General features: G+C 45.7%; 1 protein-coding gene across 4 annotated transcripts; it reads left to right on the top strand.

Moving 5' to 3' along the window:
• The first annotated feature begins 334 nt into the window (after nt 1-334).
• LOC124011081 (transcriptional regulator ATRX-like) lies at nt 335-44038 on the top strand. Of its 4 annotated transcripts, none has more exons than XM_046324072.1 (22): nt 335-385; nt 2966-3161; nt 3600-3747; nt 5350-5459; nt 10245-10312; nt 11440-11949; nt 12054-13597; nt 16761-16830; nt 19202-19320; nt 19442-19612; nt 20654-20895; nt 21081-21266; nt 21741-21906; nt 24284-24353; nt 29192-29313; nt 29540-29772; nt 37401-37586; nt 38468-38609; nt 40777-40886; nt 42355-42501; nt 43476-43653; nt 43739-44038. In XM_046324072.1, exons 2-22 carry the CDS (start codon nt 3144-3146, stop codon nt 43933-43935), a joined length of 4737 nt encoding a protein of 1578 aa, XP_046180028.1. In that variant the 5' UTR covers nt 335-385; nt 2966-3143; the 3' UTR covers nt 43936-44038. The 4 variants fall into 4 exon arrangements, with proteins under 4 accessions (XP_046180028.1, XP_046180029.1, XP_046180027.1 ...); XM_046324073.1 differs by having other exon boundaries at nt 341-516; nt 21765-21906; XM_046324071.1 differs by having other exon boundaries at nt 341-516.
• Nucleotides 44039-56904: the final 12866 nt, after the last annotated feature.

Genomic DNA, 56904 nt, shown 5'->3' with positions numbered 1-56904 from the left:
TAGTACAATAGAGTTTACTAAGCAATAGAGTTTAGAATTCAAGGCAGACCAGAATGCAGCCTGCCTATATGGCCTGCCTATATGGGAGGCTCAGATTATCAGAGAAAACAGTGGCATTTCCATTGTGGAACCTGTGAATTAATCAAAAATAAACCAGCGCAAAGAGGTGGGACACAAAAAAAAATCGCCAGTAGATTGAGAGAATACGATTCACACTAAGCCTATGGAAACGCTCACATTTATTTGGCCAATCAGAAAGCCATAATTTCCTGACTCAACAACCAATAGGAAACCAGATAGGATTTGGGCGCAATGCGCCATTTTAGTGCGTCTCAAACCATCCGGTAAAATGGCGCCTTTGCTTTGTCTCCACTGAAAAAAAAAGGTTTGCTTCAATATTTTAAATTTTTTCTAAAATACAAATTACTGAGAATTATCTGTTTTACATCTCCGGGACGACGTGCCAAGAACTACACGTGTCTCAGTCATTCAAGAAATGACAAAAGAGTACAGTAGGTATGATCTTTTCCTCACAGCAGTGTCTAACGTTAGCATCTTTGCATTGATGCTCTGGGCTCGTTAGCGATGTACCGGTGTTACGCAGCGGAACCGGCTCGGTTTCCCACGGTACCAACGTAGCTAGCGACACTATGAAACCGGCTACTGCTGTTATAACGGAGGATTTATAACCTAGCTAGCTAGCTAACTCAACCACTATTACTAAGTTAGTCTTTTTTTGTGGAAAAGGTTGTAAAACAAAACATGTCAGCGGGTTTTGGTCGATGTCCAGCTGTGTTTTGGCCCGGAATGTATAAGCTAGCTACCTAGCATGCTAACTGATGTGGGATCTGACATCTGGCGAGGGGGATAAACTGATGCATTTCGTTGCATGTCTCTGGATGCTCTGGACCATTGAAACGGCACTGCAGGGTTGTCCGGGAATCTGATGTCTGAAATGTGGACATACTGTAGAGATGTTGGATTTGTATATATACAGTTTGATCACACTTTTCTATTGTGTTATTGACTATGTTTATTCCATGTGTGTCTCACTGCTTTGCTTTATCTTGATCAGGTCCCAGTTGTAAATGAGAATTTGTTCTCCACTGGCCAACCTGGTTAAATAAAGGTGAAATCAGATATTAAATGTTTGTTTACCTCGACTAACCTGCAGCCCCCCACATGGACTCGATACTGGTACACCTTGTATATCGCCTGGTTCTTGTTTCACTTTTTTTAGGTGGTTTATTTACTAGATATTTTATTTTACTCTTATTTTCTTAAAACGTTGTTAACCAAAACATTGTTGGTTAATGGTTTGTAAGTCAGCATTTCTCGGTAAGGGTCTAAACTGTTTTGATAAGAGTCAGGTTGACTTAGTGCACAGACACTCCGGTTAGTTAGTTTGCCTTTGATGGGAAGATGCCCAGTTTTTGTAGTATGTTTTTCTTCCGGTTTGCCTGATTTCTGTACTCTGTTCATGTCAGAAAGCATTAATTGTAGCAGACAAGGTCCATGTTAGTTCATTCGTCACCAGACAGGAAACCGATGCTCAACAGAAACGCACGATGGAGATGAAAAACGTCCATAAATAATGTTGGACTTAAACCTTTAGGTCGCACGCACACTGGCCTTTTCTCTTTACAGCGAGCTGTTGTACCTGCATTTTTAGCTCAAATAGCTACTGTTCAGTCACTACTACTACACATTGACTCAGTACTGGTACTCTGTATATATAGTCAGGTTACTCATTGACTCAGTACTGGTACTCTGTCTATATAGTCAGGTTACTCATTGACTCAGTACTGGTACTCTGTGTATATAGTCAGGTTACTCATTGACTCAGTACTGGTACTCTGTGTATATAGTCAGGTTACTCATTGACTCAGTACTGGTACTCTGTGTATATAGTCAGGTTACTCATTGACTCAGTACTGGTACTCTGTGTATATAGTCAGGTTACTCATTGACTCAGTACTGGTACTCTGTGTATATAGTCAGGTTACTCATTGACTCAGTACTGGTACTCTGTGTATATAGTCAGGTTACTCATTGACTCAGTACTGATACTCTGTGTATATAGTCAGGTTACTCATTGACTCAGTACTGGTACTCTGTGTATATAGTCAGGTTACTCATTGACTCAGTACTGGTACTCTGTGTATATAGTCAGGTTACTCATTGACTCAGTACTGGTACTCTGTGTATATAGTCAGGTTACTCATTGACTCAGTACTGGTACTCTGTGTATATAGTCAGGTCCATTAGTGCTGCTCCATTAGTGCTGCTGGGCAGCTCCATTAGTGCTGCTGGGCAGCTCCATTAGTGCTGCTGGGCTGCTCCATTAGTGCTGCTGGGCTGCTCCATTAGTGCTGCTCTGCTGCTCCATTGGTGCTGCTGGGCTGCTCCATTAGTGCTGCTCTGCTGCTCTATTATCGCTGCTCTGCTGCTCCATTATTGCTGCTGGGCTGCTCCATTGGTGCTGCTCTGCTGCTCCATTAGTGCTGCTGGGCTGCTCCATTAGTGCTGCTCTGCTGCTCCATTATTGCTGCTGGGCTGCTCCATTAGTGCTGCTCTGCTGCTCCATTATTGCTGCTGGGCTGCTCCATTGGTGCTGCTCTGCTGCTTGTTGAGTACTGTACTGAATACAGTTAACAGTAGTTATAATTTAGATTCTAGCCTTGCTGTTAGTGAACTTAGTTTCTAACAGCCAACATTATATCTAGTGTTGCATCTGAATTCGCACCCTATTCCCTAAATAGTGCACTCCATTTGACCAGGGCCATAGGGAACAGGGTGTCATTTGGGACAAAGTCCTAGATCTTAATTAAGATCAGGCTGTTTTGCTTTTACTTACAAAAAGGAAAGAGCCTCTAACCTGGTAATTTAGTCCGCTCTTCATCTCCCCCGTCCTTTTAAATTGTCTAATTTCCGACCTAATAGTGGGATTTCTTGTTGTTGGCAGATTAAATGAGTAGAACCTCAGCTGAATCTACAGACCAAATGATGGAGCAGGAAGTAGATCATCTTCCGATTACAGACCAGATGGAGGAGGAGGAGGAGCGAGGTCAACTTCAGATTACAGACCAGATGGAGGAGGAGGAGGAGGAGGAGGAGGAGGTCAACATCGGATTACAGACCAGATGGAGGAGGAGGAGGAGGTAGGTCAACATCAGATTACAGACCAGATGGAGGAGGAGGTAGGTCAACATCAGATTACAGACCAGATGGAGGAGGAGGTGGTAGGTCGGTCGGTCAACATCGGATTACAGACCAGATGGAGGAGGAGGAGGTAGGTCGGTCAACATCAGATTACAGACCAGATGGAGGAGGAGGTGGGTCAACATCAGATTACAGACCAGATGGAGGAGGAGGTAGGTCAACATCAGATTGTCTATTTACCTGCTCACTTTTTCAGATGTATCCACCTGTGAACTTCATGAATGTCTTACCAGAGCTGGTTGAACGTAGTGCACTAGATAGGGTGCCATTTGGGACACAGCTGGACTGTAGCTTCTGTAGCAGGTAATAGGACGATCACTCAGGGTCTATTCTGAGGTTTTTCATTAGACTCATGTTGACTCTTGTTTACTCCTCAGCCTGGGAGCTCAGCAGAGACTGAGAGACCCTCCTCTTCTCACACCAAGAGGAAGCCTGCTGTTACAGCCAAGCACACCGGAGGGAATGAGTCTGACACATCGGACGAGAGTGGACAGGAAGATGGCGCCTCTGACAACCCCTCAGATGGTAAGGTCTACCACGACCTGGGGCCAGCACGTGTTTTAATGCCTCTTCATATCATTGTGGAGCCAGAAGGTGCATTTCTACACTTTGTGGATAATATTGTTGTTGGTCTATTCTGAGTTGATGCTCAAGGTGGATAATACTGTTGTTGGTCTATTCTGAGTTGATGCTCAAGGTAGATGATAATATTGGGAATATATATAGGGAATAGGGTTCCATAGGGCTCTGGTCTAAAGTAGTTCACTATATAGGGAATAGGGCTCTGGTCTAAAGTAGTGCACTATATAGGGAATAGGGTGCCATAGGGCTCTGGTCTAAAGTAGTTCACTATATAGGGAATAGGGCTCTGGTCTAAAGTAGTTCACTATATAGGGAATAGGACTCTGGTCTAAAGTAGTGCACTATATAGGGAATAGGGTTCCATAGGGCTCTGGTCTAAAGTAGTTCACTATATAGGGAATAGGGCTCTGGTTTAAAGTAGTTCACTATATAGGGAATAGGACTCTGGTCTAAAGTAGTGCACTATATAGGGAATAGGGTTCCATAGGGCTCTGGTCTAAAGTAGTGCACTATATAGGGAATAGGGCTCTGGTCTAAAGTAGTTCACTATATAGGGAATAGGACTCTGGTCTAAAGTAGTGCACTATATAGGGAATAGGGTTCCATAGGGCTCTGGTCTAAAGTAGTGCACTATATAGGGAATAGGGTTCCATAGGGCTCTGGTCTAAAGTAGTGCACTATATAGGGAATAGGGCTCTGGTCTAAAGTAGTGCACTATATAGGGAATAGGGCTCTGGTCTAAAGTAGTGCACTATATAGGGCATAGGGCTCTCGTCTAAAGTAGAGCACTATAAAGGGAATAGGGCTCTGGTCTAAAGTAGTGCACTATATAGGGAATAGGGCTCTGGTCTAAAGTAGTGCACTATAAAGGGAATAGGGCTCTGGTCTAAAGTAGTGCACTATATAGGGCTCTGGTCTAAAGTGGTGCACTATAAAGGGAATAGGGTTCCATAGGGCTCTGGTCTAAAGTAGTGCACTATAAAGGGAATAGGGTTCCATAGGGCTCTGGTCTAAAGTAGTGCACTATATAGGGCTCTGGTCTAAAGTAGTGTACTATAAAGGGAATAGGGCTCTGGTCTAAAGTAGTGCACTATATAGGGCTCTGGTCTAAAGTGGTGCACTATAAAGGGAATAGGGCTCCATAGGGCTCTGGTCTAAAGTAGTGCACTATATAATATAATAATATATGGGACGCTCTGGTCCAAAGCGAACAGTCATGTGTGCATACATTCTACGTAAAGGTGGTCCCGGGCATTGAACCACTACCCTGGCGTTACAAGCGCCATGCTCTACCAACTGAGCTACAGAGGACCACTGTAAAGGGAATAGTGTTCCATAGGGCTCTGGTCTAAAGTAGTGCACTATAAAGGGAATAGATAAACGGTTTGAATCCTCCCATCGTTAAATAAAAGGTTTTGACCAGGAATGTGTCTTCCTACTGCCTAATATCCAGACCCGCTGCTGAATGAAATCATTCAGTTTGGGATTGATACTGGATGTCAACTAAACATGTTTGTCTCTCGGTCTTCCTCTGTTTATATCCAGATACCACTTTGGAGGAGAGGATAGACTGCACCGCCTGTGGACAGCAGGTCAACCACTTCCAGCGCCACTCAGTGTTTGAGCACCCGATGCTCCATGTGCTCCTCTGCAAGGTAGATACACCTGCAACACCCTCTCTGTCTATCTTCCATCTGTCTGTTTGTCTCCTATCGGGCTCTACATCTTTCCATCTGTCTGTCTCTCTATCAAATTCTGTCTCCATCTGTCTGTCTTTCTCACATACCCTTTCTTCTCTAGTCTGTGATTGTGGGATGATTGTCTCTGTCTCGTCTGTCTGTCCGTCTGTCCGTCTGTCTGTCTGTCTGTCTGTCTGTCTGTCTGTCTGTCTGTCTAACTGTCTCTCTCCCTCTCTGTCTGTCTGTCTCTCTGTCTGCCTGTCTTTCTCTCTGTTTGACGGTGCGTACCTATATAACGTAGGTAGATGGTGTAATGACGGTGTGTTCCTATATAACGTAGGTAGAGGACGGTGCGTACCTATATAACGTAGGTAGAGGACGGTGCGTACCTATATAACGTAGGTAGAGGACGGTGCGTACCTATATAACGTAGGGACGGTAGAGGAGAGGACGGTGCGTACCTATATAACGTAGGTAGAGGACGGTGCGTACCTATATAACGAGGTAGAGGACGGTGCGTACCTATATAACGTGGTAGAGGACGGTGCGTACCTATATAACGTAGGTAGAGGACGGTGCGTAATATAACGTAGGTAGAGGACGACCTATATAACGTAGGTAGAGGACGGTGCGTACCTATATAACGGTGCGTACCTATATAACGTGCGTAGGGTAGAGGACGGTGCGTAATGAACGTGGTAGAGGACGGTGTACCTATATAACGTAGGTAGAGGACGGTGCGTATATAACGTAGGTAGAGGACGGTGTGTACCTATATAACGTAGGTAGAGGACGGTGTGTACCTATATAACGTAGGTAGAGGACGGTGTGTACCTATATAACGTAGGTAGAGGACGGTGTGTACCTATATAACGTAGGTAGAGGACGGTGTGTACCTATATAACGTAGGTAGAGGGTGTAATGACGGTGCGTACCTATATAACGTAGGTAGAGGACGGTACGTACCTATATAACGTAGGTAGAGGGTGTAATGACGGTGCGTACCTATATAACGTAGGTAGAGGGTGTAATGACGGTGTGTACCTATATAACGTAGGTAGAGGACGGTGTGTACCTATATAACGTAGGTAGAGGGTGTAATGACGGTGCGTACCTATATAACGTAGGTAGAGGGTGTAATGATGGTGTGTACCTATATAACGTAGGTAGAGGACGGTGTGTACCTATATAACGTAGGTAGAGGACGGTGTGTACCTATATAACGTAGGTAGAGGACGGTGTGTACCTATATAACGTAGGTAGAGGGTGTAATGACGGTGCGTACCTATATAACGTAGGTAGAGGGTGTAATGACGGTGTGTACCTATATAACGTAGGTAGAGGACGGTGTGTACCTATATAACGTAGGTAGAGGGTGTAATGACGGTGCGTACCTATATAACGTAGGTAGAGGGTGTAATGATGGTGTGTACCTATATAACGTAGGTAGAGGACGGTGTGTACCTATATAACGTAGGTAGAGGACGGTGTGTACCTATATAACGTAGGTAGAGGACGGTGTGTACCTATATAACGTAGGTAGAGGGTGTAATGACGGTGCGTACCTATATAACGTAGGTAGAGGACGGTGCGTACCTATATAACGTAGGTAGAGGACGGTGCGTACCTATATAACGTAGGTAGAGGACGGTGCGTACCTATATAACGTAGGTAGAGGACGGTGCGTACCTATATAACGTAGGTAGGGGACGGTGTGTACCTATATAACGTAGGTAGGGGACGGTGTGTACCTATATAACGTAGGTAGGGGACGTGCGTAGGTAGAGGACGGTGCGTACCTATATAACGTAGGTAGAGGACGGTGCGTACCTATATAACGTAGGTAGGGGACGGTGCGTACCTATATAACGTAGGTAGGGGACGGTGCGTACCTATATAACGTAGGTAGAGGACGGTGCGTACCTATATAACGTAGGTAGAGGACGGTGCGTACCTATATAACGTAGGTAGAGGACGGTGCGTACCTATATAACGTAGGTAGAGGACGGTGCGTACCTATATAACGTAGGTAGGGACGGTGCGTAGAGGTAGAGGACGGTGCGTACCTATATAACGTAGGTAGAGGACGGTGCGTACCTATATAACGTGGTAGAGGACGTGCGTACCTATATAACGTAGGTAGAGGACGGTGCGTACCTATATAACGTAGGTAGAGGACGGTGCGTACCTATATAACGTAGGTAGAGGACGGTGCGTACCTATATAACGTAGGTAGAGGACGGTGCGTACCTATATAACGTAGGTAGAGGACGGTGCGTACCTATATAACGTAGGTAGGGGACGGTGCGTACCTATATAACGTAGGTAGAGGACGGTGCGTACCTATATAACGTAGGTAGAGGACGGTGCGTACCTATATAACGTAGGTAGAGGACGGTGCGTACCTATATAACGTAGGTAGAGGACGGTGCGTACCTATATAACGTAGGTAGAGGACGGTGCGTACCTATATAACGTAGGTAGGGGGCGGTGCGTACCTATATAACGTAGGTAGGGGGCGGTGCGTACCTATATAACGTAGGTAGGGGACGGTGCGTACCTATATAACGTAGGTAGGGGACGGTGCGTACCTATATAACGTAGGTAGGGGACGGTGCGTACCTATATAACGTAGGTAGAGGACGGTGCGTACCTATATAACGTAGGTAGATGGCGTAATGACGCCATGAATTCATTGCCCTTGACAATCAACCGTTCTCTGTCGTGGGTGGTGTTGGCTTTCGCCGACTCGTCGATCACCGGTACACACTACCAAGGGCGCTATTTTTTCAGATGTTGCTCTACCGGAGTTACACATTAATAGCGTCACAAACTATGGAACGCCGTTTTGGTCTTTGCGTGTCAAAAAAGACCCAGTAGCTCTGTCAAAGCTGAACTAAAAAGTCTGCAAACAAGCAAATACCGGCCACGAACGATGTGTTTACATCACCGCGTTGGTAATAAAGCATCATTTGTTCAACCGCAACTTCTGGGGTAGCTAGCTTTAGCTTGGTACCTAGCTAGCTTTAGCTTGGTACCTAGCTAGCATCAATACAACCAGCCTGATAACAATGACCAGTAGGAACTGCAGTCATTTTCATTATTCTTAGCAATGATTTAGGAATCCTTGTGAGTATTGTTGTTCGCCTATTGTAATTGAGCTTCAGTTCGTGGAAAGATATAACGTTATAAGCAGCCAGCTAGCGAGGCTCGACTAGTCTGGGTTATGTGTTGTGAAGCTAGCCCCAATAAGGATTATGCAAAATAGTGGGATTTGTGTTTTGACTTCAAAATAAAAGTATGTAATTGACAGCGATGCAAATGAATACAAACAGTAGAATTATGCCATACTCTTATTTTGAAGGCTAACTGCAAATTCCACTTGTGGCTAATCTTTATTGTGGCTAGCTTCACATAGATTGGTCCAAACCACCATTAAACAAATAAGAACTGTCTTATAAATTAGGGTTATTTTAGATGATGACACCTAGCTATATAGTCACCTATCTATATAGTCACCTTGTTATATAGTCACCTAGTTATATAGTCACCTATCTATATAGTCACCTGTCTATATAGTCACCTGTCTATATAGTCACCTGTCTATATAGTCACCTAGCTATATAGTCACCTGTCTATATAGTCACCTAGCTATATAGTCACCTAGCTATATAGTCACCTAGCTATATAGTCACCTAGCTATATAGTCACCTAGTTATATAGTCACCTATTATATAGTCACCTAGCTATATAGTCACCTTGTTATATAGTCACCTAGTTATATAGTCACCTATCTATATAGTCACCTAGCTATATAGTCACCTTGTTATATAGTCACCTTGTTATATAGTCACCTATCTATATAGTCACCTATCTATATAGTCACCTAGTTATATAGTCACCTAACTATATAGTCACCTGTCTATATAGTCACCTGTCTATATAGTCACCTGTCTATATAGTCACCTGTCTATATAGTCACCTGTCTATATAGTCACCTAGTTATATAGTCACCTATCTATGTAGTCACCTAGCTATATAGTCACCTAGCTATATAGTCACCTGTCTATATAGTCACTTAGCTATGTAGTCACCTAGCTATGTAGTCACCTGTCTATATAGTCACCTGTCTATATAGTCAGACCACCATTAATCTAAATACATTTGGGTTATTTTATTTTACACCTAGAACATTGTTTGCCTCCATCAGCTAGCTAGCTTTCTTTATGACCAGCACTGTTGGTGCGCGAGACAACTTTACCAGCATCATAGTATACAGTACGTGTCGATGAATCGTTGTGACACGAGTGATAATCAATAACCACATATATTTTTCTGAACGTGTTAAATTATTAGATAACGATTCATATTCAGGTCCTGATTGGTCAACAAGCTTATTTAACACCTCAAATAGTGTATATTTTGTGTGTGTGTGACCTTTATTTAACTAGGCAAGTCAGTTAAGAACCAATTCTTATTTACAATGACGACCTACACCGGCCAAACCTGGACGACGCCGGGTGCCGCCCTATGGGACTCCCAATCACAGCCGGATGTGATACATCCTGGATTCAAACCAGGGACTGTAGTGACGCCTCTTGCTCTGAGATGCAGTGCCTTAGACCGCTGCATCCAAACTAAAATGCTTCTGCTGAAACTTTAAATATCGGTTATCGGTATTGTTTTATTTTGGCAAGGACAATATCGGTATCAGCCAAAAACGTAATATCTGTGCATCACTGTTGTTTCCTCTCCCTCTAGTCGTGTTATAAGTATTACACCAGCGATGACATCAATGAAGACGAGGACGGCATGGACGAACAGTGCAGGTAGGTCCCCTCACAGAACACAGAAACATGGACGAACAGTGCAGGCAGGTCCCCTCACAGAACACAGAAACATGGACGAACAGTGCAGGTAGGTCCCCTCACAGAAACATGGACGAACAGTGCAGGCAGGTCCCCTCACAGAAACATGGACGAACAGTGCAGGTAGGTCCCCTCACAGAACACAGAAACATGGACGAACAGTGCAGGTAGGTCCCCTCACAGAAACAGAAACATGGGCAGGTCCCCTCACAGAAACATGGACGAACAGTGCAGGTCCCCTCACAGAAACATGGACGAACAGTGCAGGTAGGTCCCCTGGACACAGAACCCCTCACAGAAACATGGACGAACAGTGCAGGCAGGTCCCCTCACAGAAACATGGACGAACAGTGCAGGTAGGTCCCCTCACAGAACACAGAAACATGGACGAACAGTGCAGGTAGGTCCCCTCACAGAACACAGAAACATGGACGAACAGTGCAGGTAGGTCCCCTCACAGAAACATGGAGAAACATGGTCCCCTCACAGAACAGAAACATGCAGGTAGGTCCCCTCAGAACACAGAAACATGGACGAACAGTGCAGGTAGGTCCCCTCACAGAAACATGGACTAACAGTGCAGGTAGGTCCCCTCACAGAAACATGGACGAACAGTGCAGGTAGGTCCCCTCACAGAAACATGGACGAACAGTGCAGGTAGGTCCCCTCACAGAAACATGGACGAACAGTGCAGGTAGGTCCCCTCACAGAACACAGAAACATGGACGAACAGTGCAGGCAGGTCCCCTCACAGAACACAGAAACATGGACGAACAGTGCAGGCAGGTCCCCTCAAACGGTCGCCATTGTTCTAGCTGCCGTAAGCTCCCTGTTCTACTGCTTGAGTGTCGCCACCTCTTGTACAATATTGGCTCTCGACTATGAGTACCTACTTTCAAAGAGTCCCAGCACCTATTTTAGTCTACGCCAAGGGCTACGCCCCAACTGCCACCCTATTCCCTATATAGTGCACTATCTTTGTCATTTTTTAGAATGAGTCATTGCTTCCCAACAACAGCTGCAAATCCCAATTAAGATACGTCACGTTTTGAAGTTGACTTTCCTCGCTATCTTAACTACGCCCCAAGGTGGTGTGCTGAAGGTGGCAACCTGGTCTGCTGTGACTACTGCCACAACGCCTTCTGTAAGAAGTGCATCCTGCGTAACCTGGGGCGCAAGGAGCTGTCTATGATCACCGACAAGGACAGTAAATGGTCCTGCTATATCTGCAGCCCTCAGCCTCTGTCAGACATCGCCTCCAACTGCTCCAACATCTTGACCAAGCTGGAGAGCTTCTGGCGCACGGGACGCAAGAAAAAGAGGGAGGAGAAAGAGAGGAAGGAGGTGAAAGGGCACAGTAAGGGTAAAGGTCACCACCACCATGGTAAAGCTGTGGTGAACGGTAAGGAACATTCAGACGGGTCAGGGACCCTCACCTTCTCCTATAAGACCCTGAAGGTCCTCAAGGAGCTGGTGAAGAGGACCAAGAAGCTGATTGAGACGACCACAGGGCTCAACAGTACCTTCATCCAGCAGGCTGAGGAGGAGCAGGGAGCAGGAGGAGGTGGCAGTGGGACCAGACACCTCAATGCCTTCAGGTATCCTAACACATGTTAATATTATGACTGCAACAAAGTAAGTGAGGCAACCCAATTCTGTTATTTTGCCTAATCTATCCATTCATCCATCTATCTCTCTCTAGGTCTGTTCTGGCTGATATGAAGAAGGCCCATGCTGCCCTAGAGGAGGACTTGGAGTCACAGTTCACTTCCCAGGACCAGGGGATGCAGAACGGGGATGCTGTTTCCAACACCGACGGCCACGATCAGATTGACAACATGGTTGAGGATGGACAGGAGGCAGAAGAGGATAAAATGGCCGACACTGAGGACGGGGAGGAGCTAGAGGAGGATGGGGGCTTGTCAGAGGACGCAGAGATGGAGGGGAGCCCCGCCCCCGCGCCTCAGGACCACTCGGACACAGAGACAGATAGCCAGGCCAAAGACCAGACAGCAGTGGAGGAGGAGGGTGACCGGAAAAAAGACATTGTGTCCGTCGGGCCGGCCGTCCCTGACGAGCTCTTCCAAATGGTAGAGAGTCTGGCGGACTCCGCAGGGTTAACGCCCGGCAACGACACCATGGAAACCACCGCTGCTAGCCAATCCGAGAGCCCCGCCGCTGACTCAAACAGGAAGTCACTTGAAACCCATAAGGAGAAGGCCATGCCCAAGGTGAAGAACCTGATCGTGAAGCTGACGCCCGTTCCAGTGGTTACCACACGCACCTCCAGGTCTATGAGCAAGGATAAGGATGGGGGGAAGGAGAGGAGTAAGGATGGAGGCATGGAGAAGAGTAAGGAGGAGGTGGAGGAAGGTGGGGGCTCTGAGGAGGACAGCCGCCGCTCCAGCCGCACAAAGACCACACCCCTCAGGAAGTCACCGGATGGGAAGAACAAGATGGCCGAATCCTCTCCAGAGAACAGTGACTCAGAGGGCATGAGTCCCAGCAGGCTGAAGAGTAGAGCCAAAGGCAGCTCGGAGAAGGAACATGAGGAGGAGGAGCAGCAGAGCAATGCCTCCCCCAAGTTGACCGCTGACCCTTCTAAACAAGAAGTGGACTCTGACTCTGACGAGGTTCTGGACATCCTGCTCCAGACTGCAGCGGCAGAACACAGCTCGGACGAGGATGCGCAGCAGGACGCCGATGGTAACCAGGGCAACAGTAGCTTCAAAAGGTGCCTGTTCAAACTCAGCAAGAAAGATGGAGAGGAGGAAGAGAATGACAAGGTGAAGACTGACAAGAAGCTGGCGGCCAAACGCAAACTGAAAGCCGACGATTCAGACAACTCAGAGTCCGACTCAGACGAAGACGCAAAGAAGAAGAAGAAAAAGAAGTCCTCCTCAGCTTCTGCCAAAAAGACATCCAAGAAGAAGGGCTCGGACGGCTCCTCCGACTCGGACCTGGAGATGGAGGGACTCAGCAAACTGGCGACGGGGAAACGGAGGAGCAGCCGTGTGAAGAAGGAAAGAGAGAAGGAGAACAAGGGCGGAGATCGGAGGCGGTCGTACGAACTGAAACGCAAAGCCAGAAGTAGAGGAGCCAAGCAGCAAGATTCATCGTCTGATGACGATGAGGAGGAGGAGGAGGGAGGAGGGTCTGGAGAGGAGAGTGGAGACCAGCAGAAGATTAAACCCATCGTGGAGGAGACGGTGCTAGCAGGGAGGGGAACCTTCCACCAGTCCTCAGGTGAGTAGAGCTGTTGTTTCTGAAAGCGGTATATTGAGCTCTCTGTTTCTACAAGGCAGACGCTACACTGTGTTGTCAATACAACTCGACCTAAACTCCACTGATTTAACATCTGACCTCTGCAGTGTTTTCCACAAGTACATAGAGTAGCCAGCCAGGCGCCCCCGGGGTGTGAGGCTTGACCACTGGGGTGTGAGGCTTGACCACTGGGGTGTGAGGCTTGACCACTGGGGTGTGAGGCTTGACCACTGGGGTCTGAGGCTTGACCACTGGGGTCTGAGGCTTGACCACTGGGGTCTGAGGCTTGACCACTGGGGTGTGAGGCTTGACCACTGGGGTGTGAGGCTTGACCCCCAGGGTTTGACATTTTTTGGCCAAAGAAATTATTTCTGAAGATTAAATCCGAAATAGACAGTGAAATTATTTTATACCTTATCGAGTTTACCTCCCAGATTGGAAACATTAGTTGTGGTTTTGTGCAGAACAGGGCTCTCCAACCTTGATTCCTGGAGAGATACCCTCCTGTAGGTTGTAACTCGAACCTCAGTTGTAACCTAACAGGATTCAGATTATCAACCAGTTCATTATTAGTCAGTTGCCCTTGATTAGGGTTTGAGTGAAAACCTACAGGCCTGTAGCTCTCCAGGAACAGAGATAGAGAGCTCGGGTAAAGAAAGACTATAATTTAAATGAATTCAGTTTATTGTTATTTGTTTTGAATATGATCTGGGCCTTAGTCTTATTTTCTAAATAAGACTCAATTAAACCTGAGTTTAAGTTTCTTTAAAGTTTTTCTTTTTAAACTTTTAAATTAGAAATGAATTAAGTAGCTACAAGATATGAATTAATTGTTGTTTTCTCTTAGTCTTCTCTTGAGTTTAAGTGTCTTTTAAACTTTTACTACAAGATATGAATTAAGTTGCCCACATCATAAAAAAAAATAATAATTTGAAATGATCATTAGTTTGGACCCTATAAAATGTTTATTTTTTTATTTGTTGGATTCCATTTAGTTATTTCCCAAATTCCGTTTTCTGGTGTCTGTTTTCTGGTTAATGTTTAACCTCTTGAAACTAGGGGGCACTATTTTCATTTTTGGAAAAATAACGTTCCCAAAGTAAACAGGCTATTTTTCAGGACCAGATAATAGAATATGCATATCATTGACAGCTTAGGATAGAAAACACTCTAAAGTTTCCAAAACTGTAAAAATTGTGTCTGAGAGTATAACAGAACTGATATTGCAGGCGAAAGCCTGAGAAAAATCCAATCAGGAAGTCTCTTATTTAGAAACCTCTGCGTTCCTATGCGTCCCTATTGAGCAGTGAAAGGGATATCAACCAGATTCATTTTTCTATGGCTTCCCTAATGTGTCTAGTGTCACAAGATATAGTTTCAGGCTTTTATTTTGAAAAATGAGCGTGAGCGACAACATTGCGTCAGTGGTCACCTGGTGGTTCTGAGTGGTTTGTGTGTAATAGACAAATGCGGCCATTGTTTTTTCTCACTCCAACTAAGAAGCGAACATATTATCGAATAGATATTTGAAAAAGACTTTGAGGATTGATTATAAAAAAACGTTTGCCATGTTTCTGTCGATATTATGGATCTAATTTGGAATATTTTACGGCGTTGTCGTGACCGCAATTCCGGAACGATTTCTCAGCCAAACGTGAAGAATAAATGGAGCTATTTCGGCTACAGAAATAATCTTTATGGAAAAAAGGAACATTTGCTATCTAACTGGGAGTCTCGTGAGTGAAAACATCCAAAGCTCATCAAAGGTAAACGATTTAATTGGATTGCTTTTCTGATTTTCGTGACCAAGCTTCCTGCTGCTAGCTAGTCATAATGCTATGCTAGGCTATCGATAAACTTACACAAATGCTTGTCTTGCTTTGGCTGTAAAGCATAATTTCAAAATCTGATTAACAAAAGGCTAAGCTGTGTTTCAATATATTTCACTTGTGATTTCATGAATATTTTCTAGTAATATTTTTTGTCTGTTGCGTTATGCTAATTAGTGTCAGTTGATGACAATTCTCCCGGGTCCGGGAGTGTAGTTCCAAGAGGTTAAAATAAATACATTTGAAATTACACCTAAAAAAAAATATTAAACAATTCATTGGATGTTTTAAGTCCACAACAATGAACCTCATCAGGAGACTGCTTTGATATCTGGGAAAAACCTGATCCATTAAAATGTTTGGGTGCTGTTGGCCTCATATTCAATGGCGTGCCTAGCAAGAGGCTGTATATGGTGAATCTGGCTAGAGGCTGTTTAGCGGCGAGCCTGGCGAGAGGCTGTTTAGCGGCGAGCCTGGCGAGAGGCTGTTTAGCGGCGAGCCTGGCGAGAGGCTGTTTAGCGGCGAGCCTGGCGAGAGGCTGTTTAGCGGCGAGCCTGGCGAGAGGCTGTATATGGTGAATCTGGCTAGAGGCTGTTTAGCGGCGAGCCTAGCGAGAGGCTGTTTAGCGGCGAGCCTGGCAATACCATGGACATATAACCACGCTGCATGATTTATAAATGGCAAAGGTGTATAGGAGATCAACTTTATTCAGTTCTACACCTTTTATAAAATAGTCAACACTTGCTGGTCAGTTGTCAAAGCACAGTAAATAGACTACTGTGACTCTGCGTGGTTTGCTATGTGACAGTTCTACACCTTTTATAAAATAGTCAACACTTGCTGGTCAGTTGTCAAAGCACAGTAAATAGACTACCGTGACTCCGCGTGGTTTGCTATGTGAAACAGGACAAAGAAAATAAATGTGCCAGAAAACAAGTGGATTTTCACTCGTCATGACCATTTACGTTACATTCTAATTCACCAGCATGCTCTGTAAGGAAATTAAACTGCAACCACAGTGTGCAGAAATTGTACCTGGGGGCGGGACGTGTTACCAGGGGGGCGGGACGTGTTACCGTGGGCGGGACGTCTCATCTCTCGCTTTGAGACGGACAGGACTATCCTATCAATAGATGGCTAGCAGATGCATATTATTCTATATAGCAGGAGACGGTCCGACAGACTGGCAAACTAAGACTTTTAAATGAAAAGTATCTTAGTTTATCTGAAGTGGAAAATGTAGCTGATTGACTGACGTCCGTCTCTTATGGGAAAACATGGTCTCTAACCCCTGACCCTTCTCTGTGTGTCTGAAGGAGATGAAGGTAACCATGACGCTTCTCAGATGGGCGATGAGGAGGACGATGATGATGAGCCTGAGAACAGGTATTAAAAAGTATTTTAATTCAAGACAAACCAAATATGTCCTGAACTGCATGCTTCTCAACCAGCTGACGAACAGCCTTCAATCCTTTTTCTTATTTCCTTTACTTACTTATGGGATGGCTGTGTGTGATTGGATTGGTCAGTTGACCCCTGGGGGTTGAAGTTCAGAGGTTAACCCTCATTACTTACTTACGGGAGGGATGGCTGCTGTTTTATGGGCCCCTAACCAGTTGTGTTTTTTCACATTGTAACTTATTTCTCTTATGATCCAGAAGAGCGATTACATTCCTCGACTGGACAAAGGCTTTTTAATGAGTCCGATGCAAAGGATGTACTGCTTTTCCGAGAACGGCCCAAATCCTCATAATTCGTGTTAAAAAAAGATGTAGGTACAGGGGTTGGAGATCTGGGTGCCTTGTGAGAATTTGTCTGCGAGTGGTTAATCCGCCTCTACCATCCTTCCTATTGGCCAACGTGTAATCACTGGAGAATAAACTGGATGAGCTCCGTTCAAGACTAGCCTACCAACGGGACATTCAAATCTGTACCGTAATTTCCGGACTTTAAGCCGCTACTTTATTCCCACACTTTGAACCTCGCGGTTTATACAATGACGCGGCTAATTGATGGATTTTTCCCGCTTTCGCAAGATTCGTGCCGCCGCCAAAAAACTAAGCACCGTCACATGATGTGATGTAAATCGAGCACGCTCAAACTTCCCATCATTCTGATTACGGTAGTAATTTTGTCACCCTCATCATGGCAAAGACACGGAGAAATGCACATGATGCAGCTTTCAAGTTGAAGGCGATCGATCTGGCTGTTGGAAAAGGAAATAGAGCTGCTGCATGGGAGCTTAGCCTTAAACTCTTCAACCTATGGGGGCGCTATGTCATTATTGGATAAAAAAACGTGCCCATTTTAAGCGCAATATTTTGTCACGAAAAGATGCTCGACTATGCATATAATTAGCAGCTTTGGAAAGAAAACACCGACGTTTCCAAAACTGCAAAGATATTATCTGTGAGTGCCACAGAACTCATGCTACAGGCGAAACCAAGATGAAACCTCAAACAGGAAATGAGCAGAATTTGAGGCTCTGTTTCCCATCGTCTCCTTATATGGCTGTGAATGTGCCATGAATGAACCTGAGCTCTTTGCCGTTCGTCCAAGATGTCTGCAGCATTGTGACGTATTTGTAGGCATATCATTGGAAGATTGACCACAAGAGACTACATTTACCAGGGGTCTGTCCTGTGTTGAAATTATTGCGTAATCTCTAGGTCCATGTGCGTTCCATTTCTTCAGAAGAGAAAGTCAACTGCCACGATGGATTTATCGTCGATAGATATGTGAAAAACACCCTTGAGGATTGATTCTAGACATCGGTTTGCCATGTTTCTGTCTATTATGGAGTTAATTTGGAAAAAAGTTTGCGTTTTAATGGCTTAATTTTCGTTTTTTTTCTTACCCAAACGTGATGGAGAAAACGGAGCGATTTGTCTACACAAATAATATTTTTGTAAAAACTGAACATTTGCAATCTGAGAGTCTCCTTATTGAAAACATCTGAAGTTCTTCAAAGGTAAATGATTTTATTTTCATGTTTTTCTGGTTTTTGTGAAAATGTTGCCTGCTGAATGCTAACGCTAAATGCTACACTAGCTATCAGTAATGTTAAAACAAATGCTAGTTTTGCTATGGTTGAGAAGCATATTTTTGAAAATCTGAGATGACAGTGTTGTTAACAAAAGGCTAAGCATGAGAGCTAGCATATTGATTTGAATTTCATTTGCGATTTTCATTAATAGTTAACGTTGCGTTATGGTAATGGTCTTGAGGCTGTAGTCATGATCCCGGATCCGGGTTGGCTCAACGCAAGAAGTTAACTAAGGTCTACTACACCTGTTGTATTCAGCATTTAACTAAGGTCTACTACACCTGTTGTATTCAGCATTTCACTAGGGTCTACTACACCTGTTGTATTCAGCATTTCACTGTGAGGTCTACTACACCTGTTGTATTCAGCATTTCACTGTAAGGTCTACTACACCTGTTGTATTCAGCATTTCACTAAGGTCTACTACACCTGTTGTATTCAGCATTTCACTGTAAGGTCTACTACACCTGTTGTATTCAGCATTTCACTGTAAGGTCTACTACACCTGTTGTATTCAGCATTTCACTGTGAGGTCTACTACACCTGTTGTATTCAGCATTTCACTGTAAGGTCTACTACACCTGTTGTATTCGGCATTTCACTGTAAGGTCTACTACACCTGTTGTATTCAGCATTTCACTAGGGTCTACTACACCTGTTGTATTCGGAGCATGTGACAAATAACATTGATTTAATTTTTTTCCTCCATAGAATTGCCAAGAAGATATTGGCCCAGATCAAGGCTAACTACTCTTCAGGAGCAGAGGAGGGCTCTGACGAGGACGGAGAAGAGAATGAAGAGAAGAAGGGGAAGGGAGGAGAGGAGCAGGGTGAGCTACATTCACTTTTTCATTTCACTCGTTGATAGTGATTCTGCAGTGCCTCTTTCCACAACTAATGGTTTATGTCACTCGACTAGATGTAGAAATAACTGCTTGTTCCCCTCAACAGACGACGATGATGATGAATGGGGCTCTGGCTCTGATGTGGACATGAAGACGAGTGTGGGGCGTTACCACCGGCTGCTCCGCCACAAACTGACGCTGTACGAAGTGGAGTCGGGAGAGGAGAAGGAGAAACCAGCCAGCAAGGGGAAGAAGAAGAAGGAGACCAGACGGAAAGGTACGAGGGCTGGCTGGCTGGCTGGCCTGGTCTCTAGCTGGCCTGGTCTCTAGCTGGCCTGGTATCTAGTTGGTCTGCCTAGGCCTGTGTATTAATACCTATGGAACAGAATGAATGCCCTACTCTGCAAACTGATGACTGTTTTCAATCAACTCTATCTCCAGCCTTTCTCTCTATCCCCCTCTTTCTCCCTCTCCCCGTGCCCACTCCCCTTAACTTCTTGATGCTACCTTTAGCGGGATAATTGTCATCAACAACCACTGAATTGCGTAGTGCCACATTCAAATAATATTACTAAAAATATTTATATTCATGAAATCACAAGTGCAATATAGGAAAACACAGCTTAGCCTTTTGTTAATCCACCTGTCGTGTCAGATTTTGAAAATATGCTTTACAGCGAAAGCAATCCAAGTGTTTGTGTAAGTTTATCGATCGCTAGACAACATTATGAACACCTAGCTTGGTCACGAAAATCAGAAAAGCAATCAAATTAATCGTTTACCTTTGATGATCTTCGGATGTTTTCACTCAAGAGACTCCCAGTTACACAATAAATGTTCCTCTTGTTCCATAAAGATTATTTTTTACATCCATCCGTTTGTCTGGCACCAGCCATACAATGAAGCGATGTTATCTTTCTCGCAAATTTTTCAAAATACAAGCCTGAAACTAAACACTGTTGACACCTCGAGGAAGCGATAGGAAAAGGAATCTGGTTGATATCCCTTTAAAATGGAGCAAAGGCAGGCTATTTAACATGGAATTTTCAAAATAGAAGCCACTTCCTGGTTTGATTTTCCTCAGGGTTTCGCCTGCAATATCAGTTCTCACAGACAATATTTGGACAGTTTTGGAAACTTTAGTGTTTTTTCTATCCTAATCTGTCAATTATATGCATATTCTAGCATCTGGTCCTGAGAAATAGGCCGTTTACTTTGGGAACGTTATTTTTCCAAACATAAAAATTGTGCCCCCTAGCTTCAAGAGGTTAATTAACCTCTCCCTGTCTTTTCTCTCTTCCTCCCTCCACCTCTCCAGTGGGTAGTGATGACTCAGCAGACCCAGACTTTAAGGAGTCAGCTAGCAGCAGTGAGTCAGGAGTTAGTGAGGAGATCAGTGAGAAGGAATTGTCGTCAGAGGAGTCGGAGTCTGAGAAGGAAGGAAGTAGCCAAAAGAGGACCACGCGCTCCTCCGTGAAGAAGAAGAAGGAGGAGAGGAGCTACTCCCAGAAGAAGAAACGGCGCCGCATCAAGACCCAGGATTCTTTATTCGACGACAAGGTATAGGGAAGGAGAGGATTTTCTCCTTACTCCTAAACAATTCTATATTTGTGAATTTGGTCTGGAATTCATTGATTGGTCAATGTTTGATTGTTATCACATCATAGGTCACAATGTGTGATTGGATTGGTCAGTTGACCCCTGGGGGTTGAAGTTGAGAGGTTAACCCTCATTCTCTCCTCCAGAGCGGGTCAGGAGAGGACGGCTCGGCGAAGGAGGATGGAGACACTCCTAAAGGACAGAGGAAGAAGATCAGAAAAATCCTCAAATACGACGAGCTGAGGACGGAAACGAGGGATGCCCTGGAGGAGGAGGAGGAGAGGAGGAGACGCATCGCTGAGAGGGAACAGCTCAGGGAGAAACTCAGAGAGGTAAAAGTCAACTGTGTGTGCGCTGTTGTCATGGCATCTGCAAATGGGATGGAAATGAAGATGGACTCAGTCTATCAATGAGTCAACTACTCCTTCTGCCGATGGTTCGCTAAGGAGCCAGATGGATGTGTGGTCCATTGTGGTTCAGATAAGAGCATGGTACCAGCTATGCCATGTTTCCACGGTGATCACATAAATGTACTGAATAGAGTGGAAGTCGCTTAGCATTTCCTTAGTATTACGGTTTGAATGCTTGTGGACTAGAAGATCAGCTGCCCTATACTCCTAGGAACACAACCTGTCCCAACCAGCAGAACAGTCTCTCAGCTGCCCTAAACTCCTAGGAACATAAAACCTGTCCCAACCAGCAGCACAGTCTCTCAGCTGCCCTATACTCCTAGGAACATAACCGGTCCCAACCACCAGAATAAATGTATGTATTTGTATGTGCAGACTGTACTGCTTTTAGACTAGACTCTATATGTCCCTCCCGACCAGGTACTCGTGGTGGAGGAGGCGTCCGCCGTGGCTTGTCCAATCACAACCAAGCTGGTGCTGGATGAAGACGAGGAGACCAAGGAGCCCATGGTGCAGGTTCACCGCAATCTGGTCAATAAGCTCAAACCACACCAGGTCGACGGTGAGAGACATCATGTTGTTGTTGTTGTAGTAATTGTAGTTGTAGTAGTAGTAGTAGTAGTAGTACAATTTTTCAGTTTTTGATTTGTTAAAAAAGTTTGAAATGTCCAATAAATGTCGTTCCACTTCATGATTGTGTCCCACTTGTTGTTGATTCTTCACAAAAAAATACAGTTTTATCTTTGTTTGAAGCCTGAAATGTGGCAAAAGGTCGCAAAGTTCAAGGGGGCCGAATACTTTCGCAAGGCACTGGAGGAGTAGTAGTAGAGCCCATGGTGAAGGTGGAATAGTAGTAGTAGCAGCAGTAGTAGTAGTAACAGTAGAAGTAGCAGTCCCAGTAACAATAGTAGTAGTAGCAGTAACAATAGCGGCAGTAGTAGTAGTAGTAGTAGTAGCAGTGGTAGCCTGGCAAGAGGCTGTTTATGGTGAACCTAGTTAGAGGCTGTTTAGCGGCGAGCCTAGCGAGAGGCTATTTAGCGGCGGGCCTAGCGAGAGGCTATTTAGCGGCGAGCCTAGCGAGAGATTGTTTAGCGGCGGGCCTAGCGAGAGGCTATTTAGCGGCGGGCCTAGCGAGAGGCTATTTAGCCGCGAGCCTAGTTAGAGGCTGTTTAGCGGCGGGCCTAGCGAGAGGCTATTTAGCGGCGAGCCTAGCGAGAGATTGTTTAGCGGCGGGCCTAGCGAGAGGCTATTTAGCGGCGGGCCTAGCGAGAGGCTATTTAGCCGCGAGCCTAGTTAGAGGCTGTTTTGCGGCGAGCCTAGTGAGAGGCTGTTTAGCGGCAGGCCTAGCGAGAGGCTATTTAGCCGCGAGCCTAGTTAGAGGCTGTTTAGCGCCGAGCCTAGCGAGAGGCTGTTTAGCAGCGAGCCAAGCGAGAGGCTGTTTAGCGGCGAGCCAAGCGAGAGGCTGTTTAGCGGCGAGCCAAGCGAGAGGCTGTTTAGCGGCGAGCCTAGCGAGAGGCTGTTTAGCGGCGGGCCTAGCGAGAGGCTATTTAGCCGCGAGCCTAGTTAGAGGCTGTTTAGCGGCGAGCCTAGCGAGAGGCTGTTTAGCGGCGGGCCTAGCGAGAGGCTATTTAGCCGCGAGCCTAGTTAGAGGCTGTTTAGCGCAGAGCCTAGCGAGAGGCTGTTTAGCGGCGAGCCTAGCGAGAGGCTGTTTAGCGGCGAGCCAAGCGAGAGGCTGTTTAGCGGCGAGCCTAGCGAGAGGCTGTTTAGCGGCGAGCCTAGCGAGAGGCTGTTTAGCGGCGAGCCTAGCGAGAGGCTGTTTAGCGGCGAGCCTAGCGAGAGGCTGTTTAGCGGCGAGCCTAGCGAGAGGCTGTTTAGCGGCGAGCCTAGCGAGAGGCTGTTTAGCGGCGAGCCTAGCGAGAGGCTGTTTAGCGGCGAGCCTAGCGAGAGGCTGTTTAGCGGCGAGCCTAGCGAGAGGCTGTTTAGCGGCGAGCCTAGCGAGCCTGTTTAGCGCGAGCGAGAGGCTGTTTAGCGGCGAGCCTAGCGAGAGGCTGTTTAGCGGCGAGCCTAGCGAGAGGCTGTTTAGCGGCGAGCCTAGCGAGAGGCTGTTTAGCGGCGAGCCTAGCGAGAGGCTGTTTAGCGGCGAGCCTAGCGAGAGGCTGTTTAGCGGCGAGCCTAGCGAGAGGCTGTTTAGCGGCGAGCCAAGCGAGAGGCTGTTTAGCGGCGAGCCTAGCGAGAGGCTGTTTAGCGGTGAGCCTGGCAATACCATGGACATATAACCACGCTGCATGATTTATAAATGGCAAAGGTGTATAGGAGATCAACTTTATTCAGTTCTACACCTTTTATAAAATAGTCAACACTTGCTGGTCAGTTGTCAAAGCACAGTAAATAGACTACCGTGACTCTGCGTGGTTTGCTATGTGACAGTTCTACACCTTTTATAAAATAGTCAACACTTGCTGGTCTGTTGTCAAAGCACAGTAAATAGACTACCGTGACTCCGCGTGGCTCTTGTTATTGTGAAACAGGACAAAGAAAATAAATGTGCCAGAAAACAAGTGGATTTTCACTCGTCATTACCATTTTACGTTACATTCTAATTCACCAGCATGCTCTGTAAGGAAATTAAACTCCAACCACAGTGTGCAGAAATTGTACCTGAGGGCGGGACGTGTTACCGGAGGGGCGGGACGTGTTACCGTGGGCGGGATGTGTCATCTCTTGCTTTGTGACGGACAGGACTATCCTATCAATAGATGGCTAGCAGATGCATATTATTCTATATAGCAGGAGACGGTCCGACAGACTGGCAAACTAAGACTTTTAAATGCAAAGTATCCTAGTTTATCTGAAGTGGAAAATGTAGCTGATTGACTGACGTCCGTCTCTTATGGGAAAACATGGTCTCTAACCCCTGACCCTTCTCTGTGTGTCTGAAGGAGATGAAGGTAACCATGACGCTTCTCAGATGGGCGATGAGGAGGACGATGATGATGAGCCTGAGAACAGGTATTTAAAAGTATTTTAATTCAAGACAAACCAAATATGTCCTGAACTGCATGCTTCTCAACCAGCTGACGAACAGCCTTCAATCCTTTTTCTTATTTCCTTTACTTACTTATGGGATGGCTGTGTGTGATTGGATTGGTCAGTTGACCCCTGGGGGTTGAAGTTGAGAGGTTAACCCTCATTACTTACTTGTGTGATTGGATTGGTCAGTTGACCCCTGGGGGTTGAAGTTGAGAGGTTAACCCTCATTACTTACTTATGGGATGGCTGCTGTTTTACAGGTTGTGTTATTTTGTGTTTTTTTCACATAATGTTGCTGCTACTTTCTCTTATGATCGAAAAGAGCTTCTGGATATCAGAACAGCGATTACATTCCTCGACTGGACAAAGACTTTTTAATGAGTCCGATGCAAAGGATGTACTGCTTTTCCGAGAACGGCCCAAATCCTCATAATTCGTGTTTAAAAAAGATGTAGGTACAGGGGGTGGAGATCTGGGTGCCTTGTGAGAATTTGCCTGCGAGTGGTTAACCCGCCTCTACCATCCTTCCTATTGGCCAACGTGTAATCACTGGAGAATAAAGTGGATGAGCTCCGTTCAAGACTAGCCTACCAACGGGACATTCAAAACTGTAATATCTTATGTTTCACTGAGTCGTGGCTCAACGACGAGATGGATAATATACAGTTGGCTGTGTTTTCCGTGCATCGGCAGGACAGAATAGCTAAGCCCGGCAAGACGAGGGTGGTGTGTATTTGTCAACAGCTGGTGCAAGATGTCTAATATTAAAGAAGTATCGAAGTATTGCTCGCCTGAGGTAGAGCACCTCATGATAAGCTGTAGACCACACTATCTACCAAGAATTTTAATCTATATTTTTCGTAGCCGTTTATTTAACACCACAAACCGATGCTGGCACTAAGATTGCACTCAATGAGTTGCATAAGGCCAATAGCAAACAAGAATATGCTGGGCTCCTTGTGGCTGGGTACTTTAACCTGTTGGTACTAAGGGGCAGTATTTTCATTTTCGGAAAAATAACGTTCCCAAATTAAATGGGATATTTTGTCAGGACAATATGCATATAATTGACAGCTTAGGATAGAAAACACTCGAAAGTTTCCAAAACTGTAAAGATATTGTCTGTGAGTATAACAGAACTGATGTTGCAGGCGAAAGCCTGAGAAAAATCCAATCTGGAAGTGACTCATGTTTTGAAAGCCCTGCGTTCCGATGTGTCCCTATTGAGCTGTGAATGCCCTATCAACCAGGTTACACTTTCTACGTATTAAGGTGTCTATAGCATTGTGACGTAGTTTTACGCATTTATGTTGAAGAATACCCGTAGGCGGCTTCATTGCGCAAGTGGTCACATGATGCTCCCAGAGAAATTCTCGCATAAAATACAGAGGTAGCCATTACTCCAATCGTTTCTACTGAGAAACCAATTGTCCCGGTTGATATATTATCGAATAGATATTTGAAAAACACCTTGAGGATTGATTATAAACGACGTTTGTCATGTTTCTGTCAATATTATGGAGCTAATTTGGAATATTTTTCGGCGTTGTCGTGACCGCGATTTCTCAGCCAAACGGAGCTATTTCGCCTACAAAAATAATATTTTGGGAAATGTTTTCCTTGGCTATCTACCTGGGAGTCTCGTGAGTGAAAACATCCTAAGTTCAAAGGTAAACGATTTAATTTGATTGCTTTTCTGATTTTCGTGACAAGGTTGCCTGCTGCTAGCAAGGCATAATGCTATGCTAGGCTATCGATAAACTTACACAAATGCTTGTCTTGCTTTGGCTGTAAAGCATATTTTGACAATCTGAGATGACAGGGTGATTAACAAAAGGCTAAGCTGTGTTCCAATATATTTCACTTGTGATTTTCATGAATAGGAATATTTTCTAGGAAGATTTATGTCCGTTGCGTTATGCTAATTAGTGTCAGATGATGATAACGGTACCGTTCACGGGATGGGCGTCACTAGAGGTTAAACTCTAGACCACCTTTACTCCACATACAAAGCTCTCCCTCGCCCTCCATTTGGCAAATCTGACCATAATTCTATCTTCCCGATTCCTGCTTACAAGCAAAAACTAAAGCAGGAAGTACCAGTGACTCGCTCATTACGGTTAAGGTGACGCGAATGCTACGCTACAGGACTGTTTTCCAGGATTCATCCAATGGGATTGAGGAGTATACCAACTCAGTCATCGGCTTCATCAATAAGTGCATTGACGACGCCGTCCCCACAGTGACCGTACGTACATATCCCAACCAGAAGCCATGGATTACAGGCAACATCCGCACTGAGCTAAAGGGTAGAGCTGCCGCTTTCAAGGACACCTATATGAAATCCCGCTATGCCCTCAGACAAACCATCAAACACATAAAGCTTCAATACAGGACTAAGATTGAATCCAACTACACCGGCTCTGATACTCGTCGGATGTTGCAGGGCTTGCAAACAATTTACATCTACAGTGGGGAACCCAGCCACGATCTGCCCAGTGACGCGAGCCTACCAGACGGGCTTAACCTCTTGCTCCTACCTGACACGCAGGCGTCCCATCTAGACATCTGGAAATGCAAATGCGCTACGCTAAATGCTAATAGTATTAGTTAAAACTCAAACGTTCATTAAAATACACATGCAGGGTATTGAATTAAAGCTACACTTGTTGTGAATCCAGGCAACAATTCAGATTTTTAAAATGCTTTTCGGCGAAAGCATGAGAAGCTATTATCTGATAGCATGTAACACCCCAAAAGACCCGCAGGGGACGGACGTAAACAAAATAATTAGCATAGTCGGCGCTACACAAACCGCACAAATAAAATATAAAACATTCATTACCTTTGACCATCTTCTTTGTTGGCACTCCTAGATGTCCCATAAACATCACTATCGGGTCTTTTTTTTGATTAAATTGGTCCATATATAGCCTAGATATCGATCTATGAAGAATGTGTGATCAACGAAAAAAAATAGCGTTTCATAACGTAACGTCATTTTTTAAAATAAAAAAAGTTGACTATAAACTTTCACAAAACACTTCAAAATACTTTTGTAATGCAACTTTAGGTATTAGTAAACGTTAATAAGCGATCAAATTGATCACGAGGCGATGTATATTCTATAGGGGTACGTCTGGAAATAATGTCCGGGTAAATCTCAACCAAAATATCCGGTTGGAGACCTGAAGAAATGGGCTGTCTCTTCTTCGTTTGACCAAGAAACAAAGCCTAGGCAAATGACAAGACTGTTGACATCGTGTGGAAGCTGTAGGAATTGCAATCTCGGCTCCAGGTAATTTGCTTTCCCATAGACAATACATGCAAGTGGCGCATTGATATATTTTCCAATTTTCAGTGATCAGATTTTCCTGCGCTTTTCGATGAAACGCACGTTCTGTTATAGTCACAGCCGTGATTTAACCAGTTTTATAAACGTCTGAGTGTTTTCCATCCACACATAGTAATCATATGCATATACTATATTCCTGGCATGAGTAGCAGAACGCTGAAATGTTGCGCGATTTTTAACAGAATGTTCGAAAAAGTAGAGGGTCGACTTAAGAGGTTGATGCATTTTATGCTCTCTTCGTGGCAAGCAACACTGAAGCATGCATGAGAACACCAGCTGTTCCGGACGCCTGTGATCACGCTCTCCGTAGCCGATTTGAGCAAGACCTTTAAATGGGTCAACATTCACAAGGCTGCTGGGAAAGACGGATTATCACAACGTGTTCTCCGAGCACGCGCTGACCAACTGGCAAGTGTCTTCACTGACATTTTCAACTTTTCCCTGACCAAGCCTGTAATACCTACATGTTTCATGCAGATAGTAGATAGCACCATATTCCAAGTGCCCAAGAAAGCGAAGGTAACCTGTCTAAATGACTACCGCCCTTGTAGCACTCACGTCAGTAGCCATGAAGTGCTTTGAAAGGCTGTATTTACACTGCTGCTACACACTGTTTATTATCTATGTATAAACACTACCCCTACTTTCTGGTATACATCAACTAACCTGCACCCTGTATACAGCCTTGTTAGAATAACCTGCACCCTGCATATTGACTCGGTACCGGCACCCCCTGTATACAGCCTTGTTAGAATAACCTGCACCCTGCATACAGCCTTGTTAGAATAACCTGCACCCTGTATACAGCCTTGTTAGAATAACCTGCACCCTGCATACAGCCTTGTTAGAATACCCTGCACCCTGTATACAGCCTTGTTAGAATAACCTGCACCCTGCATATTGACTCGGTATCGGCACCCCCTGTATACAGCCTTGTTAGAATTGTTTTTTTTTATAGTAAATATCTTAACTCTATGTCTTGAATTGCATTGTTTGTTAAGTAAGCATTTCACTAAGGTCTACTACACCTGTTGTATTCAGCATTTCACTGTGAGGTCTACTACACCTGTTGTATTCAGCATTTCACTGTGAGGTCTACTACACCTGTTGTATTCAGCATTTCACTGTGAGGTCTACTACACCTGTTGTATTCAGCATTTCACTGTGAGGTCTACTACACCTGTTGTATTCAGCATTTCACTGTGAGGTCTACTACACCTGTTGTATTCAGCATTTCACTGTAAGGTCTACTACACCTGTTGTATTCAGCATTTCACTGTAAGCTCTACTACACCTGTTGTATTCAGCATTTCACTGTAAGGTCTACTACACCTGTTGTATTCAGCATTTCACTGTGAGGTCTACTACACCTGTTGTATTCAGCATTTCACTAGGGTCTACTACACCTGTTGTATTCGGAGCATGTGACAAATAACATTGATTTAAATGTCTTCCTCAATAGAATTGCCAAGAAGATGCTGGCCCAGATCAAGGCTAACTACTCTTCTGGAGCAGAGGAGGGCTCTGACGAGGACGGAGAAGAGAACGAACAGAAGAAGGAGACCAAGAGGACCAGACGGAAAGGTACGAGGGCTGTCTGGCTGGCTGGCCTGGTTTCTAGCTGGCCTGGTCTGTCTAGGCCTGTGTATTAACACCTTTGGAACAGAATGAAAGTCCTACTCTGCAAACTGTTTTCAATCAACTCTACCTCCCGCCTTTCTCTCTATCCTCCTCTTCCTCCCTCTCCTCTTTTTCTCCTTCTCCCCTCTCCCTGTCTTCTCCTCCCCTCTTCCTCCCTCCACCTCTCCAGTGGTTAGTGATGACTCAGCAGACTCAGACTTTAAGGAGTCAGCTAGCAGCAGTGAGTCAGGAGTTAGTGAGGAGATCAGTGAGAATGAATCGTGGTCAGAGGAGGAGTCGGAGAAGGAAGGCAGTAGACACAGGAGGACCACGCGCTCCTCCGTGAAGAAGGAGGAGAGGAGCTACTCCCAGAAGAAGAAACGGCGCCGCATCAAGACCCAGGATTCTTCATCTGACGACAAGGTATAAGGAGGCAGGGTAGCCTAGTGGTTAGAGTGGAGGGGTGGCAGGGTAGTCTAGTGGTTAGAGTGGAGGTGTGGCAGGGTAGCCTAGTGGTTAGAGTGGCAGGGGATGCAGGGTAGCCTAGTGGTTAGAGTGGAGGAGTGGCAGGGTAGCCTAGTGGTTAGAGTGGAGGGGTGGCAGGGTAGCCTAGTGGTTAGAGTGGAGGGGTGGCAGGGTAGCCTAGTGGTTAGAGTGGAGGGGCGGCAGGGTAGCCTAGTGGTTAGAGTGGAGGGGCGGCAGGGTAGCCTAGTGGTTAGAGTGGAGGGGTGGCAGGGTAGCCTAGTGGTTAGAGTGGCAGGGTAGCCTAGTGGTTAGAGTGGAGGGGGTGGCAGGGTAGCCTAGTGGTTAGAGTGGCAGGGTAGCCTAGTGGTTAGAGTGGAGGGGTGGCAGGGTAGCCTAGTGGTTAGAGTGGCAGGGGTGGCAGGGTAGCCTAGTGGTTAGAGTGGGAGGGGTGGCAGGGTAGCCTAGTGGTTAGAGTGGAGGGGCGGCAGGGTAGCCTAGTGGTTAGAGTGGAGGGGCGGCAGGGTATTATTATTATAGTCTAGTGGTTAGAGTGGAGGGGTGGCAGGGTAGCCTAGTGGTTCGAGTGGAGGGGTGGCAGGGTAGCCTAGTGGTTAGAGTGTAGAGGTGGCAGGTAGCCTAGTGGTTAGAGTGGCAGGGTAGCCTAGTGGTTACATTTACATTACATTTAAGTCATTTAGCAGACGCTCTTATCCAGAGCGACTTACAAATTGGTGCATTCACCTTATGACATCCAGTGGAACAGTCACTTTACAATAGTGCATCTAAAACTTAAGGGGGGGTGAGAGGGATTACTTATCCTATCCTAGGTATTCCTTAAAGAGGTGGGGTTTCAGGTGTCTCCGGAAGGTGGTGATTGACTCCGCTGTCCTGGCGTCGTGAGGGAGTTTGTTCCACCATTGGGGGGCCAGGGCAGCGAACAGTTTTGACTGGGCTGAGCGGGAGCTGTACTTCCTCAGTGGTAGGGAGGCGAGCAGGCCAGAGGTGGATGAACGCAGTGCCCTTGTTTGGGTGTAGGGCCTGATCAGAGCCTGGAGGCACTGAGGTGCCGTTCCCCTCACAGCTCCGTAGGCAAGCACCATGGTCTTGTAGCGGATGCGAGCTTCAACTGGAAGCCAGTGGAGAGAACGGAGGAGCGGGGTGACGTGAGAGAACTTGGGAAGGTTGAACACCAGACGGGCTGCGGCGTTCTGGATGAGTTGAAGGGGTTTAATGGCACAGGCAGGGAGCCCAGCCAACAGCGAGTTGCAGTAATCCAGACGGGAGATGACAAGTGCCTGGATTAGGACCTGCGCCGCTTCCTGTGTGAGGCAGGGTCGTACTCTGCGGATGTTGTAGAGCATGAACCTACAGGAACGGGCCACCGCCTTGATGTTGGTTGAGAACGACAGGGTGTTGTCCAGGATCACGCCAAGGTTCTTGGCGCTCAGGGAGGAGGACACAATGGAGTTGTCAACCGTGATGGCGAGATCATGGAACGGGCAGTCCTTCCCCGGGAGGAAGAGCAGCTCCGTCTTGCCGAGGTTCAGCTTGAGGTGGTGATCCGTCATCCACACTGATATGTCTGCCAGACATGCAGAGATGCGATTCGCCACCTGGTCATCAGAAGGGGGAAAGGAGAAGATTAATTGTGTGTCGTCTGCATAGCAATGATAAGAGAGACCATGTGAGGTTATGACAGAGCCAAGTGACTTGGTGTATAGCGAGAATAGGAGAGGGCCAAGAACAGAGCCCTGGGGGACACCAGTGGTGAGAGCGCGTGGTGAGGAGACAGATTCTCGCCACGCCACCTGGTAGGAGCGACCTGTCAGGTAGGACGCAATCCAAGCGTGGGCCGCGCCGGAGATGCCCAACTCGGAGAGGGTGGAGAGGAGGATCTGATGGTTCACAGTATCGAAGGCAGCCGATAGATCTAGAAGGATGAGAGCAGAGGAGAGAGAGTTAGCTTTAGCAGTGCGGAGCGCCTCCGTGATACAGAGGAGAGCAGTCTCAGTTGAATGACTAGTCTTGAAACCTGACTGATTTGTATCAAGAAGGTCATTCAGAGAGAGATAGCGGGAGAGCTGGCCAAGGATGGCACGTTCAAGAGTTTTGGAGAGAAAAGAAAGAAGGGATACTGGTCTGTAATTGTTGACATCGGAGGGATCGAGTGTAGGTTTTTTCAGAAGGGGTGCAACTCTCGCTCTCTTGAAGACGGAAGGAACGTAGCCAGCGGTCAGGGATGAGTTGATGAGCGAGGTGAGGTAAGGGAGAAGGTCTCCGGAAATGGTCTGGAGAAGAGAGGAGGGGATAGGGTCAAGCGGGCAGGTTGTTGGGCGGCCGGCCGTCACAAGACGCGAGATTTCATCTGGAGAGAGAGGGGAGAAAGAGGTCAGAGCACAGGGTAGGGCAGTGTGAGCAGAACCAGCGGTGTCGTTTGACTTAGCAAACGAGGATCGGATGTCGTCGACCTTCTTTTCAAAATGATTGACGAAGTCATCTGCAGAGAGGGAGGAGGGGGAGGAGGATTCAGGAGGGAGGAGAAGGTGGCAAAGAGCTTCCTAGGGTTAGAGGCAGATGCTTGGAATTTAGCGTGGTAGAAAGTGGCTTTAGCAGCAGAGACAGAGGAGGAAAATGTAGAGAGGAGGGAGTGAAAGGATGCCAGGTCCGCAGGGAGGCGAGTTTTCCTCCATTTCCGCTCGGCTGCCCGGAGCCCTGTTCTGTGAGCTCGCAATGAGTCATCGAGCCACGGAGCGGGAGGGGAGGACCGAGCCGGCCTGGAGGATAGGGGACATAGAGAGTCAAGGGATGCAGAGAGGGAGGAGAGGAGGGTTGAGGAGGCAGAATCAGGAGATAGGTGGGAGAAGGTTTGAGCGGAGGGAAGAGATGATAGGATGGAAGAGGAGAGAGTAGCGGGGAGAGAGAGCGAAGGTTGGGACGGCGCGATACCATCCGAGTAGGGGCAGTGTGGGAGGTGTTGGATGAGAGCGAGAGGGAAAAGGATACAAGGTAGTGGTCGGAGACTTGGAGGGGAGTTGCAATGAGGTTAGTGGAAGAACAGCATCTAGTAAAGATGAGGTCGAGCGTATTGCCTGCCTTGTGAGTAGGGGGGGAAGGTGAGAGGGTGATGTCAAAAGAGGAGAGGAGTGGAAAGAAGGAGGCAGAGAGGAAAGAGTCAAAGGTAGACGTGGGGAGGTTAAAGTCTCCCAGAACTGTGAGAGGTGAGCCGTCCTCAGGAAAGGAGCTTATCAAGGCATCAAGCTCATTGATGAACTCTCCGAGGGAACCTGGAGGGCGATAAATGATAAGGATGTTAAGCTTGAAAGGGCTAGTAACTGTGACAGCATGGAATTCAAAGGAGGCGATAGACAGATGGGTAAGGGGAGAAAGAGAGAATGACCACTTGGGAGAGATGAGGATCCCGGTGCCACCACCCCGCTGACCAGACGCTCTCGGGGTGTGCGAGAACACGTGGGCGGACGAAGAGAGAGCAGTAGGAGTAGCAGTGTTGTCTGTGGTGATCCATGTTTCCGTCAGTGCCAAGAAGTCGAGGGACTGGAGGGAGGCATAGGCTGAGATGAACTCTGCCTTGTTGACCGCAGATTGGCAGTTCCAGAGGCTACCGGAGACCTGGAACTCCACGTGGGTCGTGCGCGCTGGGACCACCAGAGTAGGGTGGCCGCGGCCACGCGGTGTGGAGCGTTTGTATGGTCTGTGCAGAGAGGAGAGAACAGGGATAAACAGACACATAGTTGACAGGCTACAGAAGAGGCTACGCTAATGCAAAGGAGATTGGAATGACAAGTGGACTACACGTCTCGAATGTTCAGAAAGTTAAGCTACGTAGCAAGAATCTTATTGACTAAAATGATTAAAATGATACAGTACTGCTGAAGTAGGCCAGCTGGCAGTGGGTGCGTTGTTGACACTACACTAATCAAGTCGTTCCGTTGAGTGAAATAGTTTCTGCAGTGTTGCTATTCGGGGGCTAGCTGGCTAGCTAGCAGTGTTGTTTATGTTACGTTGCGTTAAAAGAACGACAATAGCTGGCTAGCGAACCTAGAAAATCGCTCTAGACTACACAATTATCTTTGATACAAAGACGGCTATGTAGCTAGCTATGTAGCTAGCTACGATCAAACAAATCAAACCGTTGTACTGTAATGAAATGAAGTGAAAATGTGATACTACCTGTGAATGCGACCGGGTTGTGAGTATATATGTATTTACGTACAGATACTGACATTGTGCTTGTCTTTAACATCTCCAGGCGATGTTACCTAGGTACGTGTTTCTTATTACAGAGTAGTTGAACAGTTGTTGCTGCCGGCAGGGATAACGCTATACACTAATTAACAGTAGCTACTAACCGGCGCACTGCAGAATCGTTGCAATTTGATTCTCAACCTCCTCCAAAGCTCTCAGTCGGTCATTCGCCATCACTTTCACTCACTGGGAGTAATACAATCAGAGAAACGAATCTTCACAGAAACGGCTACGGCACAATATCGTAGCTAACAGTTCGTTAACTCAATGCATTAATCCAAAATGCTGCCAAACTCATTCGTGTCAAAACTACACACTAAAGAAAGCGAACATCATCGTGGTTAGAGTGGATGGGTGGCAGGGTAGCCTAGTGGTTAGAGTGGAGGGGTGGCAGGGTAGCCTAGTGGTTAGAGTGGAGGGGTGGCAGGGTAGCCTAGTGGTTAGAGTGGCAGGGGTGGCAGGGTAGCCTAGTGGTTAGAGTGGAGGGGCGGCAGGGTAGCCTAGTGGTTAGAGTGGAGGGGCGGCAGGGTAGCCTAGTGGTTAGAGTGGAGGGGCGGCAGGGTAGCCTAGTGGTTAGAGTGGAGGTGTGGCAGGGTAGCCTAGTGGTTAGAGTGGAGGTGTGGCAGGGTAGCCTAGTGGTTAGAGTGGCAGGGGTGGCAGGGTAGCCTAGTGGTTAGAGTGGCAGGGGTGGCAGGGTAGCCTAGTGGTTAGAGTGGAGGGGTGGCAGGGTAGCCTAGTGGTTAGAGTGGAGGGGCGGCATGGTAGCCTAGTGGTTAGAGTGGAGGGGCGGCAGGGTAGCCTAGTGGTTAGAGTGGAGGGGTGGCAGGGTAGCCTAGTGGTTAGAGTGACAGGGTAGCCTAGTGGTTAGAGTGGAGGGGCGGCATGGTAGCCTAGTGGTTAGAGTGGAGGGGCGGCAGGGTAGGCTAGTGGTTAGAGTGGAGGGGCGGCAGGGTAGCCTAGTGGTTAGAGTGGAGGAGTGGCAGGGTAGCCAAGTGGTTAGAGTGGCAGGGTAGCCTAGTGGTTAGAGTGGCAGGTTAGCCTAGTGGTTAGAGTGGAGGAGCGGCATGGTAGCCTAGTGGTTAGAGTGGAGGGGTGGCAGGGTAGCCAAGTGGTTAGAGTGGCAGGGTAGCCTAGTGGTTAGAGTGGAGGGGCGGCAGGGTAGCCTAGTGGTTAGAGTGGCAGGGTAGCCTAGTGGTTAGAGTGGAGGGGCGGCAGGGTAGCCTAGTGGTTAGAGTGGAGGGGCGGCAGGGTAGCCTAGTGGTTAGAGTGGAGGGGCGGCAGGGTAGCCTAGTGGTTAGAGTGGAGGTGTGGCAGGGTAGCCTAGTGGTTAGAGTGGCAGGGGTGGCAGGGTAGCCTAGTGGTTAGAGTGGAGGGGTGGCAGGGTAGCCTAGTGGTTAGAGTGGAGGGGTGGCAGGGTAGCCTAGTGGTTAGAGTGGAGGGGCGGCATGGTAGCCTAGTGGTTAGAGTGGAGGGGTGGCAGGGTAGCCTAGTGGTTAGAGTGGCAGGGTAGCCTAGTGGTTAGAGTGGAGGGGCGGCATGGTAGCCTAGTGGTTAGAGTGGAGGGGTGGCAGGGTAGCCTAGTGGTTAGAGTGGAGGGGTGGCAGGGTAGCCTAGTGGTTAGAGTGACAGGGTAGCCTAGTGGTTAGAGTGGAGGGGCGGCATGGTAGCCTAGTGGTTAGAGTGGAGGGGCGGCATGGTAGCCTAGTGGTTAGAGTGGAGGGGCGGCAGGGTAGGCTAGTGGTTAGAGTGGAGGGGCGGCAGGGTAGCCTAGTGGTTAGAGTGGAGGGGTGGCAGGGTAGCCAAGTGGTTAGAGTGGCAGGGTAGCCTAGTGGTTAGAGCATTGGACTAGTAACCGGAAGATTGCAAGTTCAAACCCCTGAGCTGACAAGGTACAAATCTGACCCTGAACAGGCAGTTAACCCACTGTTCCCAGGCCATCATTGCAAATAGGAATTTGTTCTTAACTGACTTGCCTGGTTAAATAAAGGTAAAATAAAATAAATAGGGAAGGAGAAGATTTTCTCCTTACTCCTGTCACGGCTCCTCATATGGCATTTTGATTTGACATGGGATTCATTAGATAGACGCCGACGTTACATGACAAATAATGCTATTTGGCCCAATGCTCACATGCTTCAAATCACTCAATAAAAGACCAAAGTCATGAACATTCTAGAAGACAAAAAAAAAGGGTTGGCCGTTTCCTGTTTTGGTACTGAGGAGTCCTGCTCCAGTTGACTGAAAACAACGTGTTCTTTTAAAGTGCAGTCAAAGGTCAAAACCAAAAAGGATGCAAACTGGCAACAGATCGATGAAGCAGCAAATCAGTTGAGGAAGGAAGAGTGTGTGTGGGGAGGCGTGTTTCCACTGTCGGTAAGCACAAAATAGTGGACCCATCTGAGCATGTCAGGGCCCTGGACTAGTGGGAGTGGAAGCTCTGTCTGTGGGGGGAGACCTGAGGCAAGGCTCTGTGGGGAATGAGGGGGAGACCTGAGGCAAGGCTGTCTGTGGGGAATGAGGGGAGACCTGCAGCCAGGAGGCATGGCTGTCTGTGGGGAATGAGGGGGAGACCTGCAGCCAGGAGGCAAGGCTGTCTGTGGGGAATGAGGGGGAGACCTGAGGCAAGGCTGTCTGTGGGGAATGAGGGGGAGACCTGAAGCAAGGCTGTCTGTGGGGAATGAGGGGGAGACCTGCAGCCAGGAGGCAAGGCTGTCTGTGGGGAATGAGGGGGAGACCTGAGGCAAGGCTGTCTGTGGGGAATGAGGGGGGAGACCTGAGGCAAGGCTGTCTGTGGGGAATGAGGGGGGAGACAAGGAGGGGGGAGGCAAGGAGGCAAGGCTGGCCAGCAACAAACAGAGAGTGTTTAAATCCTCTATGTGCACTTCAAGATCACAGCTAGAATATCCAAACAGAGAAAATAGCTTTCATGCAAGAGATCTAAGTTATAGGTACAACAATTCAAACTGGAGAATTCCCTGTGGTTTTAAACTCATGTGTGCATTCATGAAGATTTGATTTAAAAACGAACAAAACAGGTTCATACCTGGAGGAGCAGAGAGAGAGAGGTGATTAGTGACAGTTTAAATACTCTGATCCCAGGTGACTCCAATCACTAACGACCCTCCTCTACCTGCAGGAGGAACCTCCCCTGCAATGCAGATGAGGAGCCATGGCACTCCTAAACAATTGAAAATTTGGTCTGGAATTCATTGATTGGTTAATGTTTGATTGTTACCACATCATTGGTCACAATGTGTGATTGGATTGGTCAGTTGACCCCTGGGGGTTGAAGTTGAGAGGTTAACCCTCATTCTCTCCTCCAGAGCGGGTCAGGAGAGGACGGCTCGGCGAAGGAGGATGGAGACACTCCTAAAGGACAGAGGAAGAAGATCAGAAAAATCCTCAAGTACGACGAGCTGAGGACGGAAACGAGGGATGCCCTGAAGGAGGAGGAGGAGAGGAGGAGACGCATCGCTGAGAGGGAACAGCTCAGGGAGAAACTCAGAGAGGTAAAAGTCAACTGTGTGTGCGCTGTTGTCATGGCATCTGCAAATGGGATGGAAATGAAGATGGACTCAGTCTATCAATGAGTCAACTACTCCTTCTGCCGATGGTTCGCTAAGGAGCCAGATGGATGTGTGGTCCATTGTGGTTCAGATAAGAGCATGGTATCAGCTATGCCATGTTTCCACGGTGATCACATAAATGTACTGAATAGAGTGGAAGTCGCTTAGCATTTCCTTAGTATTAAGGTTTGAATGCTTGTGGACTAGAAGATCAGCTGCCCTATACTCCTAGGAACACAACCTGTCCCAACCAGCAGAACAGTCTCTCAGCTGCCCTATACTCCTAGGAACATAACCTGTCCCAACCAGCAGAACAGTCTCTCAGCTGCCCTAAACTCCTAGGAACATAACCTGTCCCAACCAGCAGAACAGTCTCTCAGCTGCCCTATACTCCTAGGAACACAACCTGTCCCAACCAGCAGAACAGTCTCCCAGCTGCCCTATACTCCTAGGAACATAACCTGTTCCAACCAGCAGAACAGTCTCTCAGCTGCCCTATACTCCTTGGAACATAACCTGTCCCAACCAGCAGAACAGTCTCTCAGCTGCCCTATACTCCTTGGAACATAACCTGTCCCAACCAGCAGAACAGTCTCTCAGCTGCCCTATACTCCTAGGAACATAACCTGTCCCAACCAGCAGCACAGTCTCTCAGCTGCCCTATACTCCTAGGAACATAACCTGTCCCAACCAGCAGCACAGTCTCCCAGCAGCCCTATACGCCTAGGAACATAACCTGTCCTAACCAGCAGAATAAATGTATGTATTTGTATGTGCAGACTGTACTGCTTTTAGACTAGACTCTACATGTCCCTCCCGACCAGGTACTCGTGGTGGAGGAGGCGTCCACCGTGGCTTGTCCAATCACAACCAAGCGGGTGCTGGATGAAGACGAGGAGACCAAGGAGCCCATGGTGCAGGTTCACCGCAATCTGGTCACGAAGCTCAAACCACACCAGGTCGACGGTGAGAGACATGTTGTTGTAGTAGTGGAGCCCATGGTGAAGGTGTAGTAGTAGTAGTAGTAGTAGTAGTAGTAGTAGTAACATTAGTAGTAGTAGCAGTAGTAGTAGCAGTAGTAGTAGTAGTAACAGTAGTAACAGTAGCAGTAGCAGTAGTAGTAGCAGTAGTAGTAGTAGCAGTAGTAGTAGCAGTAGTAGCAGTAGTAGTAACAGTAGCAGTAGTAGTAGTAGTAGCAGTAGTAGTAACAGTAGCAGTAGTAGTAACAGTAGCAGTAGTAGTAGTAACAGTAGTAGTAACAGTAGCAGTAGTAGTAACAGTAGCAGTAGTAGTAACAGTAGCAGTAGTAGTAGTAGTAGTAGTAGTAGTAACAGTAGTAGTAACAGCAGTAGTAGTAGCAGCAGTAGTAGCAACAGTAGTAGTAGCAGTAGTAGTAGCAGTAGAGCCCATGGTGTAGTAGCAGTAGTAGTAGCAGTAGTAGTAGTAGCAGCAGTAGTAGCAGTAGTAGTAGCAGTAGTAGCAGCAGTAGTAGTAGCAGTAGTAGTAGTAACAGTAGTAGTAGCAGTAGAGCCCATGGTGAAGTAGTAGTAGTAGTAATAGTAGTAGTAGTAGTAGTAGTAACAGTAGTAGTAGCAGTAGAGCCCGTGGTGAAGTAGTAGTAGTAGTAACAGTAGCAGTAGTAGTAACAGTAGTAGTAACAGTAGTAGTAGTACTAACAGTAGTAGTAGTACTAACAGTAGTAGTAGTACTAACAGTAGTAGTAGTAGTAACAGTAGTAGTAGTAGTAGTAGTAACAGTAGTAGTAGTAGTAGTAACAGTAGTAGTAGTAACAGTAGTAGTAGTGGTAACAGTAGTAGCAGCAGTAGTAGTAGTAGTAGTAGTAGTAGTAGTAACAGTAGTAGTAGTAACAGTAGTAGCAGCAGTAGCAGCAGTAGTAGTAGCAGTAGTAGTAGTAGTAGTAGTAGTAGTAACAGTAGTAGTAGTAGCAGCAGTAGCAGCAGTAGTAACAGTAGTAACAGTAGTAACAGTAGTAGTAGTAGCAGTAGTAGTAGTAGTAGCAGTAGTAGTAGTAAAAGTAGTAGTAACAGTAGTAGTAGTAACAGTAGTAGCAGCAGTAGTAGCAGTAGTAACAGTAGTAGCAGCAGTAACAGTAGTAGCAGTAGTAGTAACAGTAGTAGTAGCAGTAACAGTAGTAGCAGTAGTAGTAACAGTAGTAGTAGCAGTAACAGTAGTAGCAGTAACAGTAGTAGTAGCAACAGTTGTAGTAACAGTAGTAGTAGTAGTAGTAGTAGTAGTAGCAGCAGCAGTAGTAGTAATAATAGTTGTAGTAGTAGTAGTTGTTGTAGTAGCAGTAGTAACAGTAGTAGTAGCAACAGTTGTAGTAACAGTAGTAGCAACAGTAGTAGTAGCAGTAACAGTAGCAGTAGTAGTAACAGTAGCAGTAGTAGTAACAGTAGTAGTAGTAGTAGCAACAGTAGTAGTAGTAGTAGTTGTTGTTGTATTAGCAGCAGTAGTAGTAACAGTAGTAACAGTAGTAGTAGTTGTTGTATTAGCAGCAGTAGTAGTAGTGGCAGTAGTAGTAGTAGCAGTAGTAGTAACAGTAGTAGTAACAGTAGCAGTAGCAGTAGTAGCAGCAGTAGTAACAGTAGTAGTAGTAGTAGTAACAGTAGTAGTAGCAGTAACAGTAGTAGTAGCAACAGAAGTAGTAGTAGTAGTAACAGTAGTAGTAGTAACAGTAGTAGTAGTTGTTGTATTAGCAGCAGTAGTAGTAGTGGCAGTAGTAGTAGTAGCAGTAGTAGTAGTAGCAGTAGTAGTAACAGTAGTAGTAACAGTAGTAGTAACAGTAGTAGTAGCAGTAGTAGCAGCAGTAGTAACAGTAGTAGTAACAGTAGTAGTAGTAGTAGTAACAGTAGTAGTAACAGTAGTAGCAGCAGTAACAGTTGTAGCAGCAGTAACAGTTGTAGCAGTTGTAGTAGAAACAGTAGTAGTAGTAGCAGTTGTAGTAGAAACAGTAGTAGTAACAGTAGTAGTATCAATGTTTGTCTTTTATCATTATGGTGAAAACAAGGGTGTTTTGTCTTTTACTCACTTATCAAATCAATGCCATGCTTCATGGGTTCAGTGCTGCCAACAATGGTAGGATTTCTGTAGTCTGAGCTTTCTGTCTCTCTAGGGGTCCAGTTCATGTGGGACTGTTGTTGTGAGTCGGTGAAGAAAACCAACAAGAACTCTGGTTCTGGATGTATCCTGGCTCACTGTATGGGCCTGGGAAAAACACTGCAGGTCTGTACCACTCATCCCTTTACCTGTGTCGTGGTAATTTCCTCTCTTACTAAACATTGAGAGAGCAAAGCACACAAGTCAGAGTTATATCATAAAGTCCATCTTTAATTATATATGAGCCTCAACATAGCCCTATTTGACTCAGATCAATTCAGTGTCTATAAATGAATTCTCTGAGAGTGCTTACAAAACAGTTCTTAGTATCATTTATAGCCAAGACACACCCATCTCAACTCACATGACGAAACATAGATCTTAGGAACATTACAAAGGAAGATTTACTTTACTTGAAAGAGGAGTGTCCCATAGCCAGACAGCATTAGCTATAAATTATCGTTCAGTTTGCTCTCTTTGACAAGGTTCTAATCTCGTTCATGGTACCACTTAGGACCAAAACATCGCAGGTCTGTACCACTCATTCCTTTACTTGTTTTTCTGGCCGGTAGACTGGGGTCTCTGGCCGGTAGACTCTGGTAGACTGGGGTCTCTGGCCGGTAGACTGGGGTCTCTGGCCGGTAGACTGGGGTCTCTGGCCGGTAGACTGGGGTCTCTGGCCGGTAGACTGGGGTCTCTGGCCGGTAGACTGGGGTCTCTGGCCGGTAGACTGGGGTCTCTGGCCGGTAGACTCTGGTAGACTGGGGTCTCTGGCCGGTAGACTCTGGTAGACTGGGGTCTCTGGCCGGTAGACTCTGGTAGACTGGGGTCTCTGGCCGGTAGACTCTGGTAGACTGGGGTCTCTGGCCGGTAGACTCTGGTAGACTGGGGTCTCTGGCCGGTAGACTCTGGTAGACTGGGGTCTCTGGCCGGTAGACTCTGGTAGACTGGGGTCTCTGGCCGGTAGACTCTGGTAGACTGGGGTCTCTGGCCGGTAGACTCTGGTAGACTGGGGTCTCTGGCCGGTAGACTCTGGTAGACTGGGGTCTCTGGCCGGTAGACTGGGGTCTCTGGCCGGTAGACTGGGGTCTCTGGCCTGTGGTCTCTGGCCGGTGGACTGGGGTCTCTGGCTTGGGGTCTCTGGCCGGTAGACTGGGGTCTCTGGCCGGTGGACTGGGGTCTCTGGCCGGTGGTCTTCCTATAGAACGGGATGTTTCTGGGTTGTGGGAGGAGCATAATGTTTCCCTCCAATCCCAACCATTTCTCTCATCTGACCCTCATTACGTACTTTGACCACTAGGTGGTAACCCTCCTCCACACACTACTGCTGTGTGACAAGTTAGACTTCTCTCTATGTGTATATATCTATACTGTATCTAACCCTGTTTATACCACTAGGTGGTAACCCTCCTCCACACACTACTGCTGTGTGACAAGTTAGACTTCTCTCTATGTGTATATATCTATACTGTATCTAACCCTGTTTATACCACTAGGTGGTAACCCTCCTCCACACACTACTGCTGTGTGACAAGTTAGACTTCTCTCTATGTGTATATATCTATACTGTATCTAACCCTGTTTATACCACTAGGTGGTAACCCTCCTCCACACACTACTGCTGTGTAAAAAGTTAGACTTCTCCACGGCTCTGATCGTCTGTCCTCTCAACACCGTTCTCAACTGGCTCAATGAGTTTGAGAAGTGGCAGTACGGCTTCAAGGACGAGGAGAGTTTAGAGGTACACACTTACTCTGATATACCTGTGTGTGTCTTTACTCTGTCTGTGTGTCTTTACTCTGTCTGTGTGTCTTTACTCTGTCTGTGTGTCTTTACTCTGTCTGTGTGTCTTTACTCTGTCTGTGTGTCTTTACTCTGTCTGTGTGTCTTTACTCTGTCTGTGTGTCTTTACTCTGTCTGTGTGTCTTTACTCTGTCTGTGTGTCTTTACTCTGTCTGTGTGTCTTTACGCTGTCTGTGTGTCTTTACGCTGTCTGTGTGTCTTTACGCTGTCTGTGTGTCTTTACGCTGTCTGTGTGTCTTTACACTGTCTGTGTCTTTACACTGTCTGTGTGTCTTTACACTGTCTGTGTGTCTTTACTCTGTCTGTGTGTCTTTACTCTGTCTGTGTGTCTTTACTCTGTCTGTGTGTCTTTACGCTGTCTGTGTCTTTACACTGTCTGTGTGTCTTTACTCTGTCTGTGTGTCTTTACGCTGTCTGTGTGTCTTTACGCTGTCTGTGTCTTTACACTGTCTGTGTGTCTTTACTCTGTCTGTGTGTCTTTACTCTGTCTGTGTGTCTTTACTCTGTCTGTGTGTCTTTACTCTGTCTGTGTGTCTTTACGCTGTCTGTGTCTTTACGCTGTCTGTGTCTTTACACTGTCTGTGTGTCTTTACTCTGTCTGTGTGTCTTTACGCTGTCTGTGTGTCTTTACGCTGTCTGTGTGTCTTTACTCTGTCTGTGTGTCTTTACTCTGTCTGTGTGTCTTTACGCTGTCTGTGTGTCTTTACGCTGTCTGTGTGTCTTTACGCTGTCTGTGTGTCTTTACGCTGTCTGTGTGTCTTTACGCTGTCTGTGTGTCTTTACGCTGTCTGTGTGTCTTTACTCTGTCTGTGTGTCTTTACTCTGTCTGTGTGTCTTTACTCTGTCTGTGTGTCTTTACGCTGTCTGTGTGTCTTTACGCTGTCTGTGTGTCTTTACGCTCTCTGTCACTAGGTGACGGAGCTGGCCACGGTGAAGCGTCCTCAGGAGAGAGCGTCTGCTCTGCAGCAGTGGCAGGAGGATGGAGGAATCATGATCATTGGCTATGAGATGTACCGTAACCTCACTCAGGGTAGAAACATCAAGAGCAAGAAACTCAAAGAGACCTTCCAGAAGACCCTGGTTGACCCAGGTAGGTAGAGGACACACACACATGGTTATTTCTTGTATCCAGTTTCTTCTCAACTCTCTCTGCTCTGTGTTGTCTCCCTCCCCAGGCCCAGATTTTGTGATCTGTGATGAGGGCCACATCTTGAAGAACGAGGCGTCGGACATCTCTAAAGCCATGAACTCCATCAAGACCCGACGGAGAGTGGTGCTCACCGGCACTCCACTGCAGAACAACCTCCTAGAGTGTATGTCCATTACTTCCTGTTATATCCAGACCGCTGGCCTACAGGACATTCGGAAATAATTCAGACCCCTGGACTTTTAACACATTACAGCCTTACTCTAAAAAAATGTTTTTTGAAAGCCCCCCCCCCCCTCATCATTCTACACATAATGACTAAGCAAAAAACAGGTTTAGAAATGTTTGTTAACCTCTTGCTCCTACCTGACACGCAGGCGTCCCATCTAGACATCTGGAAATGGAAATGCGCTACGCTAAATGATAATAGTATTAGTTAAAACTCAAACGTTCATTAAAATACACATGCAGGGTATTGAATTAAAGCTACACTTGTTGTGAATCCAGGCAACAATTCAGATTTTTAAAATGCTTTTCGGCGAAAGCATGAGAAGCTATTATCTGATAGCATGTAACACCCCAAAAGACCCGCAGGGGACGGACGTAAACAAAACAATTAGCATAGTCGGCGCTACACAAACCGCACAAATAAAATATAAAACATTCATTACCTTTGACCATCTTCTTTGTTGGCACTCCTAGATGTCCCATAATCACTATTGGGTCTTTTTTTCCGATTAAATCGGTCCATATATAGCCTAGATATCGATCTATGAAGAATGTGTGATAAACGAAAAAAAATGGCGTTTCATAACGTAACGTCATTGTTTAAAATTAAAAAAGTTGACGATAAACTTTCACAAAACACTTGGAAATACTTTTGTAATGCAACTTTAGGTATTAGTAAACGTTAATAAGCGATCAAATTGATCACGAAGCGATGTATATTCTATAGGGGTACGTCTGGAAATAATGTCCGGGTAAATCTCAACCAAAATATCCGGTCAGAGACCTGAAGAAATGGGCTGTCTCTTCTTCATTTGACCAAGAAACAAAGCCTAGGCAAATGACAAGACTGTTGACATCGTGTGGAAGCTGTAGGAATTGCAATCTCGGCTCCAGGTAATTTGCTTTCCCATAGACAATACATGCAAGTGGCGCATTGATATATTTTCCCATTTTTAGTGATCAGATTTTCCTGCGCTTTTCGATGAAACGCACGTTCTGTTATAGTCACAGCCGTGATTTAACCAGTTTTATAGACGTCTGAGTGTTTTCTATCCACACATACTAATCATATGCATATACTATATTCCTGGCATGAGCAGCAGGGCGCTGAAATGTTGCGCGATTTTTAACAGAATGTTCAAAAAAGTAGGGGGTAGGAGTAACAGGCTAATTCATAAAAAAATACAAAACTGAAAAATCACAAGTACATTTAGTATGCAGATCTTTTCCTCAGTACTTTGATGAAACACCTTTGGCAGCGATTACAGCCTCTGGTCTTCTTGGGTCTGACGCTACAAACTTGGCACACCTGTATTTGGGGAGTTTCTCCCATTCTTCTCTGCATATCCTCTTTGGTTGGTGGAGGGCCGAAAAGCCCTCCCAGGTCCACCCATGACTGTGCCCCTGCCCAGTCAAGTGAAATCCATGGATTAGGGCCTAATTAATTAATTTAAATTGACTGATTTTCTTTCTATCTCAGTAAAATATTAGAAAAGGTTGCATGTTGATTTTGTTCAATATAGTAAGTTATATGGACTCGTGTTAAATAGCAGGGGTTGACCATTTTTTTATGACTACCTCTGTCCCCCATACATACAGTTGAAGTTGGAAGTTTACATACACTTTAGCCAAATACATTTAAACTACTTTTTTTTTCACAATTCCTGAGGATTCCTGATTCCTGTTTGGATGACCAGTTTATTTTAAGAATGTGAAATGTCAGAATAATAGTAGAGAGAATTATTTATTTCAGCTTTTATTTCTTTCATCACATTCCCAGTGGGTCAGAAGTTTACATACACTCAATTAGCATTACCTATAAATTGTTTAACTTGGGCCAAAAGCTTCGGGTAGCCTTCCACAATAAGTTAGGTGAATTTTGGCCCGTTCCTCCTGACAGGGCTGATGTAACTGAGTCAGGTTTGTAAGGCCTCCTTCCTCGCATACGCTTTTTCAGTTCTGCCCACAAATGTTCTATGGGATTGAGGTCAAGCCTTTGTGATGGCCACTAATACCTTGACTTTGTTGTCCTTAAGCCATTTTGCCACAACTTTGGAAGACCGATTTGCGACCAAGCTTTAACTTCCTGACTGATGTCTTATGAGGTTGCTTCAATAGATCCACATAATTTTTCATCCTCATGATGCCATCTATTTTGTGAAGTGCACCAGTCCCTCATGCAGTAAAGCACCCCCACAACATGATACTGCCACCCCTGTGCTTCATGGTTGGGATGGTGATCTTCGTCTTGCAAGCCTCCCCCTTTTTCCTCCAAACATAACGATGGTCATTATGACCAAACAGATCTATTTTTGTTTCATCAGACTAGAGGACATTTCTCCAAAAAGTATGATCTTTGTCCCCATGTGCAGTTGCAAACCGTAGTCTGGCTTTTTTTATGGCCGTTTTGGAGCAGTGGCTTCTTCCTTGCTGAGCGGCCTTGACTCGTTTTACTGTGATTATAGATACTTCTGTACCTGTGTCCTCCAGCATCTTCACAAGGTCCTTTGCTGTTGTTCAATGACGGCCTAGGAACAGTGGGTTAACTGCCTTGTTCAGGGGCAGAACGACAGATTTGTACCTTGTCAGCTCAGGGATTCGATCCAGCAACCTTTCAGTTACTAGTCCAACACTCTAACCACTAGGCTACCCTGCCGCCTCTACACTCTAACCACTAGGCTACCCTGCCGCCTCTACACTCTAACCACTAGGCTACCCTGCCGCCTCTACACTCTAACCACTAGGCTTCCAGCCATTATTAGTATATCTGCTGTACATATCATTCATAGTATATCTTGTGTAGATACATATGGATGATGACTGTTAGTGTTATTTGGGTTGATAATTAGATTCTTTTTTTTAAATGGATTATTTGTGTGCCAGTTTGACATTTTAATGCATTGTTAGGCGCTGTAACATAAGCATTTCACAGCCCCGCTATAACATCTGCTAAACTGTTTAGGTGACCGATAACCTTTGATTTGACCTTGGGACAAAACCTCAATACAACCTCGATACAACCACACAGCCCTTGACCGCTCTGTCAGCCTACAATACAACCCTCATTTGACTGCCCCTGGGGACACAGACAACAAAGTGCAACTGGACTATGAATTAAATATAGACAACACCCCAGTGGACTGCTATCTAAAGGACAGGTTGGTTGGTGTACAGTCAACCTCGGGTGCAGGTTAGTTAGCGACTCTCAAACCCAAGATAACTGGAACACAGCATGGAACCACGGAACCCAAACCGGCTGCTCACGCGGGTCATCATGCATTTATTTTTGTCCCCCCCCCAAAAAATATATCAAAACCAAAATATCAAAACAAACTGAACCAATGACATTCATTGGGACAGGTCGAAAAGCATTAAACATGGCTATTTAGCTAGCTAGCTTGCTGTTGTTGCTAGCTAACGTTAATTTGTCCTATTTAGCTAGCTAGCTTGCTGTTGTTGCTAGCTAACGTTAATTTGTCCTATTTAGCTAGCTTGCTGTTGCTAGCTCATTTGTCCTGGGATGTAAACATTGAGTTGTTATTTTACCAGAAATGCACAAGGACCTGTACTCCGAATATGAATCCACACATAAAACGGCAAACCGAATCGTTTCTAGTCATCTCTCCAGGCTTTTATCGTTTATGGTGATCGCATCAAAACTTTCGTTGTATTACCATGACTACCAGCAAAAAAAGTTAGTCTTTCATTCAATTCAATTCAAGGGCTTTATTGGCATGGGAAACATGTGTTAACATTGCCAAAGCAAGTGAGGTAGACAACATACAAAGTGAATATATAAATTGAAAAACAACAAAAACGAACAGTAAACATTACACATACAGAAGTTTCAAAACAGTAAAGACATTAAATGTCATATTATATATATATATATACACAATGTACAAATAGTTAAAGGACACAAGATAAAATAAATAAGCATAAATATGGGTTGTATTTACAATGGTGTTTGTTCTTCACTGGTTGCCCTTTTCTTGTGGCAACAGGTCACAAATCTTGCTGCTGTGATGGCACACTGTGGTATTTCACCCAATAGATATGGGAGTTTATCAAAATTGGATTTGTTTTCGAATTCTTTGTGGATCTGTGTAATCTGAGGGAAATATGTGTCTCTATGGTCCTACATTGGGCAGGAGGTTAGGAAGTGCAGCTCAGTTTCCACCTCATTTTGTGGGCAGTGAGCACATAGCCTGTCTTCTCTTGAGAGCCATGTCTGCCTATGGCGGCCTTTCTCAATAGCAAGGCTATGCTCACTGAGTCTGTACATAGTCAAAGCTTTCCTAAATTTTGGGTCAGTCACAGTGGTCAGGTATTCTGCCACTGTGTACTCTCTGTTTAGGGTCAGTCACAGTGGTCAGGTATTCTGCCACTGTGTACTCTCTGTGTAGGGTCAGTCACAGTGGTCAGGTATTCGGCCGCTGTGTTCTCTCTGTTTAGGGCCAAATAGCATTCTAGTTTGCTCTGTTTTTTTGTTAATTCTTTCCAATGTGTCAAGTAATTATCTTTTTGTTTTCTCATGATTTGGTTGGGTCTAATTTTTTGCCAATTTTAACCGCACACTTGTTGTTTGAGAAGACTTTGCCTTTGTTTTGGTTTGTTTGGTTGTCAATTAGGGTGTGCAGGGTGAATACATGGTCTGTTGTACGGTAATTTGGTAAAAAGCCAATTTGACATTTGCTCAGTACATTGTTTTCATTGAGGAAATGTACGAGTCTGCTGTTAATAATAATGCAGAGGATTTTCCCAAGGTTACTGTTGACACATATTCCACTGTAGTTATTGGGGTCAAATTTGTCTCCACTTTTGTGGATTGGGGTGATCAGTCCTTGGTTCCAAATATTGGGGAAGATGCCAGAGCTAAGTATGATGTTAAAGAGTTTTAGTATAGCCAATTGGAATTTGTTGTCTGTATATTTGATCATTTCATTGAGGATACCATCAACACCACAGGCCTTTTTGGGTTGAAGGGTTTTTATTTTGTCCTGTAACTCATTCAATGTAATTGGAGAATCCAGTGGGTTCTGGAATCCAGTGGGTTCTGGAATCCAGTGGGTTCTGGAATCCAGGGGGTTCTGGTCTTTAATAGTTGATTCTAATATCTGTATTTGATCATGTATATGTTTTTGCTCTTTATTCTTTGTTATAGAACCAAAAAGATTGGAGAAGTGGTTTACCCATACATCTCCATTTTGGATACATACTTCTTAGTGTTTGTTTAGTGTTTTCCAATTTTCCCAGAAGTGGTTAGAGTCTATGGATTCTTCAATTACATTGAGCTGATTTCTGACGTGCTGTTCCTTCTTTTTCCGTAGTGTATTTCTGTGTTGTTTTAGTGATTCACCATAGTGAAGGCGTAGACTCAGGTTTTCCGGGTCTCTATGTTTTTGGTTGGACAGGTTTCTCAATTTCTTTCTTAGATTTTTGCATTCTTCATCAAACCATTTGTCATTATTGTTAATTTTCTTCAGTTTTCTATTTGAGATTTTTAGATTTGATATGGAAGCTGAGAGGTCAAATATACTGTTAAGATTTTCTACTGCCAAGTTTACACCTTCACTATTACAGTGGAACGTTTTACCCAGGAAATTGTCTAAAAGGGATTGAATTTGTTGTTGCCTAATTGTTTTTTGGTAGGTTTCCAAACTGCATTCCTTCCATCTATAGCATTTCTTAATGTTACTCAGTTCCTTTGGCTTTGATGCCTCATGATTGAGTATTGCTCTGTTTAAGTAGACTGTGATTTTGCTGTGGTCTGATAGGGGTGTCAGTGGACTGGCTGTGGTCTGATAGGGGTGTCAGTGGGCTGACTGAACGCTCTGAGAGATTCTGGGTTGAGGTCAGTGATAAAGTAGTCTACAGTACTACTGCCAAGAGATGAGCTATAGGTGTACCTACCATAGGAGTCCCCTCGAAGCCTACCGTTGACTATGTACATACCCAGCGTGAGACAGAGCTATAGGTGTACCTACCATAGGAGTCCCCTCGAAGCCTACCGTTGACTATGTACATACCCAGCGTGCGACAGAGCTATAGGTGTACCTACCATAGGAGTCCCCTCGAAGCCTACCGTTGACTATGTACATACCCAGCGTGAGACAGAGCTATAGGTGTACCTACCATAGGAGTCCCCTCGAAGCCTACCGTTGACTATGTACATACCCAGCGTGAGACAGAGCTATAGGTGTACCTACCATAGGAGTCCCCTCGAAGCCTACCATTGACTATGTACATACCCAGCGTGCGACAGAGCTGCAGGAGTTGTGACCCGTTTTTGTTGGTTATGTTGTCATAGTTGTGCCTAGGGGGGCATATGTGGGAGGGAATGCTGTCACCTCCAGGTAGGTGTTTGTCCCCCTGTGTGCTGAGGGTGTCAGGTTCTTGTCCAGTTCTGGCATTTAGGTTGCCACAGACTAGTACATGTCCCTGGGCCTGGAAATGATTGATTTCCCCCTCCAGGATGGAGAAGCTGTCTTCATTAAAGTATGGGGATTCTAGTGGGGGGATATAGGTAGCACACAGGAGGACATTTTTCTCTGTTAAGATCATTTCCTTTTGAATTTCTAGCCAAATGTAAAATGTTCCTGTTTCGATGAATTTAATGGAGTGAGTTAGGTCTGCTCTATACCAGATTAGCATACCCCCTGAGTCCCTTCCCTGTTTCACACCTGGTAGTTTGGTGGATGGGACTACCAGCTCTCTGTAACCTAGAGGACAACCAGTGGGTCCATCTCCTCTATACCACCCATCAGCTCTCTGTAACCTAGAGGACAACCAGTGGGTCCGTCTCCTCTATACCAGGTTTCTTGCAGGATGACAATGTCTGTATTACCGATTTCTTTGGTGAAGTCCGGGTTTCTGCTCTTTAGGCCAAAGGCAGATGACCTCAGGCCTTGGATATTCCAGGATGGTATAGTGAAGGCTTTTTGTTCCATAGAGTGTCCAATGTTGTTGGTCGTGATTTGGCCTCAGGCCAGTAAGTGTGAGCAGAGCCTGCTGAGCATCTGGTACATGCCATTGGCTTGGGCGAGTGGGTATAACCAATGAGGAGATGAGACGTGGGTACCTGCTTCTATATTTTACGTGTCCGGTTTGGTCAGCATGTTAGGCTGGATTCAAATCAGCGACGGCACCACAGATTCATGGATAGGGGTGGTTTGGCATACTCCCTGTCCGTTTACTGTTAGCCAGCAGTCTCAAGCCACAGAAGTAGCTAACATTAACTTAGATATTTACGCTAGGCATTTTGTGAGTTGCATCAACAATTCAGCAGAGCAAGTTATTAAATGGGTACATAGTTCAATAGTAATATCCTCTAAAACGCTCTGGTGACAAACAAACTTTGCTGCCCTGTTTTCAATTGACCCCATGACTGGGAGAACCTATTCAAGTAAATATATTTCAGAAATTTTTAAATAAAATGATGCATTATTAGCTACAGTGAAGGCTAACTCAAATTAGCTATCTAGCCAACTTCAAATACTGTATAGATAGCTAGCCAAGTGAATTAAATATCAGCAGCTAGATGTATTTATCACTGTAAAAAACAAACTCCAAATGCATTTGTAGGTAGCTAGTTCACAACCATGGAGGGTGAAAGGATAACAGCCCTAACTGTCAGTGAGAGAGGAGGCTATTCTGGACAGGGCAGGTACTTGTGTGTAGTTCCTGTTCCTAGAAGTGAGGACAGAGTTAACAGTAACATAATATTCAGTGTGGTGTCATTTGAAGTGTGTTTCTTGTGAGGTTTTCTGTCCTCAGATTAAGAGCTCTATGAAAGCCTGTCTACATATGAAGAGCAGTGGTTCTCAGTTCTGGGGACTCAAGAGGGGCACATGGTTGTTTTTTCCTCAGCACTTCATAGCTGATTCAGTTGATCAACTCAGGATGCCAACCCCCAGTCCTATCATCGCCACCTCGCCCGCTTTTAAGATGACCTTTGTGCTGTAGAGAAATGCTTATGTAATTGTGATGAACTTTTAGAATATTTATGTAGCACTGTGATTCATTAATCATATGCTGCCTTCCCTGCTCCTATGTTTGACCTCTTTCTTCCTCTGTTTTATAATGAAGTACAGATCCAACTTGTATTTATAACACTTGGATAATGAGCTTATTTCAATAAAGCATTTTACATTCTCTACTGGTTGACATTAAGTCTCTCATTTGATGAAATACTCCAGCTATCCTGTGTTTATCAGATCAATGCAGATGAAGGGAATTAGATGTTGAGATGAACCGGTTTTACAGTATTTACATGCATAGGAAGTGTAGTGTACCGTTTAAATGATATCTGTATGAAACAATTAGCCTTTAACTAGTTCAATCCTGTTTCTAGTCTATTAGTTCCAATGTGTAACCACTGATGTCCCAGGAGCAGGAGAGGTAAACACTGTTCAAGTGTATAATTGTAATACATACATGCAGACACGGCGTCATTCAAAGACTGGAGTTTGATACACCTGGTTTTGGATTTGACTGGAAATAATCTCAGACATTCATACCTGAACAATAATAATAACTACAGTAGATGATCAGTGAATATATTAAATGTACAGGCTACAATGTGGTAATAACTACAGTAGATGATCAGTGAATATATTAAATGTACAGGCTACAATGTGGTAATAACTACAGTAGATGATCAGTGAATATATTAAATGTACAGGCTACAATGTGGTAATAACTACAGTAGATGATCAGTGAATATATTAAATGTACAGGCTACAATGTGGGGACCTCGTGCATGGTAATAACTACAGTAGATGATCAGTGAATATATTAAATGTACAGGCTACAATGTGGTAATGACTACAGTAGATGATCAGTGAATATATTAAATGTACAGGCTACAATGTGGTAATAACTACAGTAGATGATCAGTGAATATATTAAATGTACAGGCTACAATGTGGTAATAACTACAGTAGATGATCAGTGAATATATTAAATGTACAGGCTACAATGTGGTAATAACTACAGTAGATGATCAGTCAATATATTAAATGTACAGGCTACAATGTGGTAATAACTACAGTAGATTATCAGTGAATATATTAAATGTACAGGCTACAATGTGGTAATAACTACAGTAGATGATCAGTGAATATATTAAATGTACAGGCTACAATGTGGTAATAACTACAGTAGATGATCAGTGAATATATTAAATGTACAGGCTACAATGTGGTAATAACTACAGTAGATGATCAGTGAATATATTAAATGTACAGGCTACAATGTGGTAATAACTACAGTAGATGATCAGTGAATATATTAAATGTACAGGCTACAATGTGGTAATAACTACAGTAGATGATCAGTGAATATATTAAATGTACAGGCTACAATGTGGTAATAACTACAGTAGATGATCAGTGAATATATTAAATGTACAGGCTACAATGTGGGGACCTCATACATAGTAATAACTACATGTATATACGACTTGCATCCTTGGCACAAAGTTATATTATATTCTACTCAATCCATAGGCTTCATTAATGTCATTCAGGCTGTTTTGAAGTTGATACAACTGGCTATGATAGTTGAGGTTCATAGCTCGGTTCTGAACTAATATGTATACCAAACGTTTGGGTCAATACACAGATCGGCTCGATAGCTAGCTACACATCCATAGTCACACAGGGATTTTGACTCCAGAATGAGTCACAATATACACACAGCAGTATGTGGAGACCCCTTCAAATTAGCGGATTTGGCTATTTAAGCCACACCCGTTGCTGACAGGTGTATAAAATCAAGCACCCAATGCAATCTCCATAGACAAACATTGGCAGTAGAATGGCCTTACTGAAGAGCTCAGTGACTCTCAATGTCATAAGATGCTACCTTTCCAACAAGTCAGTTCGTCAAATTTCTGCCCTGCTCGAGCTGCACCAGTCAACTGTAAGTGGAAACGTCTAGGAGCAACAACGGCTCAGCCTTGAAGTGGTAGGCCAAACAAGCTCGCAGAACGGGACCGCTGAAGTGTGTAGCGCATAAAAATTGTCTTCAAATGCAACTCACTGAGTTCCAAACTGACACAGCAACGTCATTGGGGTCATGAAATGAGTGTTAGACTGAAACAAAAAGTAGAATATGGAAGTGCCTACCTTGTCAGTCAACTGTCCCCAGAAGAGTAGCTCCCTGTGGTACTGAGACCATGTGGCCAATCTTTCTGCGTCTCTCCCTCAGTCCGTCTCCAACCCAGTGTGGCCTCTGTTGCATTCCTCTCCAGGCCCCAGCAATGCCCTTGAATTAAAAGGAAACACCAGACCAGCCCACCGCTGGCCACAGTACCATTCCACACTACGGGACACACCAACACACTCCTGTTTTCACTCATCAGTCAGTCAAGGCTTCTCCCAGTCTTCCCTCCTAGAGTTCCTCTCCGACCCTCTCTCCCCGTCGTCCCTCCTAGAGTTCCTCTCCGACCCTCTCTCCCCGTCGTCCCTCTCCGACCCTCTCTCCCAGTCTTCCCTCCTAGAGTTCCTCTCCGACCCTCTCTCCCAGTCTCCCCTCCTAGAGTTCCTCTCCGACCCGCTCTCCCTGTCTCCCCTCCTAGAGTTCCTCTCCGACCCTCTCCCAGTCTCCCCTCCTAGAGTTCCTCTCCGACCCTCTCTCACCGTCGTCCCTCCTAGAGTTCCTCTGACCCCCTCTCTCCCCGTCGTCCCTCCGACCCTCTCTCCCCTCCTAGAGTTCCTCTCCGACCCTCTCTCCCCCCTAGAGTTCCTCTCCGACCCGCTCTCCCAGTCTCCCCTCCTAGAGTTCCTCTCCGACCCGCTCTCCCAGTCTCCCCTCCTAGAGTTCCTCTCCGACCCGCTCTCCCAGTCTCCCCTCCTAGAGTTCCTCTCCGACCCTCTCTCACCGTCGTCCCTCCTAGAGTTCCTCTGACCCCCTCTCTCCCCATCGTCCCTCCTAGAGTTCCTCTGACCCCCTCTCCCCGTCGTCCCTCCTAGAGTTTCTCCGACCCTCTCTCCCCTCCTAGAGTTCCTCCGACCCTCTCTCCCCTCCTAGAGTTCCTCTCCGACCCTCTCTCCCCCCTAGAGTTCCTCTCCGACCCTCTCTCCCTGTCTCCCCTCCTAGAGTTCCTCTCCGACCCTCTCTCCCCATCGTCCCTCCTAGAGTTCCTCTCCGACCCTCTCTCCCCTCCTAGAGTTCCTCTCTAACCCTCTCTCCCTGTCTCCCCTCCTAGAGTTCCTCTCCGATCCTCTCCCTGTCTCCCCTCCTAGAGTTCCTCTCCGACCCTCTCTCCCCTCCTATAGTTCCTCTCCGACCCGCTTTCCCTGTCGTGCCTCTCCGACCCTCTCTCCTAGTCTTCCCTCCTAGAGTTCCTCTCCGACCCAATCTCCCCGTCGTCCCTCCTAGAGTTCCTCTCCGACCCTCTCTCCCTGTCGTCCCTCTCCGACCCTCTCTCTCTGTCGTCCCTCTCCGACCCTCTTTCCCTCCCAACCAGCTTAACACCGCTGCTGCTAGCCAAGACCAACTCATTGCTAAATAGAGGGAGATGGTGTCTCACTGTGGTGGGGGGGATGACTAAGATTGTGTCCCAAATGTCACCCTAGTCCCTACAGAGTGCACAACTTTTGACTAGAGCCCTATGAGCCTCCTGGTCAAAAGTAGTGCACTACATTTGGAACAGGGTGCCATTTGGGACAAAGGTTCGGAGAAGAGCAGCCGTTTAGGTCCTGAAGTCACCAATGACGGGAGTGGAACTGAAGGAAGGCTGGTACACGGTATCAACGTGGATTTACTGCACACGAAGACGTGAAACCAGAGGTTTGGAACTGTAGCATACCGCTACTGACACTTTGCAATGTCAGTCAACATTATAAAACAACCTGTCTTTATATACACCATGGACTGGATTAGGGTTGCAAAACTCTACTCCCCCCCCTGTCTTTATATACACCATGGACTGGATTAGGGTTGCAAAACTCTACCCCCCCCCTGTCTTTATATACACCATGGACTGGATTAGGGTTGCAAAACTCTACTCCCCCTGTCTTTATATACACCATGGACTGGATTAGGGTTGCAAAACTCTACCCCCCTGTCTTTATATACACCATGGACTGGATTAGGGTTGCAAAACTCTACTCCCCCCCCAAAAAAAAAGCTGGAAATCCATAATCATCCAACTAGGAGTTCTGGAAACAAGGACATTTTAGGAAAGCAAAGAGTTGGATGGTTTACCTACGGGAGACGGACATTAATACTGCAACTAAAGCAGAAATAAAGAGCTGTTGTACAGCTGAATGACAAGCACAGGTTCAATTCATTATCTTTATCATTTTACTGTACAACAATGTGTAAATTGTAAACTGACAAACTGGAAGAGAGAGAGAGATGGAGTAGTATTATATTACAGTACAATAACTTTCCTACATTAAATATGAAAATAAATTATATTATGTAAATATAAAATGGCAACAGCCCGTTTTCAACCAATCAAAAACCAGGAGGTTATTGGTTAATCTACTTTGCCTGGCAACGCCCAAGCCTGAAATAATTCATTCTTGCCTCTTCATAGGTTCCACTGCACATCATGTGACTTGTCAACAATGCCACGATGTCTAGACAGATCCACAAGAATGTGTTGAGAAGCCTGTGATTAACATGTCAGAGCTTTTTAACCACCATGAGACTATATAGTATCATCTGAGAGCCTAGTAACACCATGAGACTATATAGTACCATCTGAGAGCCTAGAAACACCATGAGACTATATAGTACCATCTGAGAGCCTAGAAACACCATGAGACTATATAGTACCATCTGAGAGCCTAGAAACAATGAGACTATATAGTATCATCTGAGAGCCTAAAAACACCATGAGACTATATAGTACCATCTGGACAGCGGACAGCGGAGTCAATCACCACCTTCCGGAGACACCTGAAACCCCACCTCTTTAAGGAATACCTAGGATAGGATAAGTAATCCTTC

Source organism: Oncorhynchus gorbuscha, linkage group LG23 (assembly GCF_021184085.1).
Source record: "Oncorhynchus gorbuscha isolate QuinsamMale2020 ecotype Even-year linkage group LG23, OgorEven_v1.0, whole genome shotgun sequence".
Lineage (NCBI taxonomy): Eukaryota > Metazoa > Chordata > Actinopteri > Salmoniformes > Salmonidae > Oncorhynchus > Oncorhynchus gorbuscha.
Note: the sequence above shows the minus strand (reverse complement) of the source record. Positions and strands in the feature narration are given on the sequence as shown.

Excerpts from the sequence above, each read along its gene's own strand:
- LOC124011081 (XM_046324072.1), top strand. Across the intron at positions 29,773-37,400 it reads ATTCTTCATCTGACGACAAG|AGCGGGTCAGGAGAGGACGG; the intron begins GTATAAGGAGGC and ends TCTCTCCTCCAG. Across the intron at positions 42,502-43,475 it reads AGGACGAGGAGAGTTTAGAG|GTGACGGAGCTGGCCACGGT; the intron begins GTACACACTTAC and ends CTCTGTCACTAG.